This window comes from Euphorbia lathyris, chromosome 9 (genome assembly GCF_963576675.1).
Source record: "Euphorbia lathyris chromosome 9, ddEupLath1.1, whole genome shotgun sequence".
In the NCBI taxonomy this organism is placed as follows: domain Eukaryota; kingdom Viridiplantae; phylum Streptophyta; class Magnoliopsida; order Malpighiales; family Euphorbiaceae; genus Euphorbia; species Euphorbia lathyris.
In genome coordinates this window covers 26,607,909-26,679,997 of record NC_088918.1, presented here as the reverse complement: position 1 = coordinate 26,679,997, position 72,089 = coordinate 26,607,909, and the positions used below count along the sequence as shown (strand labels likewise).

General features: G+C 33.3%; 2 protein-coding genes and 1 non-coding gene across 3 annotated transcripts; all 3 read left to right on the top strand.

Moving 5' to 3' along the window:
* The first annotated feature begins 42,178 nt into the window (after positions 1 to 42,178).
* Positions 42,179 to 42,285, top strand: LOC136207615 (small nucleolar RNA R71). The gene has a single exon (XR_010676747.1). It is a non-coding gene; the product is annotated as a small nucleolar RNA R71 (small nucleolar RNA).
* A 6,209-nt stretch (positions 42,286 to 48,494) lies between these two features.
* Positions 48,495 to 52,613, top strand: LOC136206594 (sec-independent protein translocase protein TATA, chloroplastic). Its single transcript, XM_065997708.1, has 2 exons — positions 48,495 to 48,943; positions 52,350 to 52,613. Exons 1-2 carry the CDS (start codon positions 48,638 to 48,640, stop codon positions 52,482 to 52,484), a joined length of 441 nt encoding a protein of 146 aa, XP_065853780.1. The 5' UTR covers positions 48,495 to 48,637; the 3' UTR covers positions 52,485 to 52,613.
* Positions 52,614 to 65,829: 13,216 nt separating this feature from the next.
* LOC136206995 (transcription factor UNE12-like) lies at positions 65,830 to 70,219 on the top strand. The gene is made up of 7 exons (XM_065998232.1): positions 65,830 to 66,498; positions 66,724 to 66,816; positions 68,147 to 68,263; positions 68,437 to 68,502; positions 68,678 to 68,743; positions 69,446 to 69,523; positions 69,610 to 70,219. The coding sequence occupies exons 1-7, from the start codon at positions 66,178 to 66,180 to the stop codon at positions 69,841 to 69,843; spliced, it is 975 nt and encodes a 324-aa protein (XP_065854304.1). The 5' UTR covers positions 65,830 to 66,177; the 3' UTR covers positions 69,844 to 70,219.
* Positions 70,220 to 72,089: the final 1,870 nt, after the last annotated feature.

The following is a 72,089-nucleotide window of genomic DNA, read 5'->3' as shown; positions in this document are numbered from 1 at the left end:
TTGGAAAAAAGAATCATTTCGAGTCCTCCAGAGAATCCATACGCAGTGAATAATAGCAGAGTTCCAAAGAACCCCGGTTTGAGGACTAAAACGGCAATGCAAAATGCTGTCAAAAAGAGTTGAGAAATTACCATTTGTGCGAATATTTCGTCCAAAAAGACTTGAAATTGCATGCCAAAGAGTCGAAGCAAAAACACATGAGACAAACACGTGATCTAATGTTTCAAAGGCAGCAAAGCAAAGACTACATCTCGAAACCACTTGAATACCACGAGATATAAGACGATCCTGAGTTGGGAGACCACAATGCAGAAGCCTCCAAATCAGAATGGATCGAGATGGAGGAATATATGTCGTCCAAATAAAACTAGACCATATGACTGGAGTCTGTTGTTGTCTCAAGGAAGAATAACAATTTTTTACCGAAAATATACCATCCCGAGTAGACTTCCAAAAAGGAACATCAGTACTTTCCTGACCTGGAAAAATTGTTGTAATTTCCAGCTTTAAATCATCGGGGAAATAAGAAGGAAGAGACCAGTGGTCATTACTCCAGTAATTAGAAATAGAATCTGCAGCAAGATTCTTACAATTACGAGGTAGATTAAGACGATCCGCAATGGGAGGATAAAGCCAGTTATCGTACCAAAAATTAAGATGTGTATCTGCCCCAATCCACCATCCAATATCATCTCGAATACGAATAAAAGAGGCACGAGTTGAGCTCCAAATTGTAGAGCTAATGGGAGAGATACGTGCATTCTTTGCGTGATTGAGGAACCTGCAAGTAATAACCGTGATAGGAAAACGTGTACTGGTATAAAAATCCCAACTCAAGCGAGTCAATAAAGCCTGATTGAAAATCGATAAATTTTTTAGGCCAAGACCTCCTTCCTTCTTTGGTAAACAACAAATTTTCCATGGAACCGATATTAATTTTTTTTCATCAACAGAACCAGTCCAAAGAAAATTGCGAATAGCTTTTGAAATTTTGCCACTAAGGAGAGAAGGCCATCAATATACATAAAAAGAGTGGATCAAGGAGCTCATAATCACAGAATCAACTAAAGCAAGACGTCCTGCCATTGAAAGCAGCTTGCGCTTCCAATTCGAGAATTTAGCAATAATACGATCAGCTATTGGGCGAAGATATCTACTCCGAGGAGCTCCTATAAAAAGTGGCACCCCCAAATAATTAAAAGGAAGGGTCCCAATACGGATACCGACAATATCAGCAAGAGTCCTAGCCCGATGTTGTCCAATCCGCGAGCTAAAGATCACCGCTGACTTGTCCCAATTAACAGCTTGACCCGAGATAAGGCCATAATAATTGAATATGTGAGAAATTATGAGCATATTCTTAACCGAAGCTTTACAAAAAAGAAGAATATCATCCGCGTATAACAAATGAGAAGGAAACTAACAGTTTCGAGCATAAGAGATTTGATCTAATCTTCCATCAGAAGCAAGTTTAGAAATCCAACGGCTAAGAAAATCCTCCGCCAGACAGAAAAGAATAGGCGAAAGAGGATCCCCTTGTCTCACCCCACGTGAGCAACGGAAATAACTCTTAGCAGAGCCATTAATCATGATAGAAATCCTGGCAGAAATGAAAATATTTAGAAGCCAATCTCGAAATGGAAGAGAAAACCCATAAGCATCCAAAACATCAAGAAGGAAATTCCAATCCATACAGTCAAAAGTCTTTTTAATATCAATTTTGAGAGACATATTTCCCCCAAAGCTAGACCGATTCAACACATTGACCCCCTCTGAGGCCATGGCAATACAATGATGAATGTTACGTTGTTTAATAAAGCCAAACTGATTAGGCGTGATAATTCTGGCTGCTATGGTTGACAGACGGTCCGCTAAAATTTTTGTTATAATTTTGAAAATAAAATTACCAAGAACAATCGGGCGATATTGATCCACAGAACTGGCATCAGATGTTTTGGGAATTAACACCATAAGATTGGAATTCAAACCGGGTAGCATAAACCCAGAGGTAAAGAAGCTGAGGATAGCTGCACAAACATCTGAACCCACAACACCCCAAAAAGATTGGTAAAAACTCCCTCCAAAGCCATCAGGTCCCGGCGCACTCTGCCTATCCATAGAGAAAACTGTTTTCTTGATATCCTCATGAGACGGACAAATCAATAAACTCGTGTTTTCTTCTTGTGTAACCAGAGAAGGAACAATATTTTTAATTAAAGCTGAGGCAGAGGCATCAAGTCTAATACCAGTCCCCCCGAACAATTCAGTATAAGATGCAATAATATGTTGTTGAATTTCTGAGGGATCTGTTGAGATAGAACCATTGATCTGCATAGCAGAAATCCCCATTGTGGCTTTTTTGCTGGCCGCATAATTGTGAAAAAATGCTGAATTCCTATCCCCTTCCTTAAGCCATTTAATCCGACTCTTGTCTTTGAGAAAAATTTCTTTCTGAAGCAGACAGGTGTCCAGTGACTGATGAGCATGCAATTCTGCCTGATGAAGCTCCTCAGTAAACCCATCTGAAGCCAGAGCATTCTGAGCAGCATTAAGTTGTTCTCAGCAACAGTAATATTGACATCTAAATTACCAAATACCTCCCGATTCCAAGTTCGAAGACCAAAACGGAGTCTACGAAGCTTACTGATGATAAGTTGCATAGGAGGTAGACGTTCAGTGGGCTCGTTCCAAGAGCTCTCAATAAAACTTTGAAGTGAAGGGTGAGAAATCCACATATTTTGAAATCTAAACCTAGAGTAGGTACGATTGCCCTTATCACACAAAAGGAAAATAGGATTATGATCAGACTGGTGACGAGCTAAAATATTGCAAGAGACATGATCCCAGAAATGTAAGAAACTCGATGAAGTCACAGCTCTATCAAGACGAGAATCCACACGCGAGGAACCTCGACGACCGTTGGTCCATGTAAAGTTCGAACCCGAAGATTGAATATTAAGTAAATTCCCAGAATCTAAAAATTCTCTAAAATCTCGACAAAAAGAAGAAGCCGGAGGCGCTCCAGTTTTCTCATGGGAACCTAACACAGCATTGAAGTCTCCCACCACCAATCGCTCCAAAGGGCTACTAGGACTATTATGTAGTTCAAGAAGATTTTCCTAAAGGCTTCTTTTGGTGGTAATATGTACACTACCATAGACAAAAGATATTCTGTGAACCTTACTACAAATTTCAACATCAATACTAACATGTTGATCGTGAATGAAGATATTAGACGGAGTCGGAGCAGAACCAAGCTTGAAAAGCCAAAGCGAAGGCAAATCCCGAGAATTTGACACAATGAAATTTAAATCTAAAGAAGTCCAAAAACTTTGTTGAATAGATGCATAGTGGACCATAGGCTCCGCAATACAAACAAAGTCAGGATGATGTTTAATACAAAGATTATACAAACTACGCTGAGTGGCCGCATTTTCGAGGCCTCTACAATTCCAATAAAGGATTTTTAACATTGATATTTAGTAGGTAACTTACTCACCCGCTTAGGGCGGTCCGGTGAAACCCGAGATTTATTCTTTTTTTTCTTCTTATCTTCCACAACATGCCATGGAAATTCTTCCGATTCATTTAGTATAGACATATTTTCCTGTGCTGTCCCAGAAGAGGTTGTTTTTAGTGAAAGTTCATCTACATGAAATGTCTCAAAAGACAAAGCACTAGCAGATACTTCCTCTGCCACAATAACAACAGCCATGTCGCATTGATCTGCCCAGGACACATGTCGAGGAGAAGCATTAGTGTCCTTCCGTGGTATGATTTCATTACTAATGATCTCATTTGGATGCTCAAATACCACAAGTTGAAGATCATTATTTTTTAATTCAGGAATGTTAGTGTCATAGAAAGTATTGTCAATTGTTGAAGCTGAAGCACTAATATCCCTGTGAAACATTTCCATTTTCATTTAGTGGAGCAAACTTATTACTTGATTCCAAAATTGAATTATCAATATTTAATGCTGAAGTATTTGATTCTTTGGGAGTCCATATTGATTTCCTAACATTAATTTCCCCATCATCAACTCCTGGACCAGGATGCACAATATTATTAGATTTCCTCCTATCCTGTGTGTGTCGAGTTGGTGGCAAATTTGGGGCATTTCGTCTACAGTTTATGGTTGAATGTCCAACAGCTTTACAAGAGCCACATATATCAGGAAGATGCTCATATTCTAATGTAATCCAGTGCATCGAGTTATCCGTATCAACCCTAAGTGAATATTGAATGGGTTGAGCTAAATCAATGTCAATTAAAATACGAGCATAATGCCCAAATTCCCCATCTATAGTATTTCGATCAAATCGAAGAGGAACTCCTACACTTCGAGCAATGTCAGAAATAATATGTTTATCCCAGAATTCCCACGGGAGATTGTATATCCGCATCCAAACCTGAGCAGACGAGGATCGGTGACTGTGGGGATCAAAACCAGGGGACCAAGTCGTGAACCTCATAATTCCTGGTTTCAGAAAAAGGGCACCCTTACTCCATATTTGTTTGAGGGCCTCTGCAGAATTCATTATAATGTGATAATATCCCCTACCAATTGAGATCATTTTCCAGTCCATGCTACGATTCCAAATGAAGTTTAGTTTTTCTTTTAGATCGTTATGTCGCCAAGGAGAGTCTCCTTTAGCCAATGAAAGTCGTCCAATTACAGAAAATTGACATTCATTCACACGTTTGTCATACAGAGCTTGTGGGATTTTGATAGCTTTTAAACCTCCAACATCAGAAATTACTGATTGAGCATAATGACTATGAGGTGTCTTACCAGCAACTACCTGCGCAAAGGAAGACTCATTGAGTTTCTTTACTTTGGCAAAGTCAGGGCCCTGTTGTTGACGGTCATTGCCTTGACGGAATTGCGGAGGAGATTGATTAACGATTTCAGGGAAAAGATCGAAGCAATCCGAAAGAGGAACGAGATGCCTAGCCATATCCAAGACCAGAGATCAGAACGCCAGAGAGACTAGGGTTCAGAAATCCCAAAGGCCACCGCGATCGTCATTCATCAAATCTCCGCACCAAAATCGAACTAGAACTTGAAGGAGAAAGGAGCGACGCCGGAGGCCGGCCTTGAGGCAAGCAGCAACGCCGGAGGCAGGGGAACAGCGACGCCGGAGACAGGGGAAAACGCAGAATCCCAGAACAAGAAACCGGCGTAAGAGACGCAGAATAGAGAGAAGACGCTCTGAATACGGAGCTGCCGGAGGAGGACGAGTGGAGTGAGGATCAAGCGATAGAGGCGGAGCCGCCGATGGAGGAGTAGCCGCAGGTGGCGGAGTCGCCGCAGGAGGAAGAGATTCAGATCTAGGGTTTTTTCCAAGTCGCCGCAGGAGAGTCTCCAAAAGAAGTCCCTACACACCAATTATATTACATAACTTTTTAGAGTATATAATGGAGGAAATTAAAGATCAAAAATAATAAATATTTTTTTAATGGGTTAACAACAGTCAAATATACACATATCTGCCTTATTATATAGATAAACTTGTTTGTAACAGCCAATTTGATAGTCGAATAACCGTTAAAATCAGTTCGTTTTTATATTTTCTATGATGTAGAGGTACAATTGAACTTGCATAGCAACGATATGGTAAAATTGCATCATTTCAAATCCTCAAAGGTCTAATTTGGACTTTATCCCAAAAAAAATAACAACATATACTTATTACGATGCACTTAATTTTCATGACAATAGAATAATTTTAATTAAATTCCGTTTTTTGACGAGATAAAATATAAATAACTTGTTTTATTATGAAAATCATTTCATTTTCTGGATAGGATAGGACTAAAATCCGTTTCCAGAGACTTATATTAGGATAGTGGCTCTTTCATTATTTTATAAACACTAGGTTATTGCCCGTGCAAAAGCACGGTTTGCATATACTATCAATATGTTTGGAACTTTTATTATATAAAAAATAGAATTTGAACAATATAATAATTTCTTTTAACAAAATTAATGTATATTATTAAGAACTTCTTAAAACACTATATTTTAGGTACAATTACATGTCTTTCTTTCTTTATCACATATAAGTAATTTCGATCTCGTGCTATATTGGATGTCGTATCCCCTTTGGTTTTCATACAAAACATATTGCCTCTGTGTTTTTTTCCTAATGCTTTTAACCAATTCTAAACCCGTTTTATAGCTGTTTACGTAAGTAAAAGCAAACGCTCTCATTCATGAACGGGAGCGTTTGTTTACGTAAAACGCTCTTGTTTGTATTTTGAATATAATAGAGTAGTATTATTGGTTATACTTAAGGTAACAACTAGATATAGACTCGCACGAGATCGTGCGATATTTTATCATAAATATATTATTTAGTATTTAGATTGAATACCCATGTAGAATAAAAAATGCAAATTAAAAATTTACCCATTATATTGTTTAAAAAAAATTACACATTATAGCATTTGAATTTAATTTCCCGGTAAAAATAATTTTCATAATAATAGAATTGCTTGATATGTTTGATCTCGTTGAGAATTTTATTTTACTTCCTTTTTAATAATTACTAACTCTCAAGTAAATTGGAGTAACAATAATAGAAGGGCACATAATTTTAAATATATTAAATAACTGCCATGATTTTGATTTTCTATTTTAGTGATATCTTCAATGTAATCATATTTCCCTACCATTTTCCTTTCTAAATACTTAATAAGGGACCTAAGATAACCAATACTATTTCAATAAAAATATGTCTAAAAGACATAAATATTTAATTTTAAAATCCTTGATTGAAATTACACACCAACTATATTACATAACTTTTTAGAGTATAGAATGTAGGAAATTAAAGATCAGAAAAAATAAATATTTTTTTAATGGGTTAGCAACAGTCAAATATACGCATATATGTCTTATTATATAGACAAACTTGTTTGTAAGAGCCAAATTGATAGTCGAATAGCCATTAAAATCAGTTAGTTTTTATATTTTCTATGATGTAGAGGTACAATTGAACCTGCATAGCAACGATATGGTAAAATTGCATCATTTCAAATCCTCAAAGGTCTAATGTGGACTTTATCCCAAAAAAATAACAACAGATACTTATTACGATGCACTTAATTTTCATGACAATAGAATAATTTTAATTAAATTCCGTTTTTTGACGAGATAAAATATAAATAACTTGTTTTATTATTAAAATCATTTCATTTTCTAGATAGGATACGACTAAAATCTGTTTCCAGAGAATTATATTAAAATAAGGACTCTTTCATTATTTTATAAACACTAGGTTATTACCCGTGCAAAAGTACGGTTTGCATATACTATCAATATGTTTGGAACTTTTATTATATTTAAAATAGAATTTGAACAACATAATAATTTCTTTTAACAAAATTAATGTATATTATTAAGAACTTCTTAAAACACTATATTTTAGGTACAATTACATGTCTTTCTTTCTTTATCACATATAAGTAATTTCCATTTCGTGCTATATTGGATGTCGTATCCCCTTTGGTTTTCATACAAAACATATTGCCCCTCTGTTTTTTTTTCTTGATGCTTTTAACCAATTCTTAGCCCGTTTTATAGCTGTTTACGTAAGTAAAAGCAAACGCTCCCATTCATGAACGGGAGCGTTTGTTTACGTCAAACGCTCATGTTCATGAATGGGAGCGTTTGCTTACGTAAGTGCTTACGTAGTGTGTGTGCCACATTACGTAAGCACTTACGTAATCCAATTCACCTATGTAATAAGATAATCCGTTTATATTTTGAATATAATAGAGTAGTATTATTGGTCATACTTAAGGTAACAACTTGATATAGACCCGCACGATATCGTGCGATATTTTATTATAAATATATTATTTAGTATTTAGATTAAATACCCATGTAGAATAAAAAATGCAAATTAAAAATTTACCCATTATATTGTTTAAAAAAAATTACACATTATAGCATTTGAATTTAATTTCGCCGTAAAAATAATTTTCACAATAATAGAATTGCTTGATATGTTTGATCTCGTTGAGAATTTTATTTTACTTCCTTTTTAATAATTACTAACTCTCAAGTAAATTGGAGCAATAATAATAGAAGGGCACATAATTTTAAATATATTAAATAACTGCCATGATTTTGATTTTCTACTTTTAGTGATATCTTCAATGTAATCATATTTCCCTACCATTTTCCTTTTCTAAATAATTAATAAGGGACCTAAGATAACCAATACTATTTCAATAAAAATATGTCTAAAAGACATAAATATTTAATTTTAAAATCCTTGATTGAAATTACACACCAACTATATTACATAACTTTTTAGAGTATAGAATGGCGGAAATTAAAGATCAGAAATAATAAATATTTTTTTAATGGGTTAGCAACAGTCAAATATACACATATCTGCCTTATTATATAGACAAACTTGTTTGTAAGAGCCAATTTGATAGTCGAATAACCGTTAAAATCAGTTAGTTTTTATATTTTCTATGATGTAGAGGTACAATTGAACTTGCATAACAACGATATGGTAAAATTGCATCATTTCAAATTCTCAAAGGTCTAATTTCGACTTTATCCCAAAAAAAATAACAACAGATACTTATTACGATGCACTTAATTTTCATGACAATAGAATAATTTTAATTAAATTCCGTTTTTTTACGAGATAAAATATAAATAACTTGTTTTATTATGAAAATCATTTCATTTTCTGGATAGGATAGGACTAAAATCCGTTTCCAGAGAATTATATTAGGATAAGGGCTCTTTCATTATTTTATAAACATTAGGTTATTGTCCGTGCAAAAGCACGGTTTGCATATACTATCAATATGTTTGTAACTTTTATTATATAAAAAATAGTTTCTTTTAACAAAATTAATGTATATTATTAAGAACTTCGGGTAAATTTCATCAATGGTGTACAACCTTTACCCTATTTCACACTTTGGTGTACAACCTTCAATTTGTCTCACTAATATGTACGACCTTATAGGTGACCTCCCACTATGGTGTACAGCAGGTAAAAATGACCGGTCAACGCTCAGTCAACGCGCCACCTCAGCTTTGACCGGTCAAAAAGTTTAAAAAGAATCTTAAATTACTTATATATCCTTATAAGAATACATTTCTTATTAATTTTCTTTCTTACCCTCCCTCTCCTCTCTTTCTTTTTCTGTTTCTACAGCTCTCTTTTCCACCTCTTGCCATCTCTCTTTTCTTTGAGAAAAACGTAAAACTCAACCTCCTTTTTCTGTCACCTGTCGATTTTTTTCCCTCCACCACCTCTGTTCTCGTTTTTTTTCTTTTTCTTCCTCTTCCCTTCAAGGAAGGAAGGCGGCGATTCCGACTTCAATGGCCGGAGGTCAATTCGACATCGTTCTCTAAATATGCAGTCGGAACCGAGAGGTAAAAAGAAATTGCTAAGAGTAATTAGAGTTTGAAGAAAGATCTAAAACCACAAATCCATGGATTTTGGCCATGGCTAGGGAATGGAGAGCACCCTCATTCCCTTTATGATCGAATTTTGCTATCTTGGAAGACCTCTGACATCCATCTTTTCCTTAATAAAGGACTTAAGATAACCAATACTATTTTAATAAAATATATCTAAAAGACATAAATATTTAATTTTAAAATCCTTGATTGAAATTACACACCAACTATATTACATAACTTTTTAGAGTATAGAATGGAGGAAATTAAAGATCAGAAATAATAAATATTGTTTTATTAATATAGAGTGAAGATAACTAATATTTTTTTTTGTTACAATATGGAATGAAGCTCTTAAGGAATGAAGCTCTGTGCAGTTCAAATCGGGTTGGCTAGTTCTCAAATATATCTAAGGCCAACTCATGAGAGATGGATTTAGGCAGACCAACAAGCTAGGAACAGATCGATTGAGAATTCATATCTTGCCTATAAAGTAGGAGAATTAAAAATTAAAAATCACTTTTCTTGTAGAATTAATCTTTCAACCTGAAGAAGCTTTTCTTCATGTACATATCCTTTTATTTAGAAGGATTTAAAGGGTGAAATCTGAATTTTTAGAGGATTTTGTATTCCATTCAATGTGTTATTCTGTTTTCTTTAGGTTTTCGTTTTATGGATTTTTTTTCTCCTCTTTATAGATTTTATGCCCATCTTAGCCTAAATTTATATAAGATTGTTTTTTCTATATATTTTTCTAGTATATATATACCTTTAATAAAATGATATATGCTTTTGAAAAAAAAAAGATAAGGTACAAATTTGCTCCTAATATTTTTGAAAAGTGCAGATTTATCCCGAACGTTTGAAATTGTGCAATTTTACCTCTAACATTGTCAAGTAAACTCAATTTTACCTCTATATGATATATATTTTGAAACGATTGTTGTACTATTATTTGACTCGTTATTTAATTTTCAAATCAGACCTTTTAAACATTAATTATGGTTTAAATATTTATTTTGTTACTAAGACAGTTACAAATAACCTGTCGAAATGACAATATTTAAGTCTATCGATTACAAGCTAATCAAAAAAATTGCATAAAATGCTACCATGTTATTAAAACATGTAGAAGCAACCCGTCAAAATACATCTATCTACTTTATTTTATCGACAAACTTGTTTGTAAAATCCGATGTGATAGTCGAATAACGGTTAAATCATTCAGTTTTTAGATTTTCTATTATTTAGAGGGAAAATTGAACTTGCTTAGCAACATTAGAGATAAAATTACACAATTTCAATGGTTACCAAAAATCCTCAGAGGTCTAATTTGGACTTCATCCCAACAAAAAAAGAATTAACAGCAGATACTTATTACGATGCAGTTAATTATCATGACAATAGAATAGTTTTAATTAAATTCCTCTTATCATAACAGTAGATAAAATAGAAATATCTTGTTTTATAATGAAAATCATTTCATTTTCTGGAGAAGAGTTTTTGTTATTAGGATAGGACTAAAATCTGTTTCTACAGAATTATATTAGGATAAGGAGTCTTTCATTATTTTCCTTTGACTTAAAGAGTTAATTAGGGTTGGAGATGGAAATTTAATAAAGAGTTAAGAGTGAATCATTCCATATTTAGAATTATTATCTAAACTGATGATTCCATTGTCAAAGACCTTTTCCCAATAGGACTATTAAACTCGATAAACTGTATTCCGTATGTATAAATAGATAGCTTGGGGTTTCTTTCTATTCCCTTTCTCATATTCCATTTAAACAAATCATCACCTAGGTTCAAATGGAGTTTCTTTTTCCAATGGACTCCGACCCCTCTCTAACCTTGGTTCTATTTTACAGATTGATACACGAAAGACTCAGTGGACTGTTTGGACACCTAGTCAAGGTTCAGATACTCGGTTATCATTGGTGCGGTGAACGTTGACCTCAAAAAAACATGCAATAAATCAAACAGTTCAGAGATGGCAGAATCAAATCGCATCTCGTCGGATGTTCACCGAAATAATGGAGAAAAATCCACTCAGGAAACTGAGCACCAGCCGCAGTTGGAACCTCAATATCAACTACTGGTGGATGAAGTTTCTCGATTTCAGGCCTTGGCCATCTGAATCAATAAGCTTAGTGTTGGCGGAGCCATCGACGCTATAACAAGTAATTTCTGAAGCCGAGCACTCCAATAAAGCATCATTACATCTAGGCCTAGAGATTTTCAGGAGTTAATGAAATAGACCAGAAGCTACACCATGTGGGATGAGCACAAACTGAATCCATTGCTTAGGAGAAAGTTAGATCCTAATAATGATAAATCATCTTAAAGGTAAAAGGACAAGCCTCACGTCACCTTTAATGCTCCCAGAAAAGAGTTGATATCTACCTAAACTCAAAAGGTGCCAAAGCAATGAAAGAATTGCCACTTCCATAAGAGCGATGACCATGAAACCGAATACTGTAGAAAACTGATAATGGAGCTAGAAAAGATGGCCAAAAATGGCAAGCTCGATCGGTTTCTCAAGAAATGTGGGAAGATTCACTACACCATAGATTGCCTATAGCAACCAATTTTAAAAAATCGTTGCCCTAAAATCGCTACATTATCTACTTTTTTTATTGCTCATGTCTATGTAAGTCAAACGCAAGGATTATGTATCAAGTGTTGCCTTTTGATTTATTTTTAATTGTTCAATTTAAACTATGACAACAATAATATGGTATTTACGACATGTCGTTGTCTTATTTAACTTGATAATTAGATAAAGCAACGATGTACATGTAAAAATATTATTCCAATGTTGCATTTAATAAAAACGCAACCATTATACCTACTTATTTGATTAATTTAATTTCAACACTTCTTAATTAAAGATTCTATATATAGTTTGTAAATAATTGCATTTATTGACTAAAAAATAGTGTAATAATATTTATTAGATAGTCATAGTAAAAATACTAACAAAAAAACAATTAAAAAATAATTTGATGGTTCACTGCATGAGTATTAAACTTTGAAGTGTCCAGATTTGGTAGTTGCTTGTTTGAATGGGTGCATATACACTTTCTCATACAATCTATGATTTTCACACACTGAATTTATTTACATTCTTGTGATATTTGATGGTTCTTTTTGTTCAATATGAACAATATATTTTATATTCTATTTGAGTTCATTTACATTCTTGTGATATTTGATGGTTTTTGTGCAATCTTTCTCTAATTCGTTATTTTCTTGTAAAACTACTGGTTCTCTTAGTTTTCTCGTGAGTTTGATTTAGGCTTTCACAACTCAATTGATGATGATCACTAATAATTTAGACGTTGAGAAAATCTTAAGCCTGCATCTTAATAAAAAAAAATTGAGTTTGACGAGTGCATCTTATGAGAAAGTGTATTTTATAATGAAATCCTTAAGCTTGAGTTGAGTATAGTATTGTAACAAGTTTTTTATGGAATGATTATGTTTTTTTTAGGTCAGATGCTCTTTTAAATTATGGTAACCACTTGAATACATTTCCTATTAGAAAAAAAAAAATCTTCAACTTGGGAGAGTGTGAGGTAGGACTTTAAATTCTATATTGTTAATGATATCATTAACTTTTGAGAAGTAGTCTGTGTTTCTTTCTCGGTAATACCCAAAAATCAATTTTCTGTTTTCAATTTTAGTGTTCTTTCTCGTTAATGTGGCTTTATGCCAATTTACAGTCTCAACTCTCATCACTTCATATTACATTTGCCTTAGAAACTGAGTGGCACAAACTGAGTACCACTGAAAGAATCGCTTCACATCATTAACTTTTCTTTGATGTTACTGGCTAACAATGTTGTTTTTCAATGCTAATCATCTACCAAATTCCTTAAAATAGTCTAAGTATCTATTTTCGCCTATATTTTATAGTTGGTGAGCAAACTTCTTGAAGTATCTATTGAACCTTGCAAATCCTTAATGCCATATTTTATTGAGGCGTCTGAAATATGTTCTCCACTAGTATCTATTGACACCTTTTCAATCCTACAGAGACCGCCAATGTCTCTCCCAATTACACATAAGGCCTTCACAGGTATGTTTGCCTAGTGATGCATATAAGTTTCACTTTTTTTTGTGTTGTTTATCGAGATGTGTCAATTAACTTCAGTTCAATTGCTATAGCGTTGGGAAAGTTTTTGAGCACATCTATTAGAGAACTTAATATTAGAGGCATTGAACTGGGCTCAGATGGCTTTCAGAAGCTACAAAATGAAATGTTGGATCTCCAAATCTTGTTGCAGCCAGCAGTATCCTTGCCCATCTTTAGCTCAGGTCTAAAGTTTGCAAAAGGTATTTACCTCTAACAAGTGCTTTTTTTTCAATCATGTTCCATGAAAAGTTGATTTGTTGGTTGTGTGAGTGGATCAAACTTCTATTATGGCCTTAAAAATTAATAAAAACGGAATGCTGCTGGTGGGTTTGAACCCTGACCACTTCACATATACTCCATGCTACTTACCACTGAGACAATTGTTTTCCTTATCTATTATGGAGCGCGCTGATTAATATACCATTATCCTCGTAGCTTCCATTGTTTAATATTTGACACATGCACTTATTAATATCGATTAAATGTGCATAATAATAAATTATTAATAGAAAAAAAAGAAATGTGCATAATAATGAATCATTAATAGAAAAAAAAAAATCCAAAAACATGCTACAATTTTTTATTTATTTAATTCCTCTATATTTTTTGTAATTTATGTTTTTAAATGTTAAGAACGATATTCTAAATAATGTTACATAATTCTAAACTTTATAATTTACGTTCTCCAAATTAAGTATAATGTTTAAAAAAATCAGTAAATATCTCGATCATTTTTGCATTTGTTCTATAATATAATTTCTAACTCATGTTCGAAAAAACGTAACGCATGTTCTAAAAAACATAACACATGTTCTAAAGTTTATAGTTTATGTTCCAAAAATTAAGTATAATGTTTTAAAAAATCAGTAGATATCTGGATCGTTTTTTCATTTGTTCTATAATATAATTTATAACTCATGTTCGAAAAAACATAACACATGTTCTAAAAAAACATAACGTATGCTCTAAAAAATATGTCGTACATTTTAAACTTCATAGTTCGTGTTTGTTCTATAATATAATTTATAACTAATGTTCGAAAAAACATAACGCATGTTCTAAAAAACATAACGTATGTTCTAAAGTTTATAGTTTGTGTTCCAAAAATTAAGTATAATGTTCTAAAAAATCAGTAGATATCTGGATCGTTTTTTCATTTGTTCTATAATAATTTATAACTCATGTTCGAAAAAACAAAACACATGTTCTAAAAAAACATAATGTATGTTCTAAAAAATATGTCATATGTTCTAAACTTCATAGTTCGTGTTTGTTCTATAATATAATTTATAACTCATGTTCGAAAAAACGTAACGCATGTTCTAAAAAACATAATGTATGTTCTAAAGTTTGTATTCCAAAAATTAAGTATAATGTTCTAAAAAAATCAGTAGATATCTGGATCATTTTTTCATTTTTTCATTTGTTCTATAATATAATTTATAACTCATGTTCGAAAAAACATAACACATGTTCTAAAAAAACATAACGTATATTTTCTTATATAACATAAATTACAAAAATATAAAGAAATTAAATAAATAAGAAATTAGAGCATGTTCTTGTATTTTTTTTCTATTAATAATTCATTATTATGCATATTTCTTTTTTTCTATTAATAATTCATTATTGTGCATATTTAATCGATATTAATAAGTGAATGCGTCAAATATTAAACAATAAAAGCTACTAGCACAATAGTATATTAAGCAGCGCGCATGATATGATGCACAAGTGAAGCAATTGTCTTAGTGGTAAGTAGAGTTTAATACAATTAAGTGGCCAGGGTTTGAATCTCATTCATAGCATTTAGTGTTTTTAATTGATTTTTACACTCAAAACGACGTAGTTTTGAGTGTTCTCACATAACAAAGTGTCCTCACCTAAGGGAGGGTTCTCACTTGATCCCTCCCCTATATATATAGAGTGTTGTTGGTGGGATTCGAACTCAAGCACTTCGGTCTACACTCCATGCTGCTTACCACCAAGCTAACTAGTTTTCTCGTAGATCATGTCGCGTGCTGCTTAATATACTATTATCATTGTATTTTCTATTGTTTAATATTTGACACATATACTTATTAATATTGATTAAATGTGTATAATAATGAATTATTAATAGAAAAAAAAGAAATGTGCATTATAATGAATTATTAATAGAAAAATAAATCTAAAAACATGCTCCAATTTCTTATTTATAATTTCTCTATATTTTTGTCTGGGACACTTGCTTTAATTTGTTTATTGTACAATTCATTTATTTATATATTATTAAGTGTCTCTGATTCTAAAAAAAATTAAATACTATATTTTTTAAATAAAAATACACTTGTTTTAATTTGTTTATTATACAATTCTTTTATTTATATATTATTAAGTGCATCTGATGCTAAAAAAATCCAATATTATATTTTTTAAATAAAAATATATTATATATTTTAATAAAATTATATAAATATTTTTAGAACATACGATATATTTAGAACTTATGACATGAAATTTAGAACATATGTTTTAATTTTTAGAACACAAACTATAAAGTTTAGAACATACGATATATTTTTTAAAACATACGTTAGAACATATATTTGAACTTTTAGAACATGGACTATAAAGTTTAGAACGTACGACATATTTTTTAGAACATACTACGTTATGATTTTTAGAACATGCGTTACGTTTTTTCGAACATGAGTTATAAATTATATTATAGAACAAATGCAAAAATGATCGAGATATTTACTGATTTTTTTAAACATTATACTTAATTTTTAGAAATTTTTTTATAAAGTTTAGAACATATGTAACATTATTTAGAACATCGTTCTTAATATTTTAAAACATAAATTACAAAAAAATATTGAGGAATTAAATAAATAAGAAATTGGAGCATATTTTTGGATTTTTTTCTATTAATAATTCATTATTATGCACATTTCTTTTTTTCTATTAATAATTTATTATTATGTACATTTAATCGATATTAATAAGTGCATGTATCAAATATTAAACAATAAAAGCTACAATGACAGTGGTATATTAAGCAGCGCGCGACATAATGCACAAGAAAAGCATAACGTATGTTCTAAAGTTTATAGTTTGTGTTCTAAAAATTAAGTATAATGTTCTAAGAAAATCAGTAGATATCTGGATCATTTTTGCATTTGTTCTATAATATAATTTATAACTCATGTTCGAAAAAACATATCGTATGTTCTAAAAAATATGTCGTACGTTCTAAACTTCATAGTTCACGTTTTAAACGTTAAAATATATGTTCTAACGTATGTTTTAAAAAATATATTTTCTTATAAAAATAAAATATTAATATGAAATTTTATTAAAATATATAATATATTTTTATTTAAAAAATATAGTATTAGATGTTTTTTTAGCATAGATGCACTTAATAATATATATAGTGAGGGTGCCCGCTATGGTTACTTTGTTTTTTACAAAGTACCGTTACTTGGTGTGTTTTCACCATTGGATGATGCAGCATAAAATTAATCCAATGGTGAATATGAGCACCAAGTAACGGTACTTTGTAAAAAACAAAGTAACTATAGAATTGTATAGTGAGCAAACTAAAGCAAGTGTATTTTTATTTAAAAAATATAGTATTGGATTTTTTTTAGCATCAAAGGCACTTAATAACATATATAAAGGTGCCTTCTATGGTTACTTTGTTTTTAACAAAGTATCATTACTTGGTGTGTTTTCACCATTGGATGATGGAGGATAAAATTAATCCAATGGTGAAAACACACAAAGTAAGGCTTACTTTGTAAAGAACAAAGTAACCATAGCCTTTACCATATAAAAGAATTGTATAATGAACAAACTAAAGTTTATAGTTTATAGTTTGTGTTCTAAAAATTAAGTATAATGTTCTAAGAAAATCAGTAGATATCTGGATCATTTTTGCATTTGTTCTATAATATAATTTATAACTCATGTTCGAAAAAACATAACGCATGTTCTAAAAAACATAACGTATGTTCTAAAAAAAATATCGTACGTTCTAAACTTCATAGTTCACGTTTTAAACGTTAAAATATATGTTCTAACGTATGTTTTAAAAAATATATTTTCTTATAAAAATAAAATATTAATATGAAATTTTATTAAAATATATAATATATTTTTATTTAAAAAATATAGTATTAGATTTTTTTTGCATAGATGCACTTAATAATATATATAATAAGGTGCCCGCTATGGTTACTTTGTTTTTTACAAAGTACCGTTACTTGGTGTGTTTTCACCATTGGATGATGCAGCATAAAATTAATCAAATGGTGAATATGAGCACCAAGTAACGGTACTTTGTAAAAAACAAAATAACTATAGAATTGTATAGTGAGCAAACTAAAGCAAGTGTATTTTTATTTAAAAAATATAGTATTGGATTTTTTTTAGCATCAAAGGCACTTAATAATATATAAATAAAAGAATTGTATAATGAACAAACTAAAGCAAATGTATTTTTATTTAAAAAATATAGTTTTAGATTTTTTTTTTTAACATCAGATGCACTTAAAATATATATATATATAAGAATTGGGTAATGAACAAATTGAAGCAAGTATCCCAGTGGTAGAGGCTGCATGCGTCACTCCTTCTATCCCCCTAGTCCTAGGTTTGAATCCCCCTATGCTCATTTTCTTATTTAATTTTTAATTAAAGATACCAAAACTACGTCGTTTTATCTTGTTCTCACCTAACAAAGTGTCCTTATTTAAGGGAGGGTTCTCACTTATATATATATATATATATATAATATCTTTTTCTGTTTAATCCTAGTATGCTTTTTGTTCATTCCTTGTTCTTTTTTCTTAGTGCATCTTACGATGAAATCCTAAAGCTTGAGCTGAGTATAATATTGTAACAAGTTTTTTTATGGAGTGATTATGCATTTTAGGTCGGATGCTCTTTTAAATTATGGTAACCACAATACATCCCCTATTAGAAAATTGCTCTTCAACCTAGGAGAGTATGATGTAGGACTTTAAATTTTGTATTGTTAATGATGAACCAACTAGTTAAAAATCTAATGACTTCAAAAAGTAGAAATTATATGGAGTCATTTTTCATTTTGCATCTTTATTTTTGTGATTAATGATCTTATGTTTTCATGTTTTAATTGTACATGCAAGGATTGAAGAGTTTTCATATGGGTGGGACATTGAGTGTATTGATGAAATAATACAAAAAGCATCATCTTATGGTCGTGAATAGTTAGTTGGTAGGATAGGCCATATCAAGAAAACAAAAGTTTATAGGAGTTCAACTGTTACTAGTAAGAACACGGTATCTGAATATGTAATGGAGCAATTGAAAATGGAAATTGGTGAGGAAGTGAAGAATGAGCTTTATAGGAGAAATATTAGCTCATTTCAATTTCAATCTAAATTTGGATGGTGTTGCTACTTATATCAACTTAGTTCATTCAGATGCACGTGAAAACTTGTTTATTTATGCTTGTGATGGTACTTTTGGATTTTGGATATTAAATTTTTAGGTACTTTTAGATTTTGTTACTTTTGAATGTTTATTTAAACTAGTGTTGGATTACAAACATTGTTGCCTTTTGTTCTAAACATCGTTACATTTGTAAATGAACACTGATGCCTTTACATTACAAAGCATTGCATTTGTAAGAGAAAAATGTTTGCTATAGATTAAATTTGTTGCCTTTACTAAAAAACTGTGTTGCTTTTGCTAATAAAAAACTCGTTGATTTTGAAAAATAATTGTTGCCTTTGCCAAATAAAGTTGTTGCATTGTATAACAATAGGCGTAGCTAAAGGTTAAAAATTCTTCGCCTTTAACCGTTGCTTTTGGACTCAAAATAGTGTTGCCTTCTCTTACTTAAGGCAATGATTATTAAATGTAAAATCGTTGCTTTAGGTTCATTTTCTGTAGCCTTTTTATTGTATCCTTTGATCGTTGCACTCGTTGAAAACAAAAGCAACGATATCTTCATTGTTACATTCAAGAAAATTTCCGTTGCCTTTGAGAGCAAAGGCAACCGTGAATTAACCAACAAAAATAAATTAACCAAAATCGTTGTGTTAGCTCGTTTTTTGCCATAATGCAATGATTTTCGGTGATAAACGTAACGAATCATCATCATTGCAATAGGAATTATATGGTGTAGTGAATAAAACGACAAAAATTTTCTAAATATTCTAAAGTCGTGCACTCAGCGATTTTGATGTACTCATCTTCCCGATCAGCAACCTCTCCATAAACAAGCATGCGAAGAGCCACTATGCATTTTTTAAGTGGAGATAATCCTTTTTTCTTGTCGCATCTACCCTCTATTTGGAAATATTCTGTGCGGTTCCCTAATGCCTCCACTATATGTAGGAACAACGGTTACTCATTCGCTACCTTCTACGGAACAAGTGCTCATCGTACACTGGTTCATCAGCAAAGTAGTCATTATATAATCGTTGTGCACTTTCTCCACGATTTCGATCAACATATTTTCTATGACTTGTTGGTGCAGATGATTATACCACTTGTTGTAAGAAATATTGATCCATTTGTTCATCCGTTTCGTCCCAAAATTTTCAATAGCTTCCACTCTACTTTGAAAAAAATTATACTCATCCTCATGCGACATATTTTGCTTGAGTTTCTAAACAAAATGAGGTATATAATATATGGGTTTGAGATGAATTTTTTCAAAGAGAATGTGAGTTTGTAATGAATTTTTGCAAAGAAAATATGAGTTCATACAAGTAGAAAATAGAAATGTGAAATTATGTAATCTATAACTTTATCTATCCAAAAGTCAAATTTTTCATTATATTTTTATGAATTTATGTATCCAAAAGTCAAATTTTACTTTATGTTTTTATAGAAATTTTATATATGTTTTTATAGTTATTTGGATTCACTGCAACAATTACTTTATGTTTTTGGAAGTATTTCCATTCACATCAAAATTTACTTTATCTAATTCCAATAATTCAAAGAAAATTACTATTTTAAAGGACACTAGTATTTCAAAGAACAATAATTAAAAGACAAAAATATTTCAAACAACAATGATAATTTAAATTACAATGACAATTAAAACATAAAACATAATTAAAACATTAAAATGATCAAAACATACAACATAATTAAAGAATTTCATACCTAGCAGGGATTTGTTTGCAAAAAAAAAATTGTATTGCAACCAACCACTACGATTCAGTCAGTCTAGAAATTTCTTGTTCGACTAATTTTTTAGATGCTTGAACTTTCCTTTCTTGAATTTGTTTGTGAAATTCGACATCTATATTAGGAGAAAACGAGTCACTGATTTCTTACCTTTCGCCGCTCTCTTAGATGCTTTTATGGCCTATTGGATGTGTAGGAAACGATTATACATCGCTGCCACTTTCACTTGGAGAAGTGTATTGTCCTGACGTGGAAAGCTTCGTTCTCTTTGAACAATCTATAGCATACTGGTTTTCTTTAAAGGCGGGCCATTTAGGTTCATCTTTCAGTATTTGCCATTAATTAATGTAAGGAAATTTGGAACCGTGCCTTTGAATGTAGAATTCTTCGGCTAGTTCAATGAGTTGTGAATCAAAATGCACGCTTAGGTTCATATTCATAACGTCGAAGTGACAACCGATAAAATCACTAATTGATATACTAATTTTGTAAAATTGTGTGGAAGCTGGTTTTTCGATTGGTAAACAAGGACCTTCTGACTTTCTAATGTTAAAAAGATTGGTGATTCTCTTCCAAAAATCACCAAGTCGTTGATCCTTACCCATGACTTCATCGTTTGCTACTGTCAACCAAATATGACATAAATGTTTTTCAAGTGTATTGCTTCATTTAAACCTCGGTGTTGACCCTCCAATAGGTTCTGTTTGAGTTTCTGGAACATCGATGCACTCATCAACTGATCCCGTGTGTGGAGATTCCATAAAAATTGGGGTTGAATCGAAATAAGGACCACGTGGGTAGTAATGCGGCATTAGTTGATTATTTCCGTGCATATTCATATAAGGGTACGAATACTCGGGGTTGAATCAATTTTGGTGGTTTGGCATATATTTTGGTGAGTTGGTCTCTTGGAGATCTTTGGGAGGTTGGCGTAGTTTGGGCGCAAAATTGGGAATTTTGTATCGGTAATTCAGAATTTTGCGTTTCGGGATACTGAGTATTTGGAACTTGAGAAAATATTGGGTAAAATGGTCTCGATTTTTATCCATTGAAATAAAAAAAATGATAAATAATTGGACAGATTGTTGTAATGAAAATTGTGAAATCATTAGGATTTTATGGTGAATTTTGAAAACATTACCGTTTGAAAGAGTAATTTTTTTAAAAAACTAAAAGTTTACCATTTGTTACTGTTTTTTATATATTTATAAAATTAAATTGTTTAAACAAACTTACTGTTTGACACAACAAGTCATTCTTTCCATATTTCAAAATAAAACAATTTTTTATTAAAAAAATAAAGCACAAAAATCCAATACACTATATTCCGAAAAATATTCTTTATGCAATATTCATTTAAATGGCAGATATTACACAGTTTATGACCTCCTAGCATGAGCAGAAGCTAACGAGCCGTAAAGGGACATGCGCATGGACGGATCTTCAGTGGGGGCAATAGGGGCAACTACCCCCACTGAGATCTATGAAGAAATAAAATCACATGTAATTTTTTTGGAACTTTTGGAATTTGCCCCCTCTGAAACGCCATGGATGCTGTTGGGGAGAGCTTGGTTTGCGCGAGGTATGAGGAGAATAGGTAGAAGGACAGATTCGTAATTTTACTATGTTTCTTTTAGACAAAACTAAAACGACGTCGTTCCACTAAACATAATAAAATTACTACTTTGTCCTTCTCCCTTTTCTTCTCCTACGTCGTGTTTCCATCCTTCTCAAACACAAAGCCCTAACCTAACATCCCAAACAAAAAGTACGATCATCCCTCTCACCAAAGCCCTAATCTCTCCTTCACTTAATCTAATTTCCCAAAAACCTAATCTACTCTTATCTTTATTTCTCCGTCGTGGACTTGTCATCCATCGTCCCTCCTTCAAGAACGACTTCTCCTTCACTATGGAACGAAGGTGGATTGAAATTTAAACTCAATTTACTTCTTATGCTTGTTATTTTGTTGTGTTAATTCATTCAATTAAACTCAATTTACTAGTTCGTCTTTTTACTTCTTCTGTCTGTTCTTCTCTTCCGGTTCTTATTGAGCATTTGGTTTGTTTAGTGTAAATTGTAATTTATCAATTGAGCATTTCAATTTAGCAAGAAATTTAGGGATAATGTAATTTGATTGAAGCAATTTGAGTTGATTGAAGCAATTTGGGGAAATGATGTAATTTCATTGAAGCAATTTGGGGGAATTATTATATGCTCAAGTTTAATGAAATTTAGTAAACTTATTGAAGCAATTTGTATATGATCAGTGCAATTTAGGTTGGCAATTTTAAGTTCTAGAATCGGCTCCGGCTCACTGTCATTTGGTGCGGTCACCATCGCTTCTCTGCTCTTCAAGTTGTTGTTAAAGAGATTGATAAGAAATTGCTTACACCTAAAATCAGTGATAGTTAGGTACTCTTTGATCATTCCTCAACATTGCTATTTTTGTTTCCTTCTTCAATTTCAATTGATTATCATTCCTCAACTGGGTTATTTACTTATTAGATTTTACTATAATTGGATGATACACTTTATGCTTGACCTTATAATAATTACTTATGATGGTTTAACTGTATACGAATCTTTGTACTACATACTATGATCATCTTTTCCGTTTTTAAGCAATTGAGTTTTTCACCGCATGTTGTTTGCAATAGAACCGAGTTTCAATTTTGTTGTGTTAGTATAATATAGTTACAAAGTGATGCTAGGCACTATTAAGGTTTCCATTGCTTTTATTTTGGATAAATTTTTTACACGGAATATATAGTTTGCCCCCACTATCTGCAGGTCCTGGATCCGTCCCTGGACACGCGCGCACCGTTTACATCCTTCACATTTAGTGCAATTTCTCTTCCTATTTAGCAGTATTATTTTTGTGCCTTTATTACCAAATATTGTAGCTTACCTAAATCTACAACAACAAAAACACTTGGACTATATTGGTTGGGTGTTACAAGTTACACCCTTGTAACACTCAGTATAGTTGCTCTTATAGTCTTCTACTTTGTTTAGAGTTATATTCTTTTCATGTTGCATTTACATGTCTTTTGCAGATTAACAAAAGACAATTGATGTTAGTAGTTTGAAATTGAATATTTAATATTCTTTCAGCCTTTGATCTACTTGATTTGTAGCTCAAAGGTTCATCTTGCCATATTTTAATTCCATTAGTGTATATTTGTTTTGATGCACAATGAGGATTGTAATTTGAGCTTCCATTCTTTTTGTTACACGTGCATTTAGGTAATTATGTAGCTAAATTGGTTTGGAAAAGATACGAGGTTGGCAATTTTGGCACATGAGGATGAGCTATATGTTGGTCCCGTGTAATTAGTTCCAAGGGGGGGTTAGGAACTAATGTAACTTTTTTGCTTAATTATGCTGACTTAATTAGTTCTTTAAATTACTTTACTCAATTTAGGTCAGCACGGCCGAGTGAGATATAAGACAGCTTTAGTCAAAAGCTGACTAGAGCCGTTTTACTTGTGAGTTGGGAATTAACACTTAAGGTCAGCTTCCAACTCAGCACTCTGATTACTCAGTGTCAGCTTATACAATTTATATCCTGAGTAATTTAAGCAAGCAACACATACATATATATTGAGAGAAAGAGTTAGAAAGTACTCAGCAGACTTATCCTAGTTCGGCCTCACCGCCTACGTCTAGTCCCCAATTCTTCCGGGTTTTTTCAATCCAATACTGAGCTCTTTAAAGGTAGAGCACAAACCGATTGCAAGGCAATTGAGTATGCAAGAGTACCATCCTCTATTCATCTACTCAACCCTACTGAGCGCTATAACCGAACACTCAGATTTCTCTACCGTTGGGTACTAAAACCGAGTACTCAGCACCACTCTCTCAATCTTTACAATTGATACAGATTTGTTCTTTCTAGATGAAGAACACTTTAGATGAAAACAAATTCAATTTAGACTTTTACACAGAAATAGGATTTGGGTGTAAGTATTTGCTTTTCTTGTTTGTATGTGCTTTGTATGTATGCTTTTTCTTTTTGTACTTCAGCTGAAGATCCAAGTGATGAACTTGTCCTTTTAAAGTTGATTCTGAAGCTCTAATCATTTGAATTCGGATGTATCCGTTGGATTCAAATGGTCTTCTTGCGTCATTTGTTTGGTCAGAATTTAGAAATTGCAGGCCAATCCTGTCGTCTGAAATTAGCAGGCGTCAGGCTTGTCTTCTTCCTCCAGGTTCATCTTTTAGCGCCAGTTTCATCTTTTAGCCAAATGCCAGCTGACCCATGCATCTCGAGAAGGTCTCTGGGCGTAATTCCAAGGCTTCTGATTTGGCGCAAATCTTTGTCGGATCTTGTCTTTTAGTAAACGGATCATTCGCACTGACCTGACGAACACTCAGCTTGACTTTATTGATGTAGTCTTTGTTCTTTATCTTTATCGGAAACTAAGTAACCTTCTACTCAGCGTCTTCGGTCAGCTTCGTCTTCAAGCATTTGTTCTAAGGAAGACTTTTCTTTTGTGATGTCGAGTTATATTACTACTCAGCTTATGTTTTGCCTCATGCTGACTTCGTTCTGTCTAACTTTTTATTTCTGTTCTCATTTATAAACATACTCAACATTGAACAAACACATTAGTACAATTAAATCAAAGCACTTAAATTTAATTGTCTTAATCATGGGATTAATTTAAATAATTTTGTCAAATCAAAATCATGTGGAAAGGTGTTTCAACACTATAACATACTACATTAATGGATAAACTATTTCCTCATAATTATTGAAGTCAATTCTTTTAATTAGCTGCTTATGTCTTTAGCATGATCTTTTAACTTTTTATTTGATTTTGATATAATGTAAACTTTTATGAGTTTTTGATGTTACTATTTTGAATTGTATTAAACAAGTTTATTACACAATTTTTTTTATGTTTTGTTAAAAAAAAAAATTTGAAAGGGTTAATTTTGTAATGGTTTGAAATTGAGTTACAAATAATTTTATTTACTTTTATTATCTTTCACCGACTTTCATTGAATTTACTAATATATAATTTACATGAAAGTATGTTAAATTGTATGTTTTTATTGTTTTTATTAATTTCACGATTTATAGTTGTTTTTTGTTTTAATTATTTAAAGTCTTTGTTATATTTTTAAGAGGATTTTTGTTTTTTTACGTGAATGAGAATTGTGATAATATTGTTTTATTATTTACATATTTAGGTGTTGAGCTTTTTGAAATGAATTTTTTGTTTTCAGAAATATCAATTACCCTATTAAGTTAACACAAGCAATCAATACTAAATAACATTTTCGTCATCATGTGAATTATTCACTCAAAATTGCAAAATTAAAGTTCAATCTAACAAGGCAAAGAATTAGACAATTCGAGTTTTAGTAACCCTATTTATATTTTAACAATCAAACATTATACAACTTATTCCTAATACCAAACTTGTAAAATAAAATTGCAGAAAAAACTTTAAATCTTTAAATACTAACCTGGTGAAAAAAGAGATAGTCTGAGTTTATGCAATATGATAGCCCTTTGAGAAAGTGGGGAATAAGGATCTATCTTCCTTTAATGCTCTGTCTTTCATCGGATTCCACTCTTTTGCATATGGATTGAGCCTAAACTTTGAACTAGTTGAAGAAGAAGAAGAAGCTCTGAATTGAAATACATTGAGTTCGGTGTTCATGTCTGAAATATTCCTTTTCAACATCACTTCTCTATCAGAAATCATTATAGACAGAGAGAAGAAACATTGTGAATGATTATGATGGGAACTGTGGAATTCAGACACCACTGTATTTATACGGCACTCTAAAATCCATCTGAAAACCATTGTTGTGAACCATTACAATGGTTTGCAGATGGAAATAAAAGGAAATATTGATTTCAATATAGAAACTTTTATATATATAAGAAACTTTCAATATATGCCTCGATTGTGTGGATGGTGAAAACCGAGGTTGGAAGGAAGCAATGACTAGCTAGATTGTTGAGAAGAACAAATTTCAAGTGGAGTTGCAGGTTTTCTAGAACAGGATTAGGGGGGAGAAAAACCCAGACAAGGACATGGAAGAGAAAAATAATAGGAAAGCACTTATGTTTTTTATGGTTATGATCGCACAAGAAGATAAGGGAAAAAAGATGGTTATTAGTTTTAGCTATTGGGGTCGATCTCCTAATTAACCGACATCAAAGACCCTAATTTGGGTTTTTAGGGTCAGTTGGAGGATTAATGTGGCCAATGAAGAGTCATTAGGGTCAATTTTCTATCAATAACTGACCTTAATGATAATAAACTAGTGACAGTTAATATAAATCACTAACGCCAAAGACCCTCAATTGAACACACATTTCAAAATGATTGTCTTTAACGTCGATGGTTAGCAAAAACTATCGCTAATCAGGCATCATTAGGGTCGTTTAACAACCGACCCAAATGACCATTGGCATCGGTTCTTACAGACATCGCCCTTAATGACCATTGTCACTAAAGGGAATTTTTCCACTCGTGTTAGTTATTTTTTATAATGTGAATTGATTTTTAGATGTTTACTTGATTGAGTTTTGTGATGATGTTAAAGTAGGCATTTAATTTATGTTTGTTGTAATGTTTATTATTATTATTGTTTTTGAATCGTATTTTAAGTTTCTTTTTTCAGTTTTAATGAAACGTTTTAATATATGTTTATGAATATTTTGTTTATATTTTGAATCATTTTGATATTTATTTTAGTTTATCACATTGAAATGTAAGCAATTTTTTAGATTTTAATTTGATTTTGATAAGAGGTAAACTTTTGTGAGTTTTTTTATGTATTACTATTTTGGATTGTATTAAACAAGTTTATTAGACACTTTCTTTTATGTTTTGTTAAAAAAAAGTGATAGAATGTTTTGTTAATTTTGTAATGGTTTGAAATTGAGTTAGAAACAATTTCATTTATTTTCTTTGTCTTTCACCGACTTTCACTAAATTTACTAATACATAAATTAAATGAAAGTATGTTAAATTGTACGTTTTGTTTTTGTTTTTTTTATTTCATAATTCATAGTTTTTTGTTTTAATTATTTGAATTTTTTTGTTATATTTTTAAGAGGATTTTTGTTTTTTTACATGAATGGGAATTTTGATAATGTTGTTATATTGTTTATGTATTTAATTTTCGAGCCTTTTGAAATGAATTTTTTGTTTTAAAAAACATCAATTATCCTATTAAGTTTACACACTTATTAAACAATCAACACTAAATAAAATTTTCAAAACGTTTGAATTATTCACTCAAAACTGCAAAATTAAAGCTCAAATCTAACCAGGCAAAGGACCAGACAATTCGAGTTTCAGTAACCCGATTTATATTTTATTTTTAAAAAAAAAAATTGCACACAATGCGCTTACATTAAAGAAGAAAGAAAAATCCCCACCAGACCCGGATGTGATTCGAACCCATGACCTCCCAAGGCATAGGTAAGCTCTCAACCACTAGGCTAAGAGCTTCAGTAACCCGATTTATATTTTAACAATCAAACATTATGCAACTTATTCGAGCATGAATATTCACCAAACTTGCAAAATAAAACTGCACAAAAACTTTAAATATTTAAATACTAACCTGGTGAAAAAGGAGATAGTCCGAGTTTCTGTAATGTGATAGTCGTTTGAGAAAGTGAGGAATAAGGCTCTATCTTCATTCGGTGCTTATCTTTCACCGGATTCCACTCCTTTGCATATAGATGCAACCTGGACTTTGAATTTGTCGAAGAAGAAGCTCGAAAATGAACTTCATTAAGTTCGGTGTTCATGTCTGAAATATTCCCTTTCAACATCACTTCTCTACCGAAAACCATTGCAGATAGAGAGAAGAAACATTGTGAACAATTACGATGGGATCTGGGGAATTCAGACACCACTACCTCTATACGACACTTTAAAATCCATTTGGAAACCATCGTTGTGAGCCATTACAATGGTTTGTAGATGGAAATAAAAGGAAATGTTGATTTTTAATATAGAAACTTTTATATATATATAAGAAACTTTCAATATATGCCCCGATTGTGTGGATGGTGAAAACCGGGGTTGAAAGAAAGTGATGACTAGCTAGATTATTGAGAAGAACTAATTTCAAGTGGAGTTGCATGTTTCCTAGAACATGATTTGGGGGGGGGGGGGGGGGGGGGGGGAGAAAACCCCAAATAGAGATAGTGAAAGAAAATAGTAATAATAGGAAAGCACTTGCCCTTTTTAAGGTTATGATCGCACAAGAAGAGAAGGAAAAATAAGAGGGCTATTAGATTTATCTATTAGGATCGATCTCCTAATTACCGATGTCAAATACTTTAATTTGGGTCTTTGGGTTCGATTGGAGAATGACTGTAATAAAGAGTCATTGGTCAGTTAATATAAATCACTAACTCTAAAGACCCTCAATTGAACAAGCGTTTCAAAAATGATTAACTTTGGCATCTATGTTTAGCAAAAATTGTCGCTAGTAAGACATCATTAGGGTTGGTTGTCTGAAACAACTGACCCGAATGACATTTGGCATCGGTTTTTACAGACACGATTGTTAATAAAGTGTCACTAAAGGGCATTTTCCCACTAATGTTAGTTACTTTTTATATTGTGAATTGATTTTTAGATGTTTAGTTGATTGAGTTTTGTGCTACACATTTAATTTACGTTTGTTGTATTGTTTTTTATAGTTTTTTTAATCGTATTTTAAATGTTTTTTTTTCAATTTTAATGCAACTTTTTAACATATGTTTATTAATATTTTGAATCATTTTGATTTTTCTTTTAGTTTATTACATTGAAATGTAAGCAATTTTTTTCACTTTTTATTTGATTTTGGTAAAGAAAAGGTAAACTTTTATGAGTTTTTTATGTTACTATTTTTGAATTGTATTAAACACGTTTATTACACTTTTTTGTTAAAAAATTAAAAGAATGTTTTATTAATTTTATAATGATTTGAAATTGAGTTAGAAACAATTTCATTTACGTTCATTGTCTTTCACCGACTTTCATTGAATTTACTAATATATAAATTAAATGAAAGTATGTTAAGTTGTATGTTTTTATTATTTTTATTTATTTCATGATTCATAGTTTTTTTTATTATTTCAAGTTTTTGTTATACTTTTAAGAGGATTTTTGTTTTTTTATATGAATGAGAATTGTGATAATGTATTTCTATTGTTTATGTATTTTTTTTTTATCTTTTTGAAATGATTTTTTTTTTGTTTTCAAAAATTATTGAATTTCTGTATTTTCAAATTGAGATATGAGTTTTTACATATTGTTGTCGTGTTAGTTTGAGTTTTATTTGGGTTTGATATTTTAGTAATATTGGAAAATTATATTTTAAGAATACTGTCTTCAATTTGTTAGTACATTATCAAGGCTGTAAGAACCAAACAAGCCGATTCGAACCAGTTCAGATATATAGAGAGCTAAATTTTAAAATCTATAACCAAGTCATCTTCCAAGCTGATATCTAGTTAAAAAAAATAATCTCAAGCATGCTCATCAACAGTGGACTAATATACAACTTATTATATTTATTAACAATTAATGAATATATAATCATATTTACAAATTAAATATTTAAAATATCATTTAATACTATTTTTTTCTAGTATATGTTTTGATAATTATTATATAAAAATTATTTCATTTTTCTAAAAATAATAAAGTTTAATTAGTTTTCAAACTATATATATATATATATATATACGTTAAATTGTATCATGTGTGTGACGTCGTCGTTATCCTCATTACTATATAATGATGGCCCCAACCTTAATTCAACAAGTTTGAAATGATCAATGTGGCATAAGCCCAACGAATGGTGGCACCTCACAACGCACAAGCCTCTAACTTCAGCACCTCAAAGGATCTTCTAGAATCCTACGAGATAAAGGATTCGGAATCCTTGAGGGATGCAGAATCCTAAGCTCATAAGGATTCCTAAAGTGGTGACAACCTTAAACCCAATCATGCACTATAAATACATAGGTATTGTTGAGCGATTTTCACAAGTGCACAGTATACGCTTGTAGTAATAAAAGATATCGATCCCACAGGGAACGCTTTTTTAACAAAACTTATTTACAATCGGTTAAATTTACTTTTAGGTTTATGATATGGAAAAATCATTTAATCGGTTTTGGTTTTGAAATAGCTAGAATGAGAATTAGATTAGAATATGAAGATGTTAGAAAATATCTGATTAAAAATGAATTTGCAAAACAGGAACGTTTTAGTACTTTAGAAAAGTAAACAGGTATATTTGTTTGCATTAAGTAAAGAAACAACTTTAAACTTTGTACGAATTATAAAGATGAAATAAATGACGGAACCTCTAATTAATTGGCTTTGAACGCGACAAAACCCTTATCCGGGATAATTGCCCTTAACCAAATTAAAACTCTACCGAGATAATAATTTGCCTAAGTGTTCAACAAAGTTTCCTTGTAAAGATTTTGGATTAAATACGTTTTAATGAAAACACCAGCATCAATCCACTTCGGCTCATTTACCAAAGTGCTGCATAAGAATCTATCGAAGAGAACATGGAGCATTGAATTCTTCGACGGCGTGCAAGTGAACGGGTTGTCAATCCTTTCCTTGGGTTTCGTTCGAGTTTGTCAGGCTCAGGGACGAATCCTCTACTCAATCTTCTCGCTGAATCTTCGTAATAGAGACTGGGTCGGTCTACTACCAAAATGAAAACTAAACTGGAACAATGTCTAAACGCTACTGAATTTGTTATTAATTTGTAAACAATGTGTGTACATCATATTGCTTTTGAACATAATCGAAATCTAACTTCTGAATCACTTGATTCGGAATTTCTACATAAATTCTACACTAATCTCTTTTTTCTACACATATCACATTATATTATTCTTCTCTTCAACTCTCCATCAACTCTTTATTTATAGATATTGAAGAGTCTTGATCGAAGTGTCGTGTCCGTTGTGAAGGATCGTGTCCGTTGTGAAGGAATGTCTTTATCCACCCGAACGATCGCGTTCTGTCGAAAACGAAAGTGTGTAACTAGGCTTCTAAATCTCCTGCTCGTACCGAGAATTATCAAATTCACTACCGAGAATGGGGGAGCATCAATTGTACTTCGGACGAAGGGTAAAATGGCTGAAGGACTCGTGTCGCGACCGTGAAAAGGGGAAGCCGCGGTCGCGACACGGAGCATTTTTCATTTTTTCGCTCTCGTTCGTGTCCTCGACTTGGCGTTATTAATTTTCGTCGTCTTCGACTCCTTTTGTAGGGCTTTTCTTCTATTTTCGAGCTCTTTTTACTCCTATTTGGATTTTACCAAATATTTATGTACCTTGCATGAAAGAAACATATTCGAAAGTAAAAGCTTTCTAAATAGGTATAAATAGCATAAATTCGTAGCAATATTGATGTAATGATTGATGATATTATAGGTATATTTTGGGCTTAACAAATCTCCACACTTAATCTTTTGCTAGTCCCGAGCAAAATTTCACTGAATTTATTCTCTAACTAATCTCTTTATGAAAATAAAACATATATCTCTGTATTATCTTTTAAATTAGTTAAGCCGAAAAGACTTACTTCGCATGGAAAATTTATACGCAAAATATCAAACTAGCTTAGTATAAATACGATATATCATTCGTCTTGTATTTCCAATTTTTGAATTGAAGTATTCGAGACAATGTATAAGCACGCATGTTACTGAGTTTTTCCGTCTCAAGGCATTTCAAAGCACAAAATTTTCTTTCCCAAACCTAAACTAATATATGAGATATATTATATTTAAATAAGTACTTCAACTTTAATTTATTTGCTTGGTTACGCCCGAAATAAGGGTGGTTTCAACCGTAACCTTGTACGTATATATTGCTTTGTGTTTGCTTAAGAGGTACCGACCATGCCATGGGTGGACGCAATCGTTACTTTAAACTTATACACGCTTATTATTTTTTAAACGTTCCTTCCATACCTCAATTGTGATAAGGGTGGTCGCAACCGTGGCCAAAAGTAAACGGTACTTAATTTTCTTCCCTTTCATACCTCGATTGTGATAAGGTTGGTCTCAATCGTGGCCAAAAGTTAAGAATTCAACTAATTGATTAATTAACATGAATTATAAAATTATAAGTTGGGAAAAATAAAAATAGCACATTCATCCTATATTGACTTAAAATTCAACATGTATTATGGCTAAAGTTTCCTTAAAAACTTCAATTGGTGTTAATGTAAGACGAAATCAAACCGAGCTAAAATTGTTAGTTCAATTTAATGCCTATAAACCTAATTGAAAATTTAAAATAAGATTTATTCTATCATGAATTGCATGATATAAAAATAGAGATCGAAATAAAGAATTTATTTACTTAAAATCATTCACTCGAGACAATTTTTACTTAAAATCGTATCGGAGATTTGTGAAAAAGTTGAAAAATATTACCCGTATAGAAATATTGTTTCTATCGATAATGATAACCTAAACAAATAATCATATTAACTTATAATTAATTTTAAAAACATATGAAAATGTTAAGTTAGTGTGAAAAATGTTTTGCAATATATATGTGTTGCATTTGCATTTGCATAAATATCATTCGTTGCGTTTATTATTTGTTTTGCAAAATAATATCTTTGTTGCATTTATTCGTATTTGTGTAGAAATGGATATATGTATGTCTCCTCCCACACTTAAATTGGACCATGTCCTCATAGGTGCAAAAATAATGGAGAAAACATAAAAGACGAAATAAGGCATACGAAACAAAGATTGAAATTGAGCAAATTAAAAATTGTACCAAACATAAGAAAATGAAAAGTGTACCAAATTATAACAAGATAAAAAAAATAATGAAAGGAAAACAACCTAAGCATGAGGTGGTGAATCAGGAGGTGTAGGTGACGTCTCCACATTGCGGCGTCGAAAAAAGGAAAGCATCCGATGCCGAGTCGATCGATGTTCACGCCTCAAAAGGTTGAGGTTGTCATTCATCACCATATTGTTTTCAACCAAATCATCAATTCTTAAGTTCATTTGACGGTTGTTGGAATTGATTTGGTCCAAAATCCTCCGCAAATCTACCGGATTATCCTCCGCTTGAGGTGCTTGGGGTTGTGCTTGAGCCAGTGGTTCATCTTCCTCTCCTTCCGCATCTCCGCCGCCTTCGGTACCTACAAATTGAGAACTTGAAGCGCCACCACCCATAGTGCCACGAAGATGGCAATTCGGGTAGCATAGGAAATAAAGACGGGAGGTCCTTGGGGAAGCAATAAATGAGCTCGCTCAAGAGCCGAGATGTCCAAAAGCGGAACGTACCCACGGTAGGTGGACATGTCATAATCGGCCAATTCACCCCGTGCTCCCAACACAATACCGGTGATAAAATTACAAAGAGGGATTTGAATGGTAGTAGCCCTCGAAGCACGGAATAAATTGTCAAACATAATACCAATGCAATCAATCCTCAAACCTTTAAGCAAACTATCCAAAACATACAAATCCCGAACTTGAACCTTTGAACTCTCAATACGACCAAACAAGGAGAAACTCAAATACTTATGAAAGAAGAACACACAATTGTCCTTAATCAACTTGCTGGAAGTGTTTTTTGAATTAAAATAATCTTGATCCGAGAGAGTTCGCCAAACAGCATCATTATCAAAATCCTTAGGCTTATCATAAAAATCAGAAGTAGGGAAACCAAACATATTTCCCATTGCTTCATAGTCAATGGTATAAGGTATACCATTACTCCTAAAAGAAATTGAAGTTTTCTTCTTGTTCAGGGACAAAGTGACCAAAAATTCCACCACATATTCATTAATACACGGGAAACGCATATTAACGAATTCTTGCCAACCCAAAGCTTCAATAAAGGCATCAATTCGAGTAGAGAAATTTAATACTCTTACCGAATGGAAGTCTAAGAAGTGCATATCTACAAATTGGCGGTCGGCTTGTGAAAAATGTTTGAAACGAACGGCTTCTTCCTCCGAATAGATGTCAAAATAAGCTCCGCATTGAACCCGAAGGTGATTAGCTTCCGTAACAGCGGGCTTGTTACCAACACGCTTAGTCCTAACCATGGTGATGGTGTTTAGGGGCTTAGGGTTTGAGAGAAAGAAGAAGAATAAGAAGAAGAAGTGGTGGAGAGAAATACCAAAGCTTGAAGATGAGGTTAGGGGTTGTGAAATAGAAGTGATTGAAAATAGGAAATAGGATAGAAATTGGAGTGAATAAATTAGGAAGAGGAAAAGTAGATTTTTTGGGGAAGAGTTTAGAGTAAGGGATTGGGTAAAAATAGAGGTGATGTGAGGTTTGTGTAAGAGGTAGGTTTATATAGGGTGATTAGGTGAATGTATAGGTAAAATAGGAATAGGAATAGGCAAAAATATTGGCAAAATCGGAATCAATAGGGCAGAAATCACGCGTGTCGCGGCCGCGAACGGCAAAGCCGCGGCCGCGGCACGCGAATTTCAGGCAAATTTCGCCCTGAAATCTTGCCTAAGTTGCTGCTCATACCAAGAATTTCTTAATTCTCGGTAGAGAATTGGGTAAGATGGTCAATTTTGGTGCCTTTTGACTTGGTTTGTGCATTTTTTGTTGTGGAATGGTTCCTGAACTTAATATTAAGTGTTCATGTACTTAAAACTAAAATAAATGACATTAATTGCAAGGAAAACCAAAGGTTTAACCTTAATAAATTGAATTAAAATAAATTTATTATGAAGAATTAATGAAACTTAAATGTGCATTTATGCATATAAGTTAAGAGAACCACATTAAATGCATAATAAGGGCATGTTAATACATATTTAATACATGAATTGAATTGATTAAATGTAAACTTAATTCATTGAAAATAAATTGAGTTACAAAATAAAATTAAACGTGGATAAATGTGTGGAAAAATAGAAAAACATATTTAGTTCAGGTGAATCCTTTTTATCTGAATATGAGTAAGAATAATGAGAGATCCATATGAGAATATGCTAAGTATAGATAATGGATCAAATGGATAATTCTAATAAAATTAAGAATTGAACTAAATAAGATTTTTATTAAATAAACATATGTACAAAATAATGAAAACAAACCAATAATTAAAACAAAACAAAATATATACAAAAATAACAATGAAAAACAGAAACTATTCTACATATTCATCCCTATCTAACGGGATATTTCTGGCCTTAATACGATCAATTTGAAACTGCACGAAAATTTCACGTTCCGGTGCAGACAAAAATTGAGGCCCTGCTCGAAAGACACGTTTCACAAGTCCTTCGTGCTCGAGAAATTCATAGTCAATTGTCGGGAAGAATTCATCATCACTCCAGGGAACATCAATAGTACCCTTTGAACCGAGAATTATTCCACAGATTATATTGCCGAACCCAATCTTCTTATCTTTGGATCGAGAAGCGGCGACAAGACCTTCCATCAGAATTTTGGAAGAATCCACTGCATTGCCCTGGAATATATCTCCAAGAACATACAAATCAGTGTCACGGACCACACTACTGAATGTGCGCCCGAATAAACTGTGACACAGGAATTTGTGTAAATACAGCATGGAGTTGGAGCGAAAAAAGTGATTATAGGCGAGTTTTGAATTGAATCGCCAGAATCCAGTGAGCATTCTCCAAATGTCCGAGGATGTCATGTCTCGTCCAGGATGACGTTTGATTGTATCCCTTGGGGGAAAACCAAACCAAGCATGCAACTCGGGATAGTCGAAAGTGAAGATTTCGCCTTCTCGATGAAAACTGAGACGTACTCGGCGTTTATTAGTAAAACGAACGGTACAGAAGAATTCGAGTATCCAGTTGCCTATTATTGGAAATCGCATTTGGGCGAATTTTGTCCACCCTAGGCGCTCCATATAGCGGCTCATGTCATCAGTAATGCCTAATTGGCTATTAAGAAATTCATCCATATACAACATTCCGGTGAAGAATTTGTAACGGTGATTCCAATAACGTCTACCTTCATCGTGGTTGAAGATAGGGAAAGGCGCCCCATATCGCTTGGATAAGTCTGGGCGTTTGTTGATTGAGGCAGCATTATGCCTAGGTGATTTGTATTTGGTAGGCATAGTGCAAAAGTTAGTGTTACTTTAGCAAAGAACGGTATTTGTGAAGAAAAATCAGAGTTCTGACAAAGATGAAAAAGAATTGTAACAGAACTTGAATCCTCTAAGATTAATTTATAAGAGTTTAGGATGAAAAGAGGTATTGTTTTAATTGTGAAAAGGTATAATTTGTACCTTTCTGGAATGAAGAAACTTAATGTTTCAATTGCCAAGAGGTTCGTCGAAAGGGTGAGAGTGTTTCAGGCCTGATAGTGCAGGAAACACGCGTGTCGCGACCGCGAATGGCAAAGCCGCGGTCGCGACATGCTGATTTTCATGCGAAAATCAGGAATCAAAGCCACCTCCTGATTCACGGTAGAGAATTTAAAAATTCTCGGTATGAACAGAGAAATTCGAACCTGTTTGTGACATTCTTAAATGAAGGGATTCTCGGCAGGGAATTCTAAATTCTCGGCAGAGAATTGTCTGAAACTTCAAATTCATCTTAATTTCCTAAAAATCAAATCTAAAATCATGAAATATAAATATTTTATGTATTTTAAATCATAACATAAAGTTATCTAATAAAAATGGCATTTTGAAAATAAAATAAAATAATAATAAAATAAACAAAATCATAAAAACAATATAACAAAATAAACTGTGTAAAATAAACTGAGTAATTCATACGTCAGATAATCTTGTTACGAACTCAATTCCTAGTTGGGAAATATTTTCGTAATAGATTTTACATCGATTACCATTAACTTTGAATCGAACTCCGGTAGGACCTTCCAGTTCTAAAGAATCGTAATCGAATGTTTTGACGACTAAATATGGTCCTAACCATCTGGACTTAAGTTTTCCTGGAAATAAACGAAGTCGTGAATTAAATAACAGCACTTTATCCCCAACATTAAAGTGTTTAACTTTAATTTTGGCATCGTGCCATTTTTTCATTTTTTCTTTATAAATCTTTGCATTTTCGTAAGATAGATGACGTAACTCATCTAACTCATTCAAATTGAGCAAACGTTTCTTACCTGCTTGTCGCAAATCAAAGTTTAGTTCTCTAATAGCCCAATAGGCTTTATGTTCTAATTCGACTGGCAAATGACATGCCTTACCATACACCAAACGGTACGGAGTCATTCCTATTGGCGTTTTAAATGCAGTACGGTATGCCCATAATGCATTATTGAGTTTAGAAGACCAATCTTTTCTAGAGGATGAAACCATTTTCTCGAGAATCCATTTGAGTTCTCTGTTTGATATCTCCGCCTGACCATTTGACTGAGGATGGTACGGCATTGATACGCGGTGGCGTACTCCATATTTTTTCATAAGCGTTTCAAAACTCTTGTTTATAAAATGAGTACCACCATCACTAACTATAACTCTTGGACAACCAAATCTACAGAATATATCGTCAAGAAAATTAACGACAACCTTAGAATCACTCGTCGGGGTTGCAATTGCTTCAACCCACTTTGAAACATAATCAACGGCAACTAATATGTAAGTTTTACTATTGGAAGGGGGAAAAGGTCCCATGAAATCTATCCCCCACATATCGAAGACTTCAACTTCTAATACGGTTGTGAGGGGCATCTCATCTTTCCTTCCTAGATTTCCTGTTCTTTGGCACTTATCACAACGAGTAATAAATGAACGGACATCCTTAAACATCGTAGGCCAAAAGAAACCACTTTCAAATATTCTAGCTGCTGTCTTGTTAACTCCATTATGTCCTCCATAAGAGCTAGAATGACATTCTGACATTATGGATTCAAATTCATTTTCACCAACGCATCTCCTAATTATCCCGTCACCACAAGTTTTGAACAGAAAAGGATCTTCCCAAAAGTATTGTTTAATATCGAAGAAAAATTTCTTCCTTTGGTGGGAATTTAATCCTTCCGGAACAATATTGGCTGCGAGATAATTAGCAATATCTGCATACCAAGGTGATATGAAACTTTTCATTTGATAGAGATGTTCATCAGGGAAATCATCTCATATACCGATAGTTTCACCTATAGGACCGTTTTCATCTTCAAGTCTCGATAGATGATCGGCGACAAGGTTTTCAACTCCCTTTTTGTCTTTAATTTCTATATCAAATTCTTGCAATAATAAAACCTATCTAATTAGACGTGGTTTTGCATCCTTTTTAGCAAACAAATATCTTAATGTTGCATGATCGGTATAAATAATAACTTTTGAACCTAATAAATATGACCTAAACTTGTCACATGCAAAAACTACGGCTAACATTTCTTTTTCTGTTGTGGTGTAGTTTAATTGTGCACCAGACAGTGTGTGACTTGCATAATAAATGACATGAAGTTTCTTATCCTTCCTTTGACCTAAAACACATCCGACAGCTAAGTCACTTGCATCACACATAATTTCAAAGGGTAAATCTCAATCAGGTTTAGCAATAATAGGTGCACTGACTAAAGCATTTTTCAATGTTTCGAAAGCTTTAACGCATTCTTCATTAAAATCAAAGGTTGAATCTTTCATGAGTAAATTAGTAAGTGGTTTGGAAATTACAGAGAAATTTTTAATAAATCTTCTGTAAAAACCATCATGTCCTAAGAATGATCTTACTCCCTTAACAGTAGTTGGAGGGGGTAATTTTTCTATTACTGAGGTTTTTACTCTATCTACTTCTAATCCTTTTTCAGATATTTTGTGACCTAAAACAATTCATTCATCAACCATGAAATGACATTTTTCCCAATTTAATACCAAATTTGTTTTTTCACACCTAGACAAAACTTTATCCAAGTTTTCTAGGCACGAATCAAAAGAATCTCCATAAACTGAAAAATCGTCCATAAAAACTTCCATGATATCTTCACTGAAATCATTAAAAATCGCAGTCATACAACGTTGAAATGTTGCAGGTGCGTTACATAGACCAAAGGGCATTCTCCTATATGAAAATGTTCCGTAAGGACATGTGAAGGTTGTTTTATCTTGGTCATCCGGGTAAATGTATATTTGAAAGAATCCGGAGTAACCATCAAGAAAACAGTAGAAAGCATGACCAGCTATCCTTTCGATCATTTGATCAATGAAAGGAAGAGGAAAATGATCTTTCCTTGTTGCTTTATTTAAATTTCTATAATCTATACAAACCTTCCAACCAGTGGTGGTTCGTGTGGGTATTAATTCTCCTTCTTCATTCCTTACAACTGTTATGCCTCCCTTTTTAGGTACACAATGGATTGGACTAACCCATTCACTATCCGAGATAGGGTAGATGATTCCATTGTCCAGAACTTTAGTAATCTCATTTTTTACTACTTCTTTCATGTTCGGATTTAGGCGTCTTTGCCTATCCGCTTTAGGTGGCTTATCTTCTTCTAAGTGAATTCTATGCATTACAATACTTGGATTAATACCTTTTAAGTCAGAAATTTGCCAACCCATACTTCCTATCCTACTTCTAACAACTTCTTTCAATTTTTCTTCTTGAACTTGTGTCAACTTGTTAGAGATAATTATAGGTAGAGAATCGCCTTTGCCTAAGAAAGCGTACCTCAAATGACCTGGTAATTCCTTAAGTTCTAATTTAGGTGGAACTATAATTGAAGGCGGAACTGGTCCATCTTCTCGAATCAAAGGTTCTGGGTCCTTATCTTCTAGTTCCTCACTCATTATAGGTTCTATTATTTCTTCTTTTTGAACAATGTCATTTACACATTCTTCAATTAAATCAAGTTTCATACAAGCGAAATCCTCCATAGGATATTTCATCGCTTGATTCATATCAAACTCAATCTTATCATCTCCTATTCGTAAAACTACTTTCCCTTCCAACACATCAACTAGAGCACGTCCCGTGCTCATGAACGGTCTACCAAAGATTAGCGGACAATTTACATCATAAGCAAAATCTAAAATAACGAAATCGGTAGGAAAAATAAATTTGTCAACTTTAACTAAAACATCCTCAATTATACCGTATGGTCTTTTAGTGGTTTGATCCGCTAATTGCAAAACCATATTGGTACGTTTGATGTCTTCTTCTAAGCCTAACTTATTAAAAATAGATAATGGCATCAAGTTAATGCTTGCTCCTAAATCACAAAGACAACTTGGGAATTCTATATCTCCCAATTTACACGGAATGGTAAAACATCCGGGATCTTTGAGTTTTGTGGGCAAATTGCTTGACACAATCGAACTGCAATCTTCAGTTAGTGAAATGGATGAAATCCCTTCCCAACTGATTTTCTTTGAAATTAAATCTTTGAGGAATTTTCCATAGTTGGGAATTTGCGTAATTGCATCCATAAACGTCAAATTAATATGCAAATTCTTAAGTTTGTCTAAAAATGTTAAAAGTTGTTTATCATAGTCCTTATTGCGGACTTTGTGTGGAAAAGGTGGTTTGGGTACAAAAGTTTTTGTACTAGAGTCAATCGGTGCATCTTTTTGTTTTAATGTATCTTCTTTGGGTTTTGGTAAATCAGTTCCAGGTAAAGTCGAATTTACGGGCATTTCCGGGCCTAAGTAGTTTTTCCCTGAACGAAGAGTGATAGCCTTAACATGCTCTTTCGGATTTTCTTCCGTATGGCTTGGAAGACTTCCCACTTTGCGGGATGGAATTGATTTAGCGAGTTGTCCAATTTGAATCTCCAAATTATGGATGCTAGATGATTGGTTTTTAATAAGCTGATCGAATTTATTCTTGATCCGTTTAAAACCATCGTCGTGATTACTTATTTTTCCGCTCATCGCATCAATGAATTTGTCGATTTTAGAAGATAAGGTGCTAATCGTATCTCTTGATTGATTTTGATAATTAGTAGTACGATTTTGATTAGCATTAACATTATTATTGTTATTATCTCTCCAGTTAAAGTTAGGATGATTTCTCCATCCAGGATTATATGTATTGGAATAAGGGTTATTAGTTTGGTTTTGCCCTTGGACAAAGTTTACCTGTTCAATTTCACTCATACCTTCGTAATCCACATCCGTTTGGATTGGTTGACCATTAGGATCACACGGTGCCATAAACCTATCAATTTTGTGCGACAAGGCAGAAAATTGGGCTTGCAGCATCGCTACTGGATCAAGATTCACTATACCTTTAACTGATGATGTTGTTGAGGATGATGGTTTCGCTACTGGTACGTGTCCATGTTCCGCGGGCCACATACTGCTGTTGATTGCCATTTCCTCCAAAAGTTCTCTCGCTTGGGTAGATGTTTTCTTCATGAATAACCCTCCTGACATAGCATCCAATGAACCTCTAGTTGTAGGATTTAGTCCATTATAAAATGTTTGCATTAAAAGTTCAGCGGGCAATTGGTGGTGTGGGCATAAACGTTGAAGTTCTTTAAAACGTTCCCAAGCCTCATAAAGAGTTTCATTATCATTTTGAGAAAAAGATGTTAACTCTTTAATGACTCTTGCGGTTTTTGCTAAAGGGAAAAATTTTGATAAAAATGCTTGGGCTAATTGCTCCCAAGTCTCAATTGATGCGGCTGGCATAGAAGTTAACCATTCTTTGGCTCGATCCTTCAAAGTAAAAGGAAAAAGGCGAAGTTTGATTGCTTCCGCAGTCACATTTGTAATTTTAAAAGTGTCACAAATTTCTAAGAAATTTGTCAAATGGGTGTTAGGATTTTCGTTAGGTAACCCGTAAAACGTTACATTATTTTGCAACATATTAAGCAACGCAGGCTTAATTTCAAATTGATTTGCATTGATTTGGGGTCTAACTATACTGTTTGTTACACCGGCCACTCCTGGCCTAGCGTAATCCATAAGTGTGGCCATAACTTCTGGCTCGGTAATTTTAGTTTTTATTGGGGTTTGGTTTTTCTTTTTCTTTTCTTTCTTGTTCTTTTTAAGGGTTCTTTCAATTTCTGGGTCAATAGGATCTGGTGACGTGCCCGAACTTCGAGAACTGCGCATGAACTTGAAATTTCGCACGAACTGAAACTACCTACAAAACAGAATTTGAAAAATAAATATGTTAGTAATTGAAAATAATTAAAAATATAAAAGTTTGAATAAGTATGAATAAACCTAGATTCGTAATAAAACACGAAAAATTTAAAATTTTGTCAAAAATTTTAGCGTTTCCCCGGCAACGGCACCAAAAACTTGTTGAGCGATTTCCGCAAGTGCACGGTATACGCTTGTAGTAATAAAAGATATCAATCTCACAGGGAACGCTTTTTTAACAAAACTTATTTACAATCGGTTAAATTTACTCTTAGGTTTATGATATGGAAAAATCATTTAATCGGTTTTGGTTTTGAAATAGCTAGAATGAGAATTAGATTAGAATATGAAGATGTTAGAAAATATCTGATTAAAAATGAATTTGCAAAACAGGAACGTTTTAGTACTTTAGAAAAGTAAACAGGTATATTTGTTTGCATTAAGCAAAGAAACAACTTTAAACTTTGTACGAATTATAAAGATGAAATAAATGACGGAACCTCTAATTAATTGGCTTTGAACGCGACAAAACCCTTATCCGGGATAATTGCCCTTAACCAAATTAAAACTCTACCGAGATAATAATTTGCCTAAGTGTTCAACAAAGTTTCCTTGTAAAGATTTTGGATTAAATACGTTTTAATGAAAACACCAGCATCAATCCACTTCGGCTCATTTACCAAAGTGCTACATAAGAATCTATCGAATAGAACGGACTTTATTAGATGAAATATAAATTGATACAAGTTTACAGAGAACATGGAGCATTGAATTCTTCGACGGCGTGCAAGTGAACGGGTTGTCAATCCTTTCCTTGGGTTTCGTTCGAGTTTGTCAGGCTCAGGGGCGAATCCTTTACTCAATCTTCTCGCTGAATCTTCGTAATAGAGACTGGGTCGGTCTACTACCAAAATGAAAACTAAACTGGAACAATGTCTAAACGCTACTGAATTTGTTATTAATTTGTAAATAATGTGTGTACATCATATTGCTTTTGAACAGAATCGAAATCTAACTTCTGAATCACTTGATTCGGAATTTCTACATAAATTCTACACTAATCTCTTTTTTCTACACATATCACATTATATTATTCTTCTCTTCAACTCTCCATCAACTCTTTATTTATAGATATTGAAGAGTCTTGATCGAAGTGTCGTGTCCGTTGTGAAGGATCGTGAAGGAATGTCTTTATCCACCCGAATGATCGCGTTCTGTCGAAAACGAAAGTGTGTAACTAGGCTTCTAAATCTCCTGCCGAGAATTATCAAATTCACTACCGAGAATGGGGGAGCATCAATTGTACTTCGGACGAAGGGTAAAATGGCTGAAGGACGCGTGTCGCGATCGTGAAAAGGGGAAGCCGCGGTCGCGGCACGGAGCATTTTTCATTTTTTCGCTCTCGTTCATGTCCTCGACTTGGCGTTATTAATTTTCGTCGTCTTCGACTCCTTTTGTAGGGCTTTTCTTCTATTTTCGAGCTCTTTTTACTCCTATTTGGATTTTACCAAATATTTATGTACCTTGCATGAAAGAAACATATTCGAAAGTAAAAGCTTTCTAAATAGGTATAAATAGCATAAATTCGTAGCAATATTGATGTAATTATTGATGATATTATAGGTATATTTTGGGCTTAACAGGTATAAATAGAAGGTTTGGTACGTTAACTAATATCTCTAAACTAGTCCATAGCCTTCCATTCGGTCTTAACTCAGAAACTAACTTAGGCATTGGAGCGGGTTTGCTGGACTCTGGTCCTGTCTGACCTATATACTATTTTGTAGGCACAAACGCGACATCAAATCAGCAATATAATTTGGACACATGACCAAGTTTAGGTAACAAGTTATTATTAGTGCGGTGAATGTCAACCTCTCGCAAGTCTTCAGCATATTTCAACCACTTTTCATTAGACTCAGCCATTTGAGCAGAAAAGCGTGTGTTGTAATCTGTGGACTCCGCCCAAACAACATAAAGATCCTATCTAAAATGCCAACTTAAGACTCTGCCCTATCGCGTTCCTCTCGGAACCTTTCACTTTGATCTCCTGCCCATCTTAATTGGGCATTCATAGCTGTTAGAGTAGCTTTTATCCTTTTGCATGCACACGAAGCTTCGTTGGCACACGCCCTGTTCCCGGCCTGTGTCTCAGCTGCTTGGACCACGACAAGGTCGACCTTAAGGCAGCTTAAATCGGCATGGCAACTCATTATTGCCTCCTTGGTAGAGGCAATCCATTTCTCCTTTTGCCTTAGGTCATATTGTAGAGCTGCAATTTCCCCTTCCCGAAGAGCAATGACTTCACGAGTTTTCTTCAAACCAATCTCCTCCCAGAGGCTAAAGTAAATTTGATGTCTCGCTTCTAATGGCTCCACTCAACAAAGAGTGTCCTTAAGGCGTTCCCTAACCTCAACACTCAAATATATGGCCTGCACACAAAAGAGAAAAATATAAGAATAATAACTCAGCAAATGGCCCAAAAGCACAACACATGAAAAAATTGGCTAAAATCTGGGATTTCCGGACGTTGTTTAGCTCCATCATTTCTTGATCACTCGTCTGAGCAGACAAATCAGTTTTCACAGGAATCCGTGTCAATTGACATAGCGATTTTGCAACCCGAGGATATTCCAGGCAAGGACCCAAAGGATACCTAGACAACCAACGCTGAACCAAAGCAGTTGAGCCCAGAGGATCGGCAAGATGAAGAATAAAAAACAACTAGAAACACAAAATCTTACACTGTACAAACTAAACTAGACAAACTGATTCATAGCTTCAGGGGTTAAATGGGCCTCAACATAAACAAAAAGAGGCCCTCCATAAAACAACCTAGATAATCCTTCCCCAAGCGAAGGAGCAATAGTAGGATGATAAAGACTGGGAACCAATGCAGCGGGAGAAGTGGGAGGATTGTTACCTTCGAAGGCCAATCCGACCTTTTCTTATAAAGGAATGAAAGCAGCAAAAGCACCTCGTTTAATGCCCAGTTGTGTTTGCATTTGGTAGAGTCCCGCCTTTAGGAGATTGGGCACCATTTAGAGACGATTTCTTCCTCGAAAGATCTTCTCGTCCCATTTCAAGGGAACCGCAGCTCCCTCAGTAGGCTCGGAGGCTGTTTCTTCCAACAAAACGATGCTAGAATTATTTCCCGCCGGCTCAAAAGGCACAAGATCCAAGCCTCCGATAGTAGCACCCACCACATGCTGAGCATCTCCCATCATGCAAATCTTCATATTAGGACGAGGGATGTGTGGCAATTTCACAGAGCCACAAGTCGTTCTTCCTCTTGCGGATCATCATCATTGGAGCACATTTGGGAGTCATTTCCCTCCGTGAGGATACAATTCTTCTCTCCTGCAACATCCACATGTTTAGTATCTCCATCCAAAGGATTAGACATTTCATTCTTATGGAAGGAAACAGTAGAATTAGATTTAAGAGGACCACCATAGGAAATAGAAACGACTGCCAAAGGTTTAGAATTTAAAACAGGGACCCCAACGCAATAGGATGGCTGCACAAAGGATAAAGACGACATCACAAGATGCACCCAGCAACCGTGTAGAATGAAGCAAGAAAAGAAACTAAAATTACCCAAGGAGTTGTTTATAGTGCCCCTCAATAGCTACTAGAGGTGGTGGAAGAGGGGGAGGAAGGAATATCCTGATAAACCCGTCTACCCACAAGACGAGCGTTTTCCTCTACTTCAGCTAAGCGAGCTGTGACCTCGGCCTCCTCATCAGCATGTTTTTTGGCAGCCAACTAATGAGATAGCAAATTTTCCTCACAACACCCATGATAGAAACCTACATGCAGAAATGGAAGAATCGTAACAAAGTGTTCAGATGCCATGACAAATAGGGAGTCGCGACCAAAGAAATTAAGACAAACGAGGGAAAAAACTTATTAGAGTGTCACGAAGAGCAGTTACTCCCAAACAGAAGTCGAAAAAGTTAGAAAGAAGCTTGAAAATGTTGAGAGAAATGGAACGACAGGATAAAACAAAATGATAAGAAGAAGGAAGATAAAGGGAAGAAAAGGAAAGCCAAAAGACCCTAAAGACAACTAAAGCGTCTCTAGCATTAAAATAAGCAATATCATTAAGAGCCGGCAAAACACAAGATCCTTGAACCAACCCCCAGCTGACACATCATCACAACAGAAAAAGGGCACATGATGATCCCGAAAGAATAATGACTTGAGCCAAATAACAAAATGCACTTTTCACAAAAGATTTATTATAGAATATTGGAAAGAATGTCTTAATGACTGGGTGGTGGGGGATATCTGATACCAGACTAAATGATATCACATGTGTGACATCATCGCTATCCTCATTACGGCCTAGGTTCAAAGGATAATAAGGGCCTAAACTCATCCATGATGGCCTCGGCCTTACTTTAACAAGTTTGAAACGGTCGATGTGGCCCAAGCCCAACGAACGACGACCTCTCACAACGCACAAGCCTCTAACATCAACACCTCAAAGGATCTTCTAGAATTCTACGAGATAAATTATTTCTCCCAGGATTCAGAATCCTTGAGGGATACGGAATCTTAAGCTCATAAGGATTCTTAAATAGGTGACAACCTTAAACCTAATCGTGCACTATAAATATACAGGTATAGGCACAAGGTTTGGTACGTTAACTACTATCTATAAACTAGTCCATACCCTTCCATTCGGTCCTAACTCAAAAACTTGAGCATCAGAGCGGGTTTTCCGAACTCCGACCTTGTTTGACCTGCATACTGTTTTGTAGGCACAAATGCGACATCGGATCAGCAACTTAATTTAGGCACATGACCAAGTTCAGATAATAAATTATCATATGTAATACAATTTAAAAGTCTAGTAAATTATGTCATTTAAGTTGAATTATAAAATATATACTCTAATATTTTATTATATTTACATATAATGTTAATAATAATTATTTAGTTTTAAAAAAACTATATATTTTATATTTTTAAATTTTTTTAAAAACAATATTTTTAAATTGTTATACGTATTGAATTAGATTATATTTTTAATGTATAATTTGATATTTTTAAAAATTATTAATTAATATTCTATAAATAGTTTTATTAGTAGATTTTTTTATAATAATGTTAATATTTTATCATTTTAAAAAATAAAACATTTTATTATATTACGATGTTAAATGTGAATTAAAATATCGTTTTTTAATTGGATTCTATGATAGTTAAACTCTGGTTGAATATTTAATCTTTCTCTTTTTGTCTTTTCTGATTTTGTTATGATCCGATTTTGAACCATGTTATAAATAATGGGCTTGTTTGGTTTTTCTTTATAAATGTTTTTTTAGATCAAATACATGAATATGATAATTAAGTACAAAATTACAACTAATTATGATTTTACATCATAATTTAAAAATTATAGACTCCAATTCATAAATCATAAACGCTAAAAAATATAATATAAATTTCTAATTTATAAATTTTAATCTTCAAAATATATTAAAAATTTTAATAGTTTGATATAATTCAAAATCATTAATGGACGTAATTGTAAATAGTTTTTTTAAAATGATTTTATATGTATTTATTTATTTATTTTTTTTTTAATATGCAGAAGGAAGCTGATAAATTTGTGAGTTATGAGATGAGGATTATCCCAAAATATCTTCATAGTCTATAATCCCAATGTCACAGCCGAAATCCCACCCCACCATATCCACACGCAACCATCTTCCCCTCCGTGTACCCAAATAAACCCAATCGCACCCACATCCACTGACCAAATTTCCAAAACCCCAAAACATTTATAACAACAGAAATCATGGAGATTTCATCTGTAACTCTATCCCTATCTAGAACCCCACATGCTCTCCCCTTCTCTTCTTCTCATTCATCTTTCTTCAACAGTGCAATTCTTTTGAATACAAACAAGAAATTCAGCAATAACGCTCTGGTTCTACCTAAAACAAGATGCAGAACTAGAAAGGGTCTCACTTGTAATGCTTTGTTTGGTCTTGGAGTGCCTGAATTGGTTGTGATTGCTGGAGTGGCTGCTTTGGTTTTTGGCCCCAAGAAACTCCCTGAAGTTGGGAAGAGTATTGGCAAGACAGTCAAGAGTTTCCAGCAGGTTAGTTGTTTCATTTGCAGTTGCATGATACTAAGTCTTCAATTTTATCTTTGGTCGTGCTATGATTTGAGGTTTCTGCGTAGAAGCGAAGGATTAGACCTTGTTTAAATCAGACCAAATTGTAGTTTTAGGTTTATTAATTCTATTCATTTCTTGATTTGTAGGGCTATGCTGCTTAGGTTTTCCAGAGGAATTAGGGATTTTGATATTTATTGTGCAATGCTTCCAGCATGTTGATTTCGATTTGAATAGGATTTTCTCTGATTTCTCAAATGGTCGCATTAATACTTGATTCATTGAAGTTTTCTGGTTTGTGACTCAATTCAAATAGTGCTTACAGTTAAATGTGGCTAAAGCATATATTCAATGGTTTGAAATAATAATATTGACTCAATAAAACAAAGACTATACCCTAAGGCAGTATACATACCATCCCCATAGCGGAATTGAAACCCAACAACTGAAGTTTTTATCAGTATATGTGCTTTCTATCCCTTTTAGCTTTCAAGCGTTAAATCAATGGCCATGCTGTGCTGGCTGATGCTTGAATTCCATCTTGCATTGGGAATCTTTACCTATTGTGAAAGGCAAACACTATGTTAAGCCACTGAAATTTTAAGTGCGGTTTGTGCTATTAAGCACTTCAACTTCAACCTTGTTCTATTAAGCCTCTGGTTGGAAGCTATTGAACCCATTCTAACAGAAGTAAAGCTTATGACCTATAAAAGGCGCGTGATAGAGCTGGAAAATAAAAACTATATAAACAATTAGACTCAATAGGTTTCAACTATGAACTGAGGGTTTATTAGCACAAACACATAAAGCGTAAGGGCATGTATAAAACAAAGTTGAAGTTGTGGTACTCAGTAGTACAAAGTACAAACATGTAATCTTCAAGGGCTTAAAATTGCATTTTGCCTTAATGAAATTATGAGAGATGTTTTGGAGTATTTTCTTCTAGGCTGAATAAAAACTTTCGGTTGAATGGTTCTCTTAGAATTCAAATCTAAGCCCCTCACTATGCTGCTTTCTTTCGAGCTCCTTGCTTTGCTGCTCACTTAATTTATGTACAAAAGTGATTTTCTTCAATTACTGTGGTGTCCCCTTCCTCAGGAAGGAGAAAGAAAGTTCAATAAGATTTTGTTATTGGTTTCTAAATTTATCTGCTGACCCATCTTAAATCAATATGCCACTTCCAGATTAACAATTTTTCTGCAATCCCAGAAACCTTCTCATACATGACTGTTATTTACAGCATTTTTCTAGGCCATTAGATAGGTAAATGATGTTTGCATTGAGGACTGTACTGCAGTAGTGAGGTTTCTAGGCTGTAAACTCTAAGCAGGAAGCTTCCAGGAAGCACTATGCCTGCTAACAGAATCAGAGGGGAAAACTATATTTTTTCCCTGGACTTGGTTGAATATTGACTTTTAACCTCTGAACTTTGATTTGGTGAAATTTAACCCCTATACTGTTATTTTGTTGAAATGCATATCTTATGGACGGAATATATACGATTGGATTCATGGAAATGCACTCTTTAATGGACTGAACTTTGATATATATATTTTTTTCAATTCTAAATGCGGAGTTCATGGTGCATCAAGCATAACAATTTCATCCATTAAGGAGTATATTTTAACCATAGTTGTTAAATCGAGATTTGACTCGTGAGTCGTGACTCGAAATCCTCATTTTGTGAATCGGGACTCATGAATCGTAAGATTATGATCAAATTCAAGATATTATAAATATATATATATATATATTAACCATGTTTAACTTTAAATATTAGTCTAAAAATGCAATTTTAATGTCAAAACAGAAATTATATCAAGTTATCAACTAATTGAGTGTCTTTTTTCCAATATGATATTTGATGATGATAATATATGTTGACTGTTGAGACTTGATGCCTCTTCAAGTTGATGCTTTGTTTTCTGTTTTTGTTTGTGTAATGGAGAGTAGGAGGAATTTTTGTTTGTGAAAGAAACAGAGAAAGAAGAGAGTTGGCGGAAGGGAATGGTCTGAAAGAAACAGAGAAAGAAGAGAGTCTGCAAAGTAATAGAATTTGTAGAGTCCCGGTCTCCTAGTTGCAAAGTAATAGAATTTGTAGAGTCTCCTAGTTTTCTTCAATTTCTTATTAATTAGGCCAGATTCGTTTTTTACTCCATTAAAAAAAAACAATTGTGCATGTTAACATGAATCGCCAGAATCGGTGGACTGGGCCGATTCACCACCATTTAGGTATGATTTCGAGTCATACCATAGATACTACTCGAAATCATATGGAATCGACTCGACTCGTACGATTCTAACCACCGTGATTTTAACAAAATTGAAGTTCAAGGGCCCAATCTAATCAAACCAATGTTCAGAGGCTGAAAGTCAAAATGTGGCCAAGTACAGGACCAAAAATATTGTTTTCTGGAATTAGTGGAGAGAAGGATTAGAGTTTTTTAGTTTCTGGTTGAACACTGGTAGAAAAAGGAAACTTTTAGAATTTATTCCACATATCAATCCATAATGAGAGGGCGAGCCTTGGCGCGACGGTAAACGTTGTTGTCGTGTGACCAAGAGGTCACGGGTTCAAGTCTTAGGAGCGGCCTCTTGCCAAATAAATTGGTAGGGGAAGGCTTGCTCCCAGTACACCCTTGTGGTGGGACCCCTCCCCGGACCCTCGCTCAGCGGGGACGCGTAGTGCACCGGGCTGCCCTTTATCAATCCATAATGATGCAAAATATCTCGTGATAGAGGAACTGTGGTCTCCACAGAGAGGCAATAGGAAGTGATTGCTGTCAGGTTTCGTTCCTTGTTTCAGGAAACAGAGAAACTATATACATTTGCAACTCCTTAGAAGTAATGAAAAGTTTAGTCTTCGATCTGTTCTTGGAAGCACTGTATAACTTTTGTATGGCAAATTTACACTCCTCTTTATCCATTGTGTCTTAAATTAAATGCTCTCTTTTCTGAACACTGGCATGACAATGGAGAGCGCTAGACACGTATTCATGTTGATATATTGTAAGAATCATCAAATTGCAATTATTCTGGCTTTTAGCCGTTTTCCAAAATTGGTATGTTATTATACAATGGACTGATAGTTGGTCTGAGTCATTTCATGTTACAGAGATTTGACTTTATATGCATTTGAAGATATCAGTAATCTTGTAGTCTGCAGTGTAATTTTTATGAACCTCAAATGGTAATCATGTGAACTTATGTTATGCCAAGAAAATGTAACCATGGAAATGGATTTCTGTTGTTGCTTCCCTCTAGGGAGAAATTTCTGTTAGTTTCTTTCTCTATGCTTATTTCTGATACTATATCCTGCTAATAAGTGCTCTGAATTCTGAAACTCAAGCAATGCCTGCTATTGATATTGAAATTCGTTGAAAATATGCAGGCTGCAAAAGAATTCGAGTCGGAACTTAAAAAAGAACCAGACGCCTTATCAGAAAGTTCAGAAGAAAATCCTGCAGCAGTGAGCGAGGAGAAGAAACAAGATGTTGAAGTATCAAACTCAAAGGAGAGTGTATGAGGTTGTAGAAATATGTAGTTTAGAAATTTTTTCCAACTACGCATGAATGTGTTGAGATTATATTGCTTGCTTCCATTGTATATCAATGGAAACTTGCTATTTGAAATGGTAAAAGTTGCTTTCATTGTAGATCAATAGTAGAAATTAGCTGATTTTTCTTTCGAAATAAATTTTAACTAAACACTTCTATTTTACTTTTTGGAAATTAAAAACAAAAAGGAGCCCCGAAAAGAAGAACCAAACGAGCATTAAGAGTTCATTAAAGTTAAACAAAGGGAACACTTAAGGTCCATTTGTTTTACCTACCGCTATTTGGTGTTTGAAAAAACTGTTTTTCTAAAAAAATATGGATTTTCTACTTTTGTAAAAACTACTTTTCAAGTGTAAAAGGCAGACAGTAGGTTACTAACTAAAAACCTAAAACTCGAGTATGAAAAGGAGCAATCAAACACCTTTTAAGTTTCTATTAAGAACAATTATGCGTGCTTATAGGGGTACCCAAAGTTTGATTAAACAAATAGATACATAATTTATTATTTTCCCAATAAAGTAAAAATTATCAGAAAAAAAAGAATCAAACTAATTGAAACTAAATTGGTTTAGAAGTTTTTGAAAGAATAAATTCAAGATTAGAACAATTTGATGTTAGATTTGATTGTTTGACTCAAATTATAAACTCCACAAAGAATAAGGTCTTTTTGCAAGCAAGTAGTTGTAAAATATTCAATTGAAATTAATCAAACAATTTGTTATAATGACATACTTTTAACATAAACCCAATTATAAGCATACCATAAAGGAAAAAAATAGTATATTCTTCTTTTGAGGTAATAAATAATTTATAATAGCTTAAAATAATAATGATTTGTTAATTAATCGAATAAACTAGGGGTCTCACTGACTCAACTTTCCACAGGAATAAGGAATTTAATTTAATTGTAAATTAATAATTGACACTAATTTGTTTTTTAAAAGAAAGGAGGTTGATGTATAAATAATTACAAATTTAAAATTCAAAAGAATTGAAGGGAAAAAGTTGGTAAGAGAGAAACTTTTAATTGCTAAATAATATAAAATTGGATAAATGAGGATATCAATTTTGTCACTTATCAATCCCACTACTTGTATTCAAACATTAAAAAAAAAATTAAACTTTTCTTTTTTATTATTTCCTTTAGATAAGTCATGCTAACATCATATGCAATATGACATTTGCAATTAGGAGAGGAAGACATTTTTTAGGCTCTCATCTTTTTAATTTTTCAATTACTAATTCACCTCTTAATCCATTGTAGTTGCACATATTTTGAAGAATAAAAATTTAACTTTCTCTGTTAATAAAATAAAACCGCGCTCATTTCATCTAAATTCATGGCACATTTGTTTTACATACTGGACCTGTTTGTTTTACCTACTGTTTACTGTTACTGTTTGCTGTTACGGTTTACTGTTTGCTGGTTGCTGTTGGAAAATGCTGTTTTTCCAAAAATCAGAGATTCTCTGCTTTTGTAAAAGGTTTCTTTTCAGATGTAAAAGGCAAACAGGAGGTCACTAACCAAACACTTAATGCTGTTTTTCAACTGTAAAAGGCAAACAGGAGAAACCTAACCAAACACCTAAAACTCTGCCTTTTAAAATGAAAAGGCAAACAGGAGGTGAAAAGTAGGTAAACAAACACCCCGATTGTTGTTATTGTTTGCTTTTTGTTATTGGAAAATGTTGCTTTTATAAAATGTTGCTTTTCAGGTGTAAAATATAAATAAAAACTCTCTAACCAAATGTCTAAAACTCTCATTTTTAAAATAAAAATACAAACATTAGCATGAAAAGTAACAACCAAACACCCCCTTAAAATCTATATCTAACACTTATATATAAAAATTATAAAAACATTATTTCGATATGCTTCATTGTAGATAAAACAAATAACAATATTTTAAACTAAATGTTTACAACAATCAAAAGCTTAGCGTCTGGTTGTTTTACCTGCTGTTTTTGTTTTCTGTTACGGTTTGCTGTTTGAAAATGCTGTTTTTTCAAAAAAGCAGAATCTCCTACTTTTATAAAAAGCTACTTTTTAGCTACAGAATACAATCAGGAAGTGTCTAACCAAACACCTAAACTCTCATTTTTAAAGTAAAAAAACAAATAAGAGATTGAAAAGCAGCAACCAAACACCCCTTAGTATATCAAATTAAAAAATTTAGGTACATCTGTCAATAAAAAAAAATCTAAACAATCATAGACTTAAAAACACTTCTTTTTCCTTTGCAAAAATGTTTGTGAGTCATCTTTATCCATCGCAATCACTTAAGGATAGTAATGATGTCATTTGCTTGAGATTATGTGATTCATTTTTCATCCTTCTGTCTATAATCATTTAAAAGGAAAAACCTTTGCCTCCAGGGTCAATTTTGAGGGTATACAAATAACAAAGACACTCTAAAAGTTTTTATTAATACTTTATGTTATTAATAGACAAAAAAAAAAAAACTATTTTTACTTTATTTTCTATAATTAAATTTTAAAATATTACATTATTTTTTTATTAGTCCTTAAGTTTTGTACCGAGCACTCGAAATTTCAAACTGGTACTGCATTATTTTGATATTGGATAGGCTATGTTTGGTTGCTCCTTTTCAGGCTCCTTTTGCCTTTTCACTTGAAAATGGAGAGTTTTAGGTGTTTGGTTAGTGACTTTTACAATTAAAAAAGCAGCATTAGATGTTTGGTTAGTGGTCTCATGTTTGTCTTTTACACCCGAAAAGCAGCCTTTTACAAAAGCAGAGAATCTATGCTTTTTGGAAAAACAGCTTTTTCTAACAGCAAACAACAAACCGTAACAGCAACAGCAACAGCAAACAACAACAGCAAACCGTAACAGTAAACAGAAAATAGCAACAACAAACAGTAAGTAAAACAAACGGAGCCTATAAAAGAAAATAGACATCTTTAAAGTTTAATGATAAGAAAATGATAAAAGCCTAATCAATGATTAATGTATTATCATATACAATACAAACACAAACACTATCACTTTCCCTTTATTTGCTGTGAGGATTAGAACGAGTTTAATTTGCCAAAAACAATTGATTTCCCTTTTCTAGAGATTACATTGTCGTTATAACTTATAAGTATATATATTGTGGTCGTGGCTTCAATTATTTGGAGTTAAAGCATAAATTGGATTTTGGCTCAAAGGTTACTTTTTAAAAGAAAATCATTTATTTATGGGACAATTATAAAACTAGCACCTTTTAAGGGGTTAGTTTTCATTTCTAACACACTTTCAAAATCTCACCAAAACTAACACATTTTACTAACTAACTTCCAACTTTGCCCTCATCTCTAACACTCCGCTCCCGCTCTTCAACATTCGAACTTCCATCACTCTAACCTAACACCCCTCTATTCCTCTCTCTAACTTTCCGGCGATTCTGTACATTTCATCCGGCGAATCTCTGTTACTTGGAGTTGACATGGCGAGAACACAAAGCTCAGACAACGAATCGAACTCAGAAGGAAGAACGAAAAAGAGGGTAAATAACTGGACTTTACATTTGCGTTTCTATCTTCTATTGGATGTACATTTGTTGTGTTTGAGAAGGAACATTTCGTCTCGTTTCGTTTCGTTTACTGCTTCTGGTGTTAGGGTTTTTCCTGGGTTCGTCTGGTGTTAGGAAGTCATTCGTCGATGTGTATGTTCATCGGCAACCTAATTGTAGATAGTACATAGTCATAGACAGCCTAATGGCCGATAGAACATCCATATCGTCGATCATTTTGCCGATAGAACAGTCATGTCGACGTTATATTGCCGATAGAACAGTCATGTCGACGTTATATTACCGATAGAACATTCATATCGACGTTATATTGCCGATAGAACATTCATCTCGACGAACTATTACTGATAACTCTCTTATTCTAGCATACGCTAGCTCATTCTAGCTCAACGTTATAATTAGCTTGATTGTATGTTCCCTGATGATATGTCTACAACATTTTTCAGCATGATCGTGTAGACAAGAGGAAGAGAGATGAGCATGGCTCTCCTTCGAAGAAGAAAGCCAAGAAGAAATCTGCATATAAATACAAAAAAGCATTTGGAACGGAAAGCGTCATCACGGTTAGGTGTAACCTACAAGCAGCAGAACAGATTAATTTGACTTTCACTCTTCTTCGAATGTCACTCTTCTTCGAATATCACTCTATAGTCTGTTGAGATTCCCCATGCATATTACAGTTCCTTCATCTATAAATAGACTCATTACCTGTTCATACTTTATTATTCATTCTAGTAAACTCTTCAGTTCTCAAGTTTATCCAAAAACAATGACAGCGACACCACCGGGATCACCACAGTCGCCACCACCACCACCACCACCACCTCATCCTCTGCCCGAGTTCGAAGAACTCATGGCTGCTTTCATCCTCTCGTTCCGTGATGGAGACACGGACGAAATCGTGAGGTTCATGAGGGGCATGGCACACACCATGTCTTGGGCTGCAGAAGAAATGTCTGACCTTCTGGAGTCAGTCATGGCCCAAAACAGGCGGCTGAGGAGGACAGTAAGGCGCCTCAAGAGGGACTTGGAGAAGTCCAAGAAGGACTACGCTGAGACGTTAATGGGTCCTGAGTACCAATAATTGTGTTTTTTTAATGTTTACGTACTTATATTAGTTGTTCTGTGTTTGTTTCTTTTTTTTTTGTTATTGTTTTGTGTTTTTATATTATGTTTTACTGTGTTTTTTTATGTTTTATGTATTTTTTCCTTATTTTATTATATAAAAATATGGTTCTTATATATGTTTTATGTGCTTTGTGTTTGAATTTTATGATTTAGAATGGAAAAGGGACATAAAACACATATCGACATACAGAGATGTGCTATGTGCTTTGTCGATCACACATCTCTGTATGTCGATATGCATCTTGTATCGACAAATATCGACACTGAAGGAAATTAGGGCTAAGGTATAGCAGTGGAAATATAAATTTTTTAGCCTATTTCCTTTTAACCATAGGATCCGTTAATCGTTATTTCATATAAAGAGGGATAAGAAGGAATACCTTTCGATGAACAATCTACCGTTGTTAAAGAAGCGCCCACAATTCTTCTCCGAGATTCCAACCACAAAGTTTAACACGGAGAGGTTAAGATGAAATCAACCCTTATGAGATGCAACCAAAATAGATTGCCTCTAATTAACCAACACAAGATCAAAGAGAAAGAGGGATGAATAAGATTAATCAATCGATGGAATGCCGTATGAATTCTTGTCCACGAACTAGGGGATGGGAATTCTTTTTCTCTCACTGAATAGCAATTTCGAAAATCACTAAAGGGGGAGGGATTAGGCTTGGTCGAAATTCACATGGGAGGGGGTATATATAGTTGCTTGAATCTAAACCCTAGTTAGATAGGAATAGGTTACTTAATAGGAATCCAATTCGGAAAAGGATTCCTAATTATTATCTCACTATATATCTAATATATTTAGGATAATAATAAATAACCTAATTGGATAATAATAGGAGTATATTAATCCAATTAAAACTCCTAATTTAATTATCTCTTAATTAATTTAATTCATAATCCTAATCAAATTAGGATTAATGGAATAAAATCAATTCCTTATCTCTATATACAAATTTCGCCCCCCTCCATATATTTGGGCCTTACTGGGCTCAATTGGGCTTCCATCTATTAATCATATCCATCTCTCTTTTGGTTCCAAGTCTTATGTGTGATCCATTAGGTTCTTACTACTTCTGGCCGTATGCAACTATTAAATTAATTTCTTCAAGAATTATATTTAATCATTGCATAACGGAATGATGTACTGAGTATGTTATTGGCAAGTCTGTAATCATTCCCCCATAGTCCGTTAAGAAGACATGTTGATTCTGTCGTTAACCCTTCCGTATTAGTTACGGTATAATACGATCCTTTATCAACTACATCCTTGAACTGAATCTTATGACTATGGGTAATGTCAAGTCACATATAGCGAGACGTTCGTTTTACTTGTTCTTGGCCGAGTCAACTCAAAAAGATAGGTTAAGTGAAATCTGTATTTCTACTCTTAAGCTATCACCTTGCAAGGGTTTAGAGTCGAGTCTTCCACAAGCGATCCTTGGATGTATCTCCCATTAATCGGGAGTGATAAATGCTCAATCCAATGTATAACTACCCTGACATTACTTCCTGTGACACCCAACCTTTGCAGTTCACACCCCAGAGTCATCTCTGTTAAGGATCGTGGGACCGCAGGATCAAAGTCTCACATTCAGTAATTCAGGATGACCAATTAACATTCTTTTGAGTCTGAGGATTAGTTATACCTAGTAATACCAATGAGATGAACAGTTGACAAGGATGAATCTACCCATCCTGTTATCTCAAATCGGATCCCCAATCCTAATGAACAACGTTTCACCGGATCTATGTAACTGTCCAGATATCTATATATATGAAGCTTGTGAGATCAGCTTTCTGTCGGACAGAAGACATTGTTACATACAAGTCTCAACCGTGATATATCAATCCTAAACATATCACTTGACTTGGGGTGGTTTTAAGTTTATTAGTTTATTATAAAGTTTTGTCTCACTTCATGCTTGTATGAACACTTTATAATCACTTTAAACAAACTTACGGATTTCCTTTTATTAGACTTTATTCAGTGCTTAAAATGGATTGCCTTTATATAGTTATAAAACATATATCTCATTAAAACAAATGATATAAAGAACAATTCATTTACAATAAGTTTGTATCCCGCAACAATTGACTATAGGACACTAAACCCCAACAGACACTGTCGGTAAAATCGCAGATTGAAGTTCCAAATCAGCATCTTCTTACAACAATGTCACTCATTTTAGGGTTTCGCACGAACAGTAATAGCATGAATAGACGACATCAACGATATACATTAGGTTTTAGAGAAACAAAATGATACATCAACCATGAATAGGACGAAGCTTTAAATGTTGTAAATAAATGAAAAACTTACTTGATTGTGTATAAAATCTTGAAGCACACACTGTGGGTTGGATTGATTGTTGATCGTTGCCTGTAAATTGATCTCGTTCTTTAGAGAGAGAGAGACACAGAGAGAGAGAGAGAGAGAGCGGGACGAAAAGGGAAAAATGGGGGGAAGACAACGTTATAAAAAGGTTAGAGATGAGGGTAAGGTTGGAATTTAGTTAATGAAATGTGTTAGTTTTGGTGAGATTTTGAAAGTGTGTTAGAAATAAAAACTAACCCCTTAAAAGGTACTAGTTTTGTAATTGTCCCTTTATTTATATATGAATTTTACATTTAATTTTAATAAAAGAATTTGCCTCCTACAAACTTACAATAAAGCACTTCAATTGAACTTAAATTTTCAGCCTCTACTCAAATATATCTGGTATTCAATTATTGTCAAGTTTAAGAATAAGATGGTTTAAATTCTAACATGAAATGAAGAGATGAAGAATTGCATTGAAGGAAGAAAGATTACAGATAATAAGAAAAAGAAAAGAATAAAAAGTTCACATACCTTCATATATGGAGGGAAAGGAGAGAGAAAATATGTATAAAGGGGAGTCAAATGTAAGAAACGCTGGTCAAATGTCACAGTGGTTACCAATATTAAAAAATACAAAATTCATTAGTCTTAACGCTAAGAATTAAAGTACAGTGGTCATAACGTTTAAAAAAAAAATTCAGTAGTCATAAGTGTAATTTACCCCAATTATAGCTTGATAAAGGAAAGTTAAATACAATATAAAACAGAACCAAGTTAATTTTTAGGAAAAATTATGAAATTGGGTAAAATGGGAGATCCATTTATATATTTAGCTCATTTACTCAACCTATTACATATCTAGACTATATTTTTATGACTTTTCAAAAATACCCTTCATATATATAAAACACTTAGAAATTTCATAGTCTTTTTCTTTCTCCTTCCGTCTGACTTCGCATATATGACTTTTACTTCGCAATATGCTAATTAGCATAATGACTTTTACTTCGCAAATACATAATATGCTAATTCACATACTTCGCAAAGACTTTTTATCCTTTACCTATGCTTCCTCTTCTTCTTCTCTCTCTCTCTCTCCAAGATCAAAATCAGAGTTTCCCCCATGGCCTCCTTCTCCCTTCCATTTCTGAAACTTCAGCCGCCTCTTTAGTGCCGTCTCCGCCTTTTCTCCTCCTTTTCTTTCGTTTCCTTCCATGGCTGCCGATATTCTTCTTTCCTCCGACGATAATAACGGCGACGACAGTGAACCACGTCCGCCTCTATTGGTATGCTCTCCTCCTTCGACTTTCTCTTCCTTTTTCTTTGAGTTTTTTTTGTCTCGTTTGGATTTAAAATCCAAACCTTCTTTCTTTTCGGTTTCTATTCCATCATCCTCTCTTATTTAAGTTTTCAGATTCAGAACAATCAAGATCATTGGTCGGCGATGAGTGAATCCGGCGGCTTTTCCTCCATGTATGATGATCAATGGTGGACAAAATCTTTCCCGTGGATTTCGGCGGACATTGTAGTTGCGATGGGTGGTGGAAGAAAGTCATAAAAATAAAGTCTAGATATGTAATAGGTTGAGTAAATGGGTTAAATATGTAAATGGACCTTCCATTTGATCCAGTTTTGTAATGTTTCCTAATTTTTATTTTTATCATCTATGAAAAAGAGTTTTGTTTTATAAAGGGTTAAAGTGCAACCTTAACATTTTGGATCAGGAGAAATTTTACTCCTAATGTTTAAAATGGTGCAATTTTATCTCTAACTTTATAGCCAAAAGCGATTTTACCCCTAACGTTGATAATTTGGATTAATTTCATATATTATTATAAAATACATATATTTTTGTTCCTTATTTTACACCAATTGAATATCAATTCATTCTAAAAAAAAATTTCATGTTTTTTACAATTTAATAAAAGAATTGGAGATTAATATTTATAAATTCGATGAATTTTTTGTTTTTTTTTGTCTAATTCGTACAAAAGATATTATATTTTTTTTCACATCCCAACATATGTTTGTGATTTGTTACTGATAAAATGACATACGTGTGAAGTGTAGATGACAAAGTTCATGACCGAGAACCTGTTTAATGAATTATTTCTCAAATTGAATCAATTTATCAACGTCAGGGGTAAAATTACTATTAGCTTCCAATGTTAGAGATAAAATTACACCATTTAAACGTTAAGAGTATTTTTACACTATAACCCTTTTATAAATTCCATTACATGAACTCAAACCTTGCTTTTATGTAGTTTTATTTGAAGTGAAAATATTAGTTCAAATTAAGAATAAAATCTTACTATTGTTTAAGTTAAGAAAACGTCTAAATTTCCCAAAAAGAAAATGTTATGGATAAACCGTATATAATTGTATAGAATTAAAAGAGAAGTGGGATATGAACAATAAAATGCAATCAATTTTTGAATTTTTAGATACCAATTATATTCTTATAATTTTGACACATTTACCACTTATCTACTCCAAAACGACACAGTTTCCTTGGACGGAAGAAATGTAATAGAAATGGGATAAATTATACCTATGGCCATTGAACTTTATCCATTTTAACATTATGCCATTGAACTTCAAATCTTAACGATATGACCACTAAACTTTAGACTTTTTAAAATCGGTGGCCACTCAATTTTAACTAACTCCTTAAAATGAAAATATTCAAGAATTAAAGTTATTCAAAACAACATTTACTATGAAACCATGTTTTTTATTTTTCAAAATCACATTTTTTGAGCTTTCTCTCCAAAAATTTACTTTCTCTTTTCTAACCAAACAACACATAAATGACCTCAAAACGAAAATTTTCAAGAATTAAAGTTCCTTAAAATATCATTAACTCTTCGAATTTTTTATTTTGAGGCCGTCAACGGTTGTTTTGAGGTGTTGAGTGGCCACCGGTGTTAAAAAATATAAAGTTCAGTGGTCATACTGTTAAGAATTGAAGTTCAGTGGCCACAATATTAAAATGGTAAAGTTCAGTGGCCATGAGTGTAATTTACCCAACATAAATGAATGGAGACTGCTGCAGTGGATGGGACGCCCAAATATTAATGAGAGACACATATTAATTAATTATTACTACCTCTGTTTCATATTACATGTATTTCTAGAGATTCTTTTTGAATTCATATTACATGTCATTTTATATGATCAGGACATGTTAAGTCATCTTTTTTTCTGCTATAAAACACGAGTTTACGGAAATTAATTAGAATAATGGACTTATTATAGAATAAATAAATATTGGAATCAATAAATAAAGGGCAACATCTTTTTTCTAATATCCTTAATTTCTATACAACTCTCTAAAAAGACATGTAATATGAAACGGAGGGAGTAATATTTTTTAAAGAATTATTTAATGTAATTTTTCTTTGTTTAATGTAAGTGCATTTCGCACAACCTTTTAAAAAAAATTACCATTTAATATTGCATAACGACAAATACCACGTGAGTTTGCCTTACTGAAGGAGGGTCAATCACGTGAGTCTTTTTTTTTTCTCTGCTATTTTTTTTTAATTTTATTTTTCCAATTTAGCCATTTTTTCTTTAACAAAAGTAGATAAATAATTGATCACATCTAGAAAATGTATAAAATTATGTCTTATAATAAATTTAAACCTTTTAAAGTATTCAAATAAATACAGACTTTATAAATTTTGCATCATTCAAGGTTGAGGATGAATAAGCATAACGATCCAACAAGGGATTTAAGCACAGATGATATTGATTTGTCTTTGTCAAATTTGTTTTGATTGAATCAATTGGATTAAAATAAGTGTACAATGAGTTAAAGATGAGATGAAAATGATTGATTGCTTTCCAATTTAACTTGGTCAAACTATGGTGTAAAATTAATTTATCTCTATTTGTTATTTAAAATTTGAAGTTACCCACTCTCTCGCCATATTACGAAATAAGAATTATGTTTGTAGCTTAAAAAGGTTTCCAAAACATCATCTCATATTGTGCATAATACTTTTAAAATGTCTTCAAATGGAACTATATGTTAGGTTTGATGATAACTTTTTACAACTATTATATTTAGCCATCAAATAATTCTTTAAATTATGTTATGTTATTATATTTTTTTTATTTTTTTTATTCTAAGTGTAAATTATCCCTTTCAAATATCCGAAGCAATGCGAGGGAATCGTCCTAGTACTATTGAAAAGAAAACACTAGAGAGATTATGAGGTGTTTGGTTGCTCCTTTTCAGGTTCTTTTTGCCTTTTCACTTCAGAATGGAGGGTTTTAGGTGTTTGGTTAGTGACATCATGTTTGCTTTTTACATCTGAAAAATAGCCTTGGGTGTTTGGTTAGTGATCTCCTATTTGTCTTTTACATCCGAAAAGCAGCATTTAACAAAAGCATAGAATCCCAGCTTTTTGGAAAAGCGGTCTTTTCCAACAGCAATAGCAAACTGTAACAGCAAACAACAACAACAAACATGTCTAAAATTCGCATTTTACATTCTAAACTAAAAACCGTTGGATTATTTTTCCAAAAAACAAAAACAGGAAGAAAACAAAGTCAAGTTGAATTTGAGTTGAGACAGGGTATGTAAGTAAGCGCGTAGCGGAAACCATTTTCCAAGAGATAACCATTGGAAACATTTAAAAATAGCTTAATATATCATCAGATCCTTGTACTTGTTCATGTTATGCGATTAACTTAGGCAACTACCAAACAATCCTAAATGAAACATCTCTAACTCTAAATTTAGGGAGCAATGACAAATGGAAGGATAATTGATTGAGTTAATTACACATAGATATCTTGTGGTTTCGCCGATTTATAAATGTATACCTATTGTATTTTTTTTTTCAAATGCAACTATGTGGTCTACAAAATTTTACATTTAGGTTCATTTTATCAGAATTTGACCAATAACGACCTCGAAATAAAAACTTTCAAGAGTTAAATGATATTTTAAGCAATTTTAATTCTTCAACTTTTTAGATTTGATGTCATTTAGGTGTTATTTTTTATGAGAGAGAAAATTTCAAAAATAATGATTTTGAAAAATTAAAAGTATTATTCCATAGTAATTATAATACTAAATAACTTTAATTTTTGAAAATTTTCGTTTTGAGATCGTTTCCGATCAAATTTGATAAAGTAAAAAAATATAAAATTTTACAAACCGGTCAAATTACGTTTATAAAGAAAAATATCACATGTATTCATTTGAAAATTCATATAACCACACTGTATCTACTTATCATTAATAGGGCTGTAAATGAACAGAGCCACTCATGAGCAGCTCGGTGATCAGCTCGATAAAAGCTCGGCTCGACTCGGCTCGATTTGTAAACGAGCCGCTCGTGAACACGATTTACTGGCTCGGTTCGTAAACGAGCCAAGCTTGAGCAGGCCAAAGCTCGGCTCGAAAGCTCGCGAGCAAGCTCGATTAGAACATTTATGAACAAATTTTAGTTTTGTAGAAAACTATATAGTTTTGTGTTAGTTCACAAATATTTAAACTTAATATTATTTCATTTGCTATTAGATGAGTTCATTCACAAACATAATAAATGAGTAATAGACGAACTATTTGTAAGCATCTTGTTTATTTATTCACAAACTTTGCTTGTAAGCTTGTTTATGTACACAATTAAAGAGTTATTTGCGAGTAAACTTCACAAATATAATTAACAATTTACTCACAAACAATTCATGGTTAGATAATTTTTTTAATAAACCAAGTCCAAAAGAGGATTTTGGGCTCGAAACAAGCTCGAAGCTCGGTTCAAGCTCGTTGATCAAGCCAAAGCTCGGCTCGGGCTCGGCTCGTTAATTTTAGAGCAAGCTCAGCTCGGGCTCGAGCTCGTTACTTTTATAGCGAGCAGAGCTTGAACAGACCAAAGCTCGGCTCGGCTCGGCTCGATTACAGCCCTAATCATTAACCCTAATTGATATAATAAGGGGTGTTTAGTTGCTGCTTTTCGATCTCATGTTTGTCTTTTCATTTTGAAAATGAGAGTTTTAGGTGTTTGGTTGCTGCTTTTCGACTTCCTGTTTGTCTTTTCATTTTGAAAATGAGAGTTTTAGGTGTTTGATTAAATACCTCATGTAGTAGCTTTTTATAAAAGCAGGGAATCACTGCTTTTTGGAACAACAGACTTTTCAAACAACAAATCATAACAGAAAACAGCAAACATGTTTACAACAAACAGTAGATAAACAACCGAACTTAAGACTTTAAAAAGAGAAACTTTTGCCATCCTATTCCTTTCCTTGCCTTCCTTGACCTCTCACCTCTCCTTTTTAACCAAATATCAACACAGAGTGAGACCCTCACTCACTCACTCACACCTTTCCTCCCAAAGTCAGACTCACACCCAAAAGTGAGAAACAGCCCCCATCAAACTCACCCTTTCATTTTAATATTCTCTCTCTCTCCCCTCCATACCCATAACCTATCTCGGAATCCCCAATTCCCTTTCCGGGTTATCGGGCTTCGGATCTGCCACCCATTTCACCAACACCCCCCTCTTTTCTTTCCTTGGGTTTCGCTTCGTTTTATATTCCCCCCTTCCAAACAATACCCTCTTCACAAACAAACTGAAGCACCCCAAAAGGAACAGTCTTTTTTGTATTTCCACAGTAAAGTTGAAGTCTTTACAAGTAATTTTGCATGGCCGGAAATCCCCCACCTGAAGGATTAGGAGATGATTTCTTTGAACAGATCTTGGCAGTGCAGCCTGGCTACGGTGGCGCTGTCAGCGGAGGAGAGGTTGTTGTGGGTTCCTCCTCCACTATTCCGATGATGGGCTTACAATTGGGCTCCGGTGGTCGGACTAGTAATAACATGGGAATGATGCCTTTAGGTCTCAACTTAGAACACCATGGATTCTTGAGGCAACAACAAGAAGATCATCATCATCATCTTGACAACAACAACAACAATAATAATAATAATAATAATAACACTAATGTTTCTTCATCTTCTACTAATGTAAGTTTTTTCTTTTGTTTTTGTCTATTTGGTAAAGTTTGTCATTTTGTTGTGTAGTTGGTTGGTACATTTGTCTCTTATTTTGAGGAACATTTTTCATCTAATTTTATTTTACCTTATTGATCATCTTTTTTTAGCTACTCATAATTAATGAATTCATTCATTCATTCTGAGAATATGTTATGGAGGGGTAATTTGGTCATTATGTTGGTGTGCTTTTTGCAGGAAAGAGATTCTGTGCACATGGCAAGTTTGTTTCCAACCTTTGGACAGCTACAAAACCAGGCTCTCCGTCCTCCTCCACCTCAGCTTCACCAGGTCAAAATTCCTGAAATACCCTTCTTCTTCCTGGGTTTTCTTTGGATTAGCCCAAACAAATTAATTGGTTTTAATATCTAAAAAGTTATTAAATTTGGACTTATTTGTTAAATATTCTCTAATTTGGGAGTTGAATTAATAACTAAATTTCAATTTGTGCTAAAAACAGATAGTGTCTGCCATCATTTGGACTCTTAGTTCGTTTTCTTGCAAAAAAAAAAAAAAAAGGAAATGAGTAACACGTGTATAGTGGTACACGTGGGAGATTATCGAAACGTGCGGATAGTCTCTTTCAGCAAATATAGTGGTAATCTTTGTTGGTAGAAAGTGGAGTGTTGCTACGCGCTAACATGATTGCTGTAGCACGTATGAACCACGCGCATATGTCCTTTCATGAGTTTGTGTAGGAAAAAAAGTCATACCCCATAGTCAACACACAACTCATAGTTTTTTCAACTTAAATTTGCAGGTTTCCGGCATGATTTGCTGCCATAAAACCATAAAATTAATTTGATAAATCCCTTCTTCATTGAATATTTTGTCATATTAAGTCAATGTCACTAGAAAAGTTAACTTTGAACACATCACTGGTCACTGAACTTATACGATTGTCGGTGACTCAACTTCAATTTGTCTCAAGAAAATCTAATAACTTTGAGTTTTGTTTCAATTAGTTCAATTTGACAATCTCAGTGCTTGCATCGAAATAATAACATAACATGAGTGACACGTTAAAATGAGACAACTCTAATCTCTGACCGAAACAAAACGTGACAGCCACTTATCGGTTATTTTTATGAAAAAAAAAACTAAATTGTGTTTTTTTAATAAAAATAACTAACATGTGATAGCCAAGTAACGCATACGTGGATGTCATGTGTCGTTTTGGTCAGAGATCTGAATTGACTTATGCTGACTTGTCACCCATGTCATCATTCCGATACTTTTTAAGCACCGAGATCGTCAGAGTGACCTAACGGAGATAAAACTTTTCATTGATCATTTTGAGACAACCATATATTGAGTGACCAATCGTGCATCTAACTCATTTCATTTGCGTCCGAAATTTGCATTTTTAGAAACAATTTTTTATATCTATCTATGATGTGTGATTTTAGAGAGACTTTGAAAAATACAAGTTCATACACATGAAATTAGAATGCTACTTTAATTAAATGTTCACAGTTATCTATCAAATACTTAACACGACCAAGAGTAAATGATGAGCATTTCATGTGTTCTTTAATGACTTTACTTAATTCATGTTTTCTTTTCTTTTCATTCGTTGTGCATTTCATTTGTGATTAAATTTGCCAAATTCCATTTGCAGCCATTTCATGTTCAGCCAACACCAGCAGTTTCTGCCATATCACAGCCACCCACAGTTCGTCCTAGAGTTCGAGCAAGACGAGGACAAGCCACAGATCCTCATAGTATCGCCGAGCGGGTACACTTTTATTTTGGTTTTCTTGTGATATGGTACAATAGCTAAGCTGACCACTCACTGGAGATACTTAAATTGAGTTACTAAACTAGAATGTAACTTATTGAAAATTGTTATCTCAATCTGCAAGAACAGCTTGTTTTTTTTAGCTTTTGATTACCCTATTGTGGATGCAGTTGCGCAGGGAACGAATTGCGGAGAGAATGAAGGCTTTGCAGGAATTAGTTCCAACTGCCAACAAGGTTTAGATAGTCTTCAAGCAATTAATTTTAGCTTTTTGGAGTTGCTTTCTCTGCACATTTCAAATGCAATTTAGTCTGCATTCATATCATATCATAAAGAAATGTTTAGTTTTCGAATTCTATGAGAAAATATTATAGATATGTAGTAATATAATTTTAAATGTCAATGCTGCAGACTGATAGAGCAGCCATGCTGGATGAAATTGTGGACTATGTGAAGTTTCTAAGGCTCCAAGTGAAGGTACTGCAAATTTTTAACTTCCCAACAGAATCATAATCTATCTGTTAGGAGATTGTTTTTATTCCCATATTATCTGATGTGCGGATGGTGATTGGGTGCTATCGTATAGCTTTATACTGGCTAAGTTCACAAGATAGAAATAAGCGGACTCGAACCACAGGGTAAACCACCCTCTTGGGCCCCAACTGATTCTACCGTAGAGGCCAATGATAGACAATAATTCCCTCCCTGAACACATCTTACAACTTTCATCGTACTTTGGCTCTCCAAAGAGCAACTCTTCTCTTTTTTATTAAGAGTTGAAACCGAGCAAGTTTAGCAATCAAACATCACAGCTAGGTTGGCACCCCTGACTACCATCCTTGACGGCCCCAATAGAGCAACTCTTCTCAAAATCTCATCAATCATAAGAAATAAAATAAGTTTCTTTCTTATTGCTAAGAAGCAACTGTTTCCATAAAGTTTTTCAATACGACGTTTTCGAAAGTCTTTAGTAGGTTATTGTATTGATGGCCCCTCTTGTATTGAATGATGTAGGCATAATTGAAGACCTCTAACCATATGTTAAATGAAGTAGTTAGAATGCCTGGCCTGAAAATGACACTATCTAGTGCTAGAATCTCTAAAGTTTTGTTGAAATCCATTGATTTTGACATCTACTACACCGATAGTTGTTTTGATTTCGTTACCATCGATGAACAGGTATTGAGCATGAGTAGATTGGGTGCAACCGGTGCAGTGGCTCAGCTCGTGGCAGATGTACCCCTATCATCAGTTGAGGTAGTAATTTAGACCATATATATAGTTGTTCTTTGCAAGCAAAATTTGGTAGAATGTGTTAAAGTCTTAGCTAAATGTGATTGCAGGGAGAGAGCATTGAAGGAGGAGGAGCAAATCAAGCTGCTTGGGAGAAGTGGTCAAGTGATGGCACTGAGCAACAAGTAGCTAAATTGATGGAAGAAGACGTCGGTGCCGCTATGCAATTCCTTCAGTCTAAGGCACTTTGCATCATGCCTATATCTCTTGCCTCAGCAATCTTCCGAACACACCCCTCCGACGCACCTTCCATTGTGAAGCCCGAATCAAATACTCCATCGTAAGCCTAAGCCAAGTCGTCTTACTGTAGTCTCGTATTTAGTGCAACACTAAGTTGATGTCTGATACTGATTAGAAAAGGGTCGGACTGGACGGACCGGATGATGCAACGGGTCATTGTGTTGAGTCATTTTCATGGAAATTGATGGTTATAATGGTATGGTCAAGGAAGGAAGGGAAAGGAGGCAAATATTCAAAAGAAGAAATGATGTAGTAGTAATATTAATATTAGGTGGAGAATGACCAAAATGAAAGTTGGGTGGTAGGGACATGAAAAAGGGTAATGTGTGTATTGATGTATTTGAAGAAAATTTGTATGCAACTTGAAATAGATAATTGCTAATATTACTTGCTTGTCTAATAAAGTTATGTTGGAACCTCCATGCTTTCACTCAAATAATTATTCTTATATATATTTTTTTTTTGGACATAACACTCATTTGTCTTCCAAATTAAAGCTTCAAAATCAATTAGAATCTGTTAAAATCATCAATTAGATGTGTGAAATAAGTAAAAATCATTAATTAAATTCTAATTCTAAGCAAAAATAATAAATTGAGTCATCATCGAAAATCATTCGGTCGAACAATTTTAGACTTTCTTCTCAAATCTAGCTTGACCCAATATAGAGATCATTATAGTCCATTTCAAATAGTCACGGTTTCTGATTTTAGGGTCGGATGAAAACTCATTCAGTTGAACAGTTTCAGACTCTCTTCCCAAATCTCGCCTGACCCAACATAGAGATCATTAGTCTATTTCAAAGAGTTACGGTTTCTGATTTTAGGATTGGATGAAGATTCAATTGATGATTTTTTTCTTGATTTTTTTCTTAATTTATGAACTTAATTGATAATTTTAATAGTTAACATTAAGGCCCCGTTTGTTTGGGGGAAAATATTCTGCAGGAAAATATTTTCCCAATTTTCAACTGTTTGTTTGGGCAGGAAAATAAGTCAAAGGAAAATAAGTTGCAAGTCAATGGAAAGGGAAGGAAGAAATAAGGGTAAAACATTTTTCCTAAAATATATGCGTCTAGAGAAAAATAGGAAAAACATTAAAAAATATAAAAATATAAAAATATGAAACACAAAAAAACATGAATAACGTGAAAACGTTACAAAACACGAGAATATGGATAAAAACCCCGTAAAAAAATGAAAAGGTGAACAAACATGAAAAACACAAAAACGTAAAAAAAGCAAACACTTGAAAAGACACAAAACATGAAAGCAAAAAAGTGAGAAAACACGAATTATACAAAAACGTGAAAAGTACAAAAAACACGAAAATGTGAAATAATATGAAAAACACAAAAACGCGAAAAATGCTAAAACACAAAAACATGAAAAAAACACAAAAATGTGAAGAAATACGAAAAACACAAAAACGCGAAAAACGCTAAAACACAAAAATGTGACAATAAGTGAAAAACCCGATAACCATGAAAAGACGAAAAATGCAAACAAAACACGAAACGTAAAAAATACAAAAACGTGAAAATACGAAAAACATGAAAAACACGAAATAGTAATAAAAGCGAAAAAAAGAAAACGCGAAAACACGAAAAAATGAAAAAAAAATGAAAAAAAAAATACAATAACGTTAATAACACGAGAAAACATACAAAAAATGCTAAAAACATGAAAAAACGTTTTTCGTGTTTTTAACATTTTCTTGGTTTTCCACTTTTTACCATGTTTTTAATATTTTTTTTACTTTTCGTGATTTTCGCATTTTTCCACTTTTTGTGTTTTTAACAAAATTTCACTTTTTTTTTTGTGTTTTTTCACGTTTTTAGTGGTTGGAAAATATTTTCCATTGTTGTAGCCAAACACCGTAAAATATTTTCCAGTGTTGTTTGTTGGTCCCTTATAACGTAACAAGTTAGTTCCAAGGGGGGGGATAGGAACTATTTAAAATTTTGGTACGTTAAGGCTGACTTCTTTTCTTAGTGAAAAGGATTACACAGCGCGCTGAGTGATTTTAAGACACTAGCTTAGTCAACTTGTGACTAAGTCAGCTTCTTTCCTTGAGTCAGGAGATAGCACTTGAGTCTATTCCTGAACTCGGATACTCAATGAACACAACTCAGCGTGACCTCTTTACTTAGTCAGTTTTCAAGCAAGCAAAATATATATAAGGAGTTTAAAGGTTAGAAGGATATTACTCAGCAGATTTATCCAGGTTCGGCCTCTATGCCTACGTCCTGTCCCCGGAACACGTTCCGAGCTTTTCGAATTCTCTACTG

Bases quoted from the DNA above. Each gene is read 5' to 3' on its own strand.
- LOC136206594 (XM_065997708.1), top strand. From the start codon at position 48,638: ATGGAGATTTCATCTGTAACTCTATCCCTATCTAGAACCCCACATGCT. The intron at 48,944-52,349 runs GTTAGTTGTTTC...GAAAATATGCAG, and splicing joins CAGTCAAGAGTTTCCAGCAG to GCTGCAAAAGAATTCGAGTC.
- LOC136206995 (XM_065998232.1), top strand. From the start codon at position 66,178: ATGGCCGGAAATCCCCCACCTGAAGGATTAGGAGATGATTTCTTTGAA. The intron at 66,817-68,146 runs GTCAAAATTCCT...TTCCATTTGCAG, and splicing joins CTCCACCTCAGCTTCACCAG to CCATTTCATGTTCAGCCAAC. The intron at 68,503-68,677 runs GTTTAGATAGTC...TCAATGCTGCAG, and splicing joins TAGTTCCAACTGCCAACAAG to ACTGATAGAGCAGCCATGCT.